General features: G+C 35.4%; 2 protein-coding genes across 4 annotated transcripts; both read right to left on the bottom strand.

The window, feature by feature from the left end:
• Nucleotides 1-6,207: 6,207 nt before the first annotated feature.
• LOC132543493 (neo-calmodulin-like) lies at nt 6,208-32,108 on the bottom strand. 3 transcript variants are annotated; one of them, XM_060206999.1, is made up of 5 exons: nt 31,567-32,107; nt 27,545-27,575; nt 15,583-15,726; nt 11,096-11,341; nt 6,208-9,875 (listed from the first exon to the last, which is right to left on the bottom strand). In XM_060206999.1, the coding sequence occupies exons 1-5, from the start codon at nt 31,666-31,668 to the stop codon at nt 9,835-9,837; spliced, it is 564 nt and encodes a 187-aa protein (XP_060062982.1). In that variant the 5' UTR covers nt 31,669-32,107; the 3' UTR covers nt 6,208-9,834. The 3 variants fall into 3 exon arrangements, with proteins under 3 accessions (XP_060062982.1, XP_060062983.1, XP_060062984.1); XM_060207000.1 differs by lacking the exon at nt 27,545-27,575 and having other exon boundaries at nt 31,567-32,108; XM_060207001.1 differs by lacking the exons at nt 27,545-27,575; nt 31,567-32,107 and adding an exon at nt 26,325-26,408.
• A 39,153-nt stretch (nt 32,109-71,261) lies between these two features.
• Nucleotides 71,262-72,056, bottom strand: LOC132543589 (putative nuclease HARBI1). The gene is made up of 2 exons (XM_060207104.1): nt 71,920-72,056; nt 71,262-71,817 (listed from the first exon to the last, which is right to left on the bottom strand). The coding sequence occupies exons 1-2, from the start codon at nt 72,054-72,056 to the stop codon at nt 71,262-71,264; spliced, it is 693 nt and encodes a 230-aa protein (XP_060063087.1).
• Nucleotides 72,057-72,089: the final 33 nt, after the last annotated feature.

Consider the following 72,089-nt stretch of genomic DNA (forward strand, 5'->3'; position numbering starts at 1 on the left):
GGTTTTTCACACCCACCGCCATGACACTTTTTCAAGTTTTTGAAGATAAAAAGTTTGCGCTTCTTAGGCAAGGTACATTTGGTGCTCATGATTTATGAATAATATATTTTTGATATTGTACTGATCATGATGTTGACTCTGTTATAACTTATATTTTTTGTCTTTTAGTTTTATTTGATGAAGGTGTGCTGATTTCTCAAGGTTTGTTAATGTGTATCAAAGTTCCTTGAAATGAAAATATTCCTTCAAACAAAGCCCGTATAAAAATATCCAAAATATTCATGTTTATTATTATCAATTAACTAGAACGAAATTTCCATAACATATTTATTCATTTAGCGTGTCATGGTGACATTATCTAATGCATTGGAGATCAGAATTAGTAGTAGCTATAGTGAAAATATTGTAAATTTTGTATATATATGGAAGTCTGGTTTAATCTCAAAGAACTATGTCTTTATAGACATAATTACTGGAAGAAAAGTCTAACCATGATACTTCAAGGAAGATAGGCATGTAAATACATTTAATGTAATTACTTACACTTTCATCTATCTGAAATGCTGAGTATACCTTATCTACTTTCCTCTACTACAAATATGATTATAATAAGTAAGGACTATTACTTTGCAATACATTCAAAATAAAGAAGTAGGTATAAAGTCCTTTCGATTTGTCTAAATCCTCATATTGATAGGATAGTAATTGCAACATCTTTGGTATTTCAAAGGTTTTATTTAGTCAACTTCATCATAGAGCTATTTATCATTTGGCTTGTTGGCGATAAATATATGGTTGTGTGTATTTTTTTTGTTTTTTTTTGTTTTTTGTTTTTTGTTGTTTTTTACCTATTTTGATCTGTTCACATTATTGTCGTCAAATTTGAAATAAGAATTAAAGAAGATATAAAATCGCTTAAAATTAAGAAAAATAGCCTCTGGTTCTCTTATTTTAGTAATTTTTGCATTCCAAAGTGTAGGAGTATGGGGAAAGTAATATAGCTTAGCGGTTATTTGTGAACATTTTTCAATACGTTTAGCCTCTCAGTACTTTCAGTACTTTGATTTGACATTTGAGTTTGATATTTTCCAGATTGACATAATATATTCTATGTTAAAGAGATTTGTTTTAACTTTGCGTCAAGTTGATGTAATGATGGGATTGAAACATAATATTGATCGTTATAGACAGATTATGTTCATCAGCAAGTGAATAAATACCTTTATTTCTAGGATACCAAAATGGTAAGTAAGCTGTTGTGATACTGGAGTTATCTCCCCTAGTCTGAATGACTGTAGTATTATTGTATTTTCGTATCAGTGGAATTGTTTTTATAACATGAAAAGATATATCGGCTATATATAACAACAGCTATATTATTTGAAAATAACATCTTATTTAAAAATGAAATAGTTTATAATTTATAGAATTAAGCCTGGTATCTATCGGTGCGGACGTTTTCATTGGTTTGATCACGTGATACTGAAAGAAGACTTAATACCGACGACGTCATAAATAATCACGCAACAGGCATCCGGCGTGGAAAGATTTCCCAAAACAGTAAAAAAAGTCTGACATCACTCTCTTCCGTCATTGCCCCTCCTTTGAAGTTTGACCTTGTCACATACCATTCATTAAATTCGGTGTGGATATTGACCTTGTCTCGGTCAGTTCATCTGAAGATATTTCGAAACTAATAGATGTTACAATATGATTCGATAATCATTAAGAACTATTTCATCTTTCTCTTTTCATAGATAAATGATGTCTTATAGAGTATGCCAGCCGTTTGATGTCCTTCTTCCAGACTCATTTATCGTCCTGTTCCTTTCAATATTTACTCTAAAGTCTTTGCGTAATTGATACTTTGACTTCATTATGAAAACAAAAACAAATTTTCTATATGTCTACCGTTTAACAAAAAGTTCACATAAGGAAACACGATCTGCTTTGTTATGAAATCAAGCACGCTCTTTTAGCCGGCTGTAATGTGATGCTAGGGTCCAAAGACAGATCTTTGTAGGTGGTACTTGTTTATCAGCAGTAGACGTAATCTAGGTATACCATTTAATGATTTCATCAAGATCTGACGTATCATACCGACTCTCTGGGGACAATTACACAGTACAGAAAATGACCATCCTGTAAATTGTATAACATTTACCAAGAGCTTCATTATCGACCATAGAACACAGCACGGTTTAAACCAACAGCATATATATACTTGAATACAAAATATACCAAAATATACCAACACATACCAACACGTACCAACACGTACCAAAATATACCAAAATATACCAACACATACCAACACATACCAAAATATACCAACACATACCAAAGTATACCAACACATACCAACACATACCAACACATACCAAAATATACCAACACGTACCAACACATACCAAAATATACCAAAATATACCAACACATACCAACACATACCAAAATATACCAACACATACCAAAGTATACCAACACATACCAAAATATACCAACACATACCAAAGCATACCAACAAATACCAAAATATACCAACACATAGCAAAATATACCAACACATACCAAAATATACCAATACATACCAACACATGCCAAAGTATACCAACACATACCAAAATATACCAACACATACCAAAGTATACCAACACATACCAACACATGCCAAAGTATACCAACACATACCAAAATATACCAACACATACCAAAGTATACCAACACATACCAAAATATACCAACACATACCAAAGTATACCAACACATACCAAAATATACCAACACATAGCAAAATATACCAAAATATACCAACACGTACCAACACATACCAAAATATACCAACACATACCAAAATATACTAACACATACCAAAATATACCAACACATACCAACACATACCAAAATATACCAACACATACCAAAATATACCAACACATACCAAAATATACCAATACATACCAACACATACCAAAGTATACCAACACATACCAAAATATACCAACACATACCAAAATATACCAACATATACAAAAATATACCAACACATACCAAAGTATACCAAAATATACCAACACGTACCAACACATACCAAAATATACCAACACATACCAACACATACCAAAATATACCAATACATACCAACACATACCAAAATATACCAACACATACCAAAATATACCAACATATACAAAAATATACAAACACATACCAAAATATACAAAAATATACCAACACATACCAAAATATACCAACACATAGCAAAATATACCAACACATACCAACACATAGCAAAATATACCTACACGTACCAACACATACCAAAATATACCAACATATACCAAATTATACCAACACGTACCAACACATACCAAAATATACCAACACATACCAAAATATACCAACACATACCAACACATACCAAAATATACCAACACATGCCAAAATATACCAACACGTACCAAAATATATCACAAAATATATCAACACGTACCAAAATATGTCCCAAAATATACCAACACATACAACACATACCAATGCATGCTGACACTAGAACACGGAAATACTGAATATACCAAAGTGTCAGCACAAAACGACATCAACACAAAGTCAACTGAAAATAAAACATTGGCAAAGCATTGTAAAGTCATGCAGATTTGTATATTAGTTGGGTTTTTTTTGACGAAACGGCTAAGGGTTTTTTTTCAATGTATCTATTCTTTGTGATTTTGTTCATCATTTAAATTAGAGGAATAAGAGACCCACTAAAATCGCCATTTTTACAGTAACTTTAAATAAGGTTATGTCTGTAAATCTATAACAGCATATTTGACTTGAAGCCACGCTGACTTCTGTAAGGTAGTTAATAAAATTATAGGATAATTAAAACAGGTGTCTACGTGACTGATCGGTACATGTACCAGTAGACAACGTATGTAGGTATTAGATCATTATCCGAACTATTAGTGGGAGACATTCCACCATTTATTAGTGTGGATATCCAATTAACAATGTAGAACACTGATGAAGGACGTAAAGAGGAGAAAAAAATCTCAAATAACCTTTTGGTTCAGGATTGCACGTGGTTTCAATTAACAGACAGAGTTGTAAGTACTGTCGATACTCTTTTCCATGTTCCCATTTGTAGTAGTGTGAGAAGATATATTTATAGAACTGATAGGTTTAACACCTCACTGATTCATTACACAAGTAAACGCACAACGGTGTCTCGGAGCTTTATGCCACATTGGCCAATCATCGTGTGGAGTCTCTAGAAATCTCGCGAGAGTTCATTGCTGACTAATGATAGATATAGACAAACGGTAATCATAACAACAACTTGCCACATACACGTGCAGACAAAAACAACAACATATACGGAAAGTAACATACGGTAAAGTGTTACAGAAATTGATAAATCTGTCGGCATGACTTTTTCTGTCATACCGGTTAATTTTCATCACTGTATCATGTCGATTTTTTTGCGATTTACAGCGAAAAAACAGACCTGGTAATTAGAATAAGTAAATGACTTGGGAGATCGCCAGTGATCTAGACTGCAAGGTGTTACTTAACAGGTAAAGATCCATGCCTCCCGAAGTTATCTTAATGGGTTTTTTTTATTCTTGATATCTCATTTTGAAATCTTTACATTTTAAAATGTACTTGAACCTTATTAAATGATATTTTTAATCATGTAATGAATCTTCATATTAGAATTTTTGTTCAAAATTCATAAAAAGTTATATTTCAACAAAGAAAGGCTTTGAACTTCTAAGACGCAATGTGAATAATATCATAGAAATGAATGCATCGATCTAATCCTCTTTGGATAATTGTATTTGTAATATCCACAGAGATACGACCAGTAAAATCGGATGCCGCAATCTGCTAATTCAGACGATAAATATCAATATGAAAGATCGAGTGTAAAAAAACCCACTAGGAATCATAATTCTTAAAATTGTAGATTTTTTTAATTAATACATATATTTTTGTATGTAGCTAGAAATTTACAATTTTTAAAGTTATTTTGAATAGCTTTGCATTTTATTATTTTTATACACCAGATATGAAAACAGATTTCACAACGAATTTTTGTTCACATATGTTGAATAGTGTTTATATCGGTTACTACGAGTAATGTATTTTGGTATGTGCCATGTATACCTAAATGTGCCTGGCCGTCTCTTAATTGGCGGTATAGACCGTGGTATCACTGGGGCTGTGGAAGCGCTTATTGGCATCGGTACGCCTGCATGTGATGACGTACTGACAGAAGCACGATGACAACTCCAAAATATGCTCGAAAATTAAGCTAGGACATTTCTCCATTAGTCAGAACGCTGACAGATTTCTGTTTTGTCCGTGTATCGTGTTTTACAACACGACAGCCTAGAGCGACAGACCTCTCGCCGCTAATAGATTTATGTGCTAGTTTTAACGTTTTCTGTTTAAGAGATCACCCAAACTATTCCTGAACGATTGAAGAGCAGTAATCTGTGTATTTACCGAGCAAACGAAGCAGGTCAAAGTTATTCAGGGTAAATTGCATAAGACTGAAGTTGCAATTATTCGCTCTATGAAATGTTTACATACATACGGAGCATACACTGTATGTACATCAACAGATAGGAGAATGTTTAAGAAAAAAAATCTTCATTTATTATAAACGTTTTCTTTGATTATGGATCATATTTCATTTCCGTTATATTTGGCAGGACATAAAGTGGTAAATCTTATAAATATTATACAAGAATCCTGATAGGCACGAAAAGTACTGTCAACGACATCAAGAAAATTATGTAGTTTTAATGGTACGACCATGTAAGGATAGAAGACCTATTGGAAAGAATGAAGAAGAGACCAGTAAGCAGGGAGATAACAAAGAATGCAGACGGAAAATGAATAGGTTTATTATGTGGAAGAACAAGAACTGCAATGTTTCATTAACATGGGCCTCGGAAAGAAAACAGAAAAGCGGACGACCAAAGACGACATGGAGGAGAGAAGTAGAGAGATGAAGCAGACTGGAGATTCTGGAACGAGGTACGAACAATGGCAGACGGGAGAGACGGGAAAGCTCTGTCAAAGACTTATGTGCCACGAAGCACGATGTGGATAGATAACAGGTAATATTGTTATCAGTATGTTTACATGTTGTTATTTTCTTTTTGTTTCTTGTAAACAAAATACAGAAGTCACATAGCTATATATACCTGATTTTAATGTTGATGTAATACATTTCATCGAGAGAAAAAAAGATACTCATACGGAACTCTTATTTGACAACGTAAGAATACACTCACCTGGTATTTGACAAAACCGGAAGCACAATATATTATTTATAAACAATTAATCATGTAATAAAACATTACCATATTATAAAATAATTATTTCAGGTAATTGGCTCAGGACCATGACACAGAGCTCGACATACACAACTACATTAAAGCCTTAGAAATTAACGAGTTTATTACAATTGTAAAATTAGAAGCGGCCTTCTTCTTCAAACTACCGGGTCATTTCTGTCTTTATTGTTGCCTTCACGTGTCTCCTTTTTTATATCTAATCCTTGCTTCATTGAGTTAGAAGTAAGATTGAGACCAAGATGTTTTATATTATCTCGTTCCTTTTATAGGAGTGTCGAATGACCAAAGTCAAGATGCAGTGATGAAATTTTAAAACAAATTGTATAATGAATTAATAGTGTTAACATAAAATATTGACAGATCCACCAATAAATAAACCAGATAATTACAACGTGTCACCAAGATATAGCTAATCCACCAATATCATACAAAAAGTGAAATTCCAAGATTTTGATACAATTATTTCAAACATTCTTTCGTATAAACAATTCTAAATTTAGAAGATCCGGAAAATAATTACATAATGTAACGTTTCCTTCATTATACACCACTGAAAGGGATATTTATGAGACTTGTGTCGGTATCCCAGAAGATTTCTTTCCCGTAACATTAAACATACCAATTTTATTCAACAAAACAGATTATTAACAAAATATTGAATTAATTGCGAGTGAAATTATCATTCACCGAAATAAATAATTTTTCTCTTTGTAATTATCACGAACATTGCATAAGATAATCGTTGTTATTATCACCATGAAGACTATTTTGAAGTCGGATTACAAAAACAGCTACTATAAAAATGTAATTCCATTCGAAAAGCCACACACAGTAACAACATACTGTACCATATTTCTACTCCAGTTTACAACGTAGGTAGCTGAAGGATATCCGTGAAAATGTTCACGCTATAAGATATGAGAAGATTGAACAAATGACATGGGTAGCTATTTTACATAGAAAAAAACCCAGTAACGATCAAATATGGATAATATAAATGGACAAGTTACATGGATAATAATACACTCATACTGACCGGCAACCTTTCGGTATACAGGCATATTAACGGATGGACACTGATTTGAACAGAATACCTACAATAATTTATGAAAAATGTCATTAAAAATCATACAGTTCATTCGATTTACACACATACAAAAGAATCCTTATCTAAATAAATTTTAAGATTCCGAAATGATGTTTTCCGTACTCTATTTTGGTTGCTTTGTATCGTCCAGAATTCTATTACATTGACAGTAGTATCCGGACACAACCCGTAACCTTAGATATCTCCCTGGTTGAGCTGCGGATCAATGAGGCATTATTTGGTCTCTAGGAAAATCTCGCTATGGTATGTTCTTTCAGTGCATCCAGAAGTCCTTAAATGATAAAAATGGCAATAATTTTGTTTTCAATCAAGAATTTACACATTAGAATGTGTGAATGCAGTGGTAAGACTCTATCTTACATCATATTAAAGAAGTTTGATATGATAACGTTAAAGACTTGGCCAAAGTCAATAATTATAGACATATCTGTCTATCAATGTTATTGAATATCATTTTAGCACTTCATAATTGTTGCACGGTTCTGTTTTGTACAGAATATTTGTAATGTAGATTAAAACGAAACATCAAGACTCATTTCAGGAATACTGATTGGAGCAAAGCTTTAATAGTTTGTGTTTAAGATTTTTTTTCAGTATTTCGGTGCATGCTGTTATAGAGATTGAAATATAAACAAGTATACAAATGTGATTATCTGGTGCAATTCATATACAAAAAAAATCAGTCGTTATAAACTCAGGCTTTCTTCTCTCATACATTCAATAAAACAGGGTAATTCATCATGTACTCGGCGTTAATAAATTCCATGTATAAATACATATATATACAAAAAATACCGATAACAGTTGAAAGAATTCCTGAAGTAAACAAGGGATATCAACAGACAACAGGAAACCACAAATATGATAATAAATTAACAGCCAGTGGTTGAAATGTATCAATTATCAATGATATTCTTCAGAATAAAAATAAATACATGACAAAATAGTCATGGGAGGCCAGTTCACTGATTCACGCCTACCACCATCATTCTTACCGGTTGTCATAAAGAACAGAATATTTCCCGTGTTAACCTAGATACTGACATTTAACCTACAGGAACCGACGCGTGAGCATGGGTCCTGTCTACACCTATCTAAATACATATATCAAACTGACGTTCCTGATCCAAAGTTGTGTGTACGGCGTATAAAGTTTGAGAAACAATGAACAAAATCTGCTCTTTTGCCAGAGTTCACACTTTCATTTCACTAGAGATTCACACTAATTGACTTAGGATGAAGAATAACTAGCCATATTCCTACCAGTGGCGTGCTGTGTTGGCCAGGAAGTTGAGAACACAAGTCATGATGTATTGTCATTTTTGTGTTCTTGGGCAAGATACTCTATGCAAATTTATCTTAGTAGCTTGCGAACGGCCTCCCGCATGATGTTCAGAAGACCCCCATCTCAAAGTGGTCCTGGCTATTCATCGGACCATAAACAAACAAGTAACGCAACCCGAAGGATAAAAGAGAAATGGACACATAAATGTTGTCGTAAAAGGGTAGCTAATGTTGTCAACACCTAACATAAAACATCCAAAACAATAAAATGTCACTTTCTCAGCATTTTACGCATTCGTCTCTAAACGTGCCGCCAACATTGCAACCCAAGTTATCAGCACAGTTATGTCAATCTTTACACTAGATGTGAAGAAATTTACAAATTTGCACACCATAGCCCAACAAACACAATTATCATCATTATTATTTGAATTTCCAAAATCTTCAAATCAGATAACGTCCTGCACATATAAAATTTTACACTGTGGATGAAATTAAATATCTGAACTAGTATCCAAAAACAACCATTACCCATTTCTTCTCTTAGCTCAAACACGTTTCTCTATTTAGGGTGCATGCAAATAAATCACTATTTACATAATATCACACCATTCATTTCTATGCATAGACTCATCGTGATGACATGTTCTGGTATCCAAGACTGTGCGTTGATCACATTGAGAAGATCGCACTTTCCAATGAAAAACCCAAGGTTGTAGTTTGAGTAAAGACGTTAATCGTCAGTCAGTACTAAATTTGATAATGGAAAAGTATGCCATCGTCATTTCCGCAGCTTGTGTCGATCACACAGCTTCAGGACACACATTTCCAATATCCGATTGTTTTGTCAAAACCACGTGACCCGTAAGGAACCGTGTAAGTTAACGAGTAGATGTAGATTAATCAGTCACAAAATATTTGTAATGTACCGCGCCATCATATTAGTTGGACTAGACTATCATTTCCATCTCATGACGTATCAAATGACGCATCACAAGCGACACGTCCAATCCTGAGGCAAAGTTTTTGTTGATGGAGATCGTCATATTGATATCGACGTCACCATGGAAACTACGTCAACGGATACTTGGTACACATCAGCTTGACGAATTCTGCAAGAAATTACAATATGGCATTGAAGATTATATTCTCATATCAAAGAAACAAAGAAACAAAGGAATGGATTTGTGGGAATACATGTTTTGTTAATATATGCTTTAGGGCGTTGCAATTGACATTCTAAATTCGTCCGGAAAAAAAATGCTTTCTATATTCTCATAATTGTTAATATCAGTTTGCAGATAATTGTATATCAATTAATTTGCATATTCAAATTAATTTTAAAAAGACAGAAAATCATCTTTCTTGGGAGATGCGTGCTGTGCAAGAACTTTATGGAACAAGTACTTCAAATCAAAATGTCTCTTCTAGCAAAAAATATTAATTTTTACTCATTTCCTGTTAATACGAGATGTTAACCTTGGTGTCAATTTAAATAAGAAAACTTTTATCGTGTACATTAAAGAAATACAAAACAAATTGTCATTAAACAAAACAGTTAATCCAATGTCGAAGGAAACATGATGTAATTTGAGACATTTTCTCATTTCTTGTAGGTATTAACATAACGAATACATCTTTTGTGACATGTACGGCTTTCTCTATACCTAAGTACACAGCTGTGTGATACACGTGCAGCTCATTACTCCGCGTGCTGCTAGTGGGCCTTAACATCAGTTGCTGAACTGATGGATAACGACCTGTACAAATATCTACGAAGCCAGTAATATACCTTTATGTAATATAGATACAATTTTCAATCTCTTCTTTATAAACATGTACCAGGATCGGCATACTGTTTACATATATATTTAACACCAGAATCACATAAACATATACAAGTATGTTGACTATTTATATAGTTCTTACACGCACTGACTTTTCGATTAATGACACCAGTTCGGCGAAGGTCTTTGACCCCCTACTCATGCTGCTCTGTTTTATGGTGTATCGAACATTTCCGTTGGTATACCTATGTCAAATTCTATATAAAGATCATCATGACACAAAGACAATGGGGAGACGTTGATATGTGTACATTTATGTAATACCCTACCTACGTTTTTAATTGATATTAAAGGCGTTGACTTTTCCGGAACAACCTGTCGTTTCTCCTTATACTTTTCCAGGAGTCTCCCTGTAAATTTGTATTTAGCTTATTTTCATTATTTTTTATTGAATTGAGTTTGAATTATGGTTACGATGACAAGTTGGTATGTTCTTGCTTTCGTGGTCAACATGACATCCGAAAAACTAATAATAACACATGTACCTTCATAATTCATTCTCCCATCAAAGTCTACGTCAACCTCTCGTATCATTTCCTCTACTTCTTCTTGTGTAAGCTTCTCTCCAAGGTTCATCATACAAAGCCGCAGTTCCTCTGCGTCTATGTAGCCATTCCCGTCTCTGTCAAACATTTTAAAGGCCTCACGCAGCGCCCTTTCGTGGTCTTCGTCATCAATGTCACGACTCATGACAACGTCCAGAAAACTTTCAAAGTCAACAGAACCGGTATCTGAAATTCAAACAATGAAATATCCTCTTGTGTTAAAGGTGTAGCTACATTTCGTAAATTAAATGGGCTTCCTTATTCTTGTCTATCAATAGACACACGAATGTCTTCAATATTCTCTCTTTATTACATGGAACAAACTTGTTGTAAATACTGCTTTCTCTGCAAAAGATTCAGATTCAATTCTAGATATTGGTCTTTTGTTATCGGTAACTTTACTACAGCAAATAATTTAGTGGTACGTGGAGTTGTGTATGAGGTGTTAAATATAGAGATATGGGATGGGAGTGGTTCATAAACACTGCATAATTCAAGCAGTGCCATTAAAATTGACAAATAACAGACATGCATATTATATTTATGTTTTTCACCTGGTTAGAAAGAAAATCGGGATTAAGGCAAACAGTGAAACACTGTTTTGTGGCACATTGACAAAACGAAGCTGTCAGAATACACTTATAAAAACCAAAGCAGAGCCAAGTCATGGAAATGATTCCAAGTTAAATGAGAGTCTGGCAAAACTTCCCCTTAACATTTACATGTGTACCATATAGCGTGTACTGCTTCAATGCTTCGTCCTAGAAAATTATTACTACTAAGATTACTAGCATGTAACGGTAATACACAAATTAATTCTTCTTTCCGACTTTTACTTCTTTTATAGATTAATGAGCAGTTAAGTAACCCTGGTTTATGCGTTTTAAAGCTACCCCGCATAAAATGCATCAGGTGAATTGTCGTTGAAGTTAATTTGAAAGGAAATAGGTGTACCAAGAACACTAATGCCTTAGCTGAACCATTATACCAAGATAACCAACTTCGTGCACATTGAAAACTGGCGTGTTAGATTGATATCAGCTATTTCTACATTTATACTTCATAAACTAAATAGCGTCGGTTCTAAATTTAGAGACTACATACAAGAAACACATCTGATAGACCGGTTTACATTGCTGGGGCATTAGACTGGCTCCAGAGACGGTGTTGTAAAGAGTTTGTCAATAGGAGAAGAACCTATGCACAAGTTACTAAATGCAGATTTTTGAATCCACTTAATTACGATTTTACATTTAACATGCGAAAGGATATTTTCACGTTAATTTTTTTATCAAAACAGTGCCAAAAAGCTGTGAATTTCCTCCCGAACTATTGGTGCACTCTGAGGTACTTGGACATATACTTTAATATAAAAGTCAAATCCAGCTGGAGTTATCGGAAAATCTAAAGATCTGGATGTTGTCATAACCATGATGAATAATACAGACGCATCTCCTATCTAGAGACGCCATCACAACACTTTATGTTATTATTAGACTTTAACAGTACGAGAGGTACTTAAATGAATATGAGATCTTGACAGCTTTTCTACGAGAAAATAACGCCCATCTGAATATTTTGACGTCTCGAATAAGACGGTATATTCCGATTTGAGTGAACACTGCAATCGAAGTGACGACTTACCAGATGTCTGGCTTAAATAAAGAAAAATTATATAAATGCCATACCTTTACTACATCTTTACAAAGCCCAGTCAGTTTTTAGCATAGTAGCATAAAGGCAGTTAGTTTCCATCGGTTTTTAAAGCATGGTTATCTTATAAATTATAAATACTGATCTATGTCAGGTTAACTGGGTAACATAAACGCATAGTCAGGTTTCAAATATCCAAATAAATGATCCTTAAGTTTTGTCCAATAGTGTAAAATTGAAGTAAGATGATATTAAATCTGGAGGTTTTTGCCTCCTTATCAACGTGTTAAACAAACAAGGGTTTTTATCAATTTATAATCAATCTGAAATTATGTATTTTTGGTGGCACCTACACTAGTTTCACATTGTAGATATCAATATTGAATACTTGGTGTCTAGCCGTATTTACAATATAATCCCTTCTCTCTTAATTGGCAGTCATACTGATTATGGAGTAGTATGAAGCCATGTGGAGAAATGAACGTATTCTTCCAGTCAATCCCTCTATTTCCTCTTTTCTATCTCCTACATTATCTGATTACTCATTGCATTATTCTTTCATTGACGGTGTACCGACTTTTGACATTCTGATGGGTTGTCTAACAGGTTCTGTTCCGTGACAGGTGTTAGATGACAAGATCTGATTATTGCTGTTTAGTCGTATTTAAAATGAAATTTCCTTTTGTCTTAAACACCCTTAACATGTCCATTAAACTTGTACTTTCAAACATTATCGATGCCTCCATATTTAAATAAATGACAATGTAGATTGGTAAATATGCGATCTCTCATATGTTGTCAGGTTCAAATTATATAAAAGAACAATGTTATTGAACTTTGATTTCTCTGAGAAATTGATACAAGTATCCTCTTTACGGAACATAATCCGTATTTTTTTTCGACTAAGAATCCGGAAAAAAATTTATATAACCAAGTGAGTAATTTGATTCGGAGAATCAGATATAAAAGTGAGGTAGAAATCCAATCGAACCGGAACAATAGATATTTAGACGTGCCAATTGATCCAGTTCGATCAGCTCTACTGTTATTGAAATTACATTATCACAACATTCCAACCATTCAAAACCTCTAAGAGAAAAAAACCCAGCACTTACAATAACAAATAATTATAGATATAAACCACGGTCACGTCTACAACCATAAAAACCCGTTATGAAGTTATCTAAACGAAAATCATAACAAATGTCTTTTTCATCATCAAAACATCTCGCCAACTGTCAAAAAAGATGATTCTTCCTTCCAGCACATCTATCCCGTAAGTTTACCAGAACAATTAGAGTAAACTTTCATCGTACTCGTGAGTTTCAAACCTGGAGAGTCCAGTCAAAATAGGCATTTAAAAAGCTGACAATAATAGGCCAGAGAGTCCAATCAAAACAGGCATTTAAAAAGCTGACAATAATGGGCCAGAGAGTCCAGTCAAAATAGGCATTTAAAAAGCTGACAATAATGGGCCAGAGAGCCCAATCAAAACAGGCATTTAAAAAGCTGACAATAATGGGCCAGAGAGCCCAATCAAAACAGGCATTTAAAAAGCTGACAATAATGGGCCAGAGAGCCCAGTCAAAATAGGCATTTAAAAAGCTGACAATAATAGGCCAGAGAGCCCAATCAAAACAGGCATTTAAAAAGCTGACAATAATGGGCCAGAGAGCCCAATCAAAACAAGCATTTAAAAAGCTGACAATAATGGGCCAGAGAGCCCAATCAAAACAGGCATTTAAAAAGCTGACAATAATGGGCCAGAGAGCCCAATCAAAACAAGCATTTAAAAAGCTGACAATAATGGGCCAGAGAGCCCAATCAAAACAGGCATTTAAAAAGCTCACAATAATGGGCCAGAGAGCCCAATCAAAACAGGCATTTAAAAAGCTGACAATAATAGGCCAGAGAGCCCAATCAAAATAAGCATTTAAAAAGCTGACAATAATGGGCCAGAGAGCCCAATCAAAACAGGCATTTAAAAAGCTGACAATAATGGGCCAGAGAGCCCAATCAAAACAAGCATTTAAAAAGCTGACAATAATGGGCCAGAGAGCCCAATCAAAACAGGCATTTAAAAAGCTGACAATAATGGGCCAGAGAGCCCAATCAAAACAGGCATTTAAAAAGCTGACAATAATAGGCCAGAGAGCCCAATCAAAATAAGCATTTAAAAAGCTGACAATAATGGGCCAGAGAGCCCAGTCAAAACAGGCATTTAAAAAGCTGACAATGATGGGCCAGAGAGCCCAGTCAAAACAGGCATTTAAAAAGCTGACAATAATGGGCCAGAGAGTCCAATCAAAACAGGCATTTAAAAAGCTAACAATAATGGGCCAGAGAGTCCAATCAAAACAGGCATTTAAAAAGCTGACAATAATGGGCCAGAGAGCCCAGTCAAAACAGGCATTTAAAAAGCTGACAATAATGGGGTATCTTAGTTATATTTATGTTTCGTTAGTAAAATTACGTAACAGCTATCTTGGGCATGCATATTGCATTCATTCGCTTTCTTAATAAATGACACCCGTCAATGTTAATGTTCGGTGTTTAAACATTTTTTTTAGTTTTCTAATTACACGAGGGAAAGCATTCTTTGATCATACGCCTTGACCTTCATAATTACTTTTAAACACAGTTTACCACCTGGAGATGTTTCAATCCTCCAGTGTTTCTGCTAAGTAAATGTTCACGACCACATCGTATTTCTTACATTCCTAGTCCCTCCAGAGTTAACATTAAAGCGTCACTGAACCAAATACATGTCTTACCTTCAGAATCAATCTCGTCAATCATCTCTTGCATCTCGATCTCTGTAGGGTTATGTCCCAGCGCTCGCAGTACCGCACCCAACTTCTGTGTGGAGATGATTCCGTCATGGTCCTTGTCGTACATGTTAAATGCCTCTTTGTATTCTGTCAGAAAAATAATATCGTTGAAGTATTAAAAACATATACAGATCAAGTGCAAAAAATGTCCTCAAGGTAATCACATGCAGACCTTACCAGGAGTTCCATATTCAGATGTCTACACAAACCATTATTCATATCTCAAAATAAAATACGGATTTTGATGAGAATGGCTGAAAATAATTGTGAGTTAACGTAAATAAAATTGTATAACGAACATATAATTTGAATGTGTTTTGGGCTTTTTTTATCTTGTATGTTATCTTATTCCTTCTCTAGAGACAGTGCATACAGTAATTCTGACAAGAACTTTTAGGCATGTCATCAATCGTGCTTCATTTTAGTTATTATCGGCTTATGAATGGCTTTGAGAAATTATCCTCGAGCTAATAATAGGCGCTATGTCAAATATTAATTTCTTGTTGATTTATTTATTTATGTATTATTGTCTGGGTTTTTTTTGCTGGAATCGGGGTTCATTGGTTTGCGAATAAAACACTATTCCAATGCTGTAAAATAATGACACCGGAAATTTAAGGATTATAGTAGTATTCAAACGCTGTTGGACTAAATCCAAACTTTTACTGAAGTCGAAACTAATTGCTTATTGCATAACATACTCCAATGCCGTTCATCTGATTCCTCAATTTCCCACATTAGAGGTGTATATTAATACTTCAAACACATAGTCATAAAACTGCTTTATGGTTTGGATTTTACATCAGAAAATCAATACCAATGGAAGAAATATTTATGATTGCACAGCAGAAAACAAGGAGGGATTCCAAAAACGCATTACAGAGTATCTGAAATAAATGAAAATAGCAAACAGCATATTTTTACATATAAATTTCTCCACCCCATGTAGATGATTAAATTATCGTGATTCGCGGCAATGTAGCTACTTAGACATGCTGGGTAGTTAGACGAATGCTATACAAAACATTCATCTCTGGCAAGTGTTCCAGAAAACGCGTTCCCTAGTCGCCTCTTTTTATGTCATTATTGCTAACGTCGTTCGCTTAGTGTCGTGTTTTGACAATTGTTAAAAAACGAAGTGCTGTATTGCATAACCCTATCTAACCAATGTTCAACTACTCAGTGAAGGATGATAGGTGTTCCGAGAGTATTTGATGTATGGTTTTATTTAGCAGAAAGTTTTTTCTAAACACTTAGTCGGTGATCTAGTCAAAAAACATTTTAACACCACATCGTTAACATCAAACATTACGGGGAAAACATTTCTGTCAGATTCCTGTGCAAACAATTGCTCATTTGTGAATTACCTTCCCCGGAAAAACTTCAAAAATGGTTTGGGACCCCATTGTGGGCTTTCATTTCTGGAACTCCGCATTCCTCCCACGATGTTAAACAATATTCAAACGTTATTGAGTATCTTGCTCCAAAGTGATATTCAAAATAAAAACGAAAAACCGACAAAACAGCCAATAGAACGATAAGTCAAAGTCACATTTAATAAACCTAGGTGAAATAAAAACACACAAACACACAAAAACGTACTAGGAAAATGAAATAGTAAGCGCCTTCTGCATCGTCAACGTTACCCAACACGATTGGTCAAGTTCCCAAATGAGAACGCGGTTAATAACAAAGGAACAGGTATACTAATGAACAATGAAATCGCATAAGGAAATGAATATTTCCAAACGAAATCATTATGAAGAATGCAAAACGTTCCCATCATTTTCATCGAAATTCAGCTGTAGTAATAAAATCCACAGTGAAATTGTAAAGTTGTAGCTAAATCGTAATTGTGTATTGATTTTTAATGCAGAGTGCTTCCTGTTTTGCATTCCAAAGTGTAGAGCGTCGTTCGCAAACTAAATTAATGATAGTTACAGTAACAGTCGGTATCAGTGATGAAACTATTTTCTTAATCAGGCATTCCAGCATGTGACTTCCAAAAACTAACTTAAGATATTGATTGTATGAGGTAAACGTTCATTTTCTTGGATGTTGTCTCCCTAAAGGCACAACAGGTTTTGGTTTTATATCTAAAACCCTATCAACAGTTATGGTCATTTAAGGACGGCTGGAAATGTATATATTAAAACATAAAACACAATCATTATACTTGTATTTCTTTATCATTGCTGAATGTCACAAAGCAACAGCAAAAATTATCTAGTATTAGGTTAAGACAACCACTTTAAATGCAATGAAAGAAGAATATCTGAACTGCGAGATTGCGCAATAAAGCGTATATTGAAAGATAAACCAATATTGTTTTACTTCAGTCGTTTCATCCCATGTCGACTAGTTTTGTCATGTACGGAATTAGAGCCACGAACATGAAAGTCTTCATCGCCTGAAAATATTCCAGAAAACGCGTTCCCTGGTCGGCAACGTTTATTCAATTAATTCTGGCATTATTCGCTTGTTGTTACAAAAAATACAAAAAGAAAACGAAGTGTTGCGTTACATAACACTATCTTGTCGCTGTTCAACCACTTTGTAGGAGATCATAAGGTGTCCCATGAGAATGCGATGCATGGAAATACTTGGCAGGATGAGCAATTTCTTCAACACTTTGTTGGTGATCGTGTCAAACCAGAAATGTAATGTACTTCTTGTATCAAGATTATAACTTTCTTTTTATGACGTGAAAAAGTTGAGATCTCACTAAAGACAATATGAAATTCACTTTACTTGTTTCTAAATTATGAACAATATTGATTATGTCTACATGTTAGGACCAGAATCGAAAAGCAAAGACATGTCTGACTCTTTCACTACAACACCAGCAAAAGGGACAGCTGTCAACTAAACCGTATTGTTAGTGTGATCACTTATTTTCCCTAGCCGTGCATTTCCCTTTTCTAGATAATAAGATCTTTACAACCCAATATAGTTATAACAGTTTACAGTTGTTTTAATGTTTTAGAAGTTGGTTACAATATCACGATTCATGTGATAGATATCAATAATTTAAAACATGGGATTTCGAGTTATAAAGAACGATGAAGATTATGGATAGGTCTTATCACGACAATGTTCAGCTTAATGAGAAATTTGCTATTTTCCTCTGAAATCTGAAATTAGATACATCTTACATTAGGTCACCTATTGGTTTCGTTGTCATAGATCTTTTTCTTATTAGAAAGACAAAGATTTAAAGGCCGGTGTCGTCGTTGACGCAGGCTAACCTTTTGAAACCTCTGGTCTTAGCCTCTGTGCCCTCGATTTAAGACATTTTAGCTTCAAATAATTCTTTGTTGGTATATTGATTTGATTTGTTCTTTAGAAAAATAAATTCAAAACTTTTCCATACGAAATGCGTCTTACTTTTTACACATGTAATTTATCTTTCGATCTCATGGATAAATATCATTTTTTCATTGTGCGATATGAAGCTGGGCATGTTTAATGCTCGTTAGTTTGCCTGTTGGTGTAGCTGTATATCTTGTTCTCATTTGAGAACGTGACATTGCCTGTTTGGATTGACCAATATTAACATGGCGGATGGCGTCGATGAAGCAGAAGACGTTTACTCTTCTAGAACATCTGGTCTTATTCTTCTTGGTTTTTTTCATGAATCTCCGATTCGAGTTTTGATTACGATTATGTTTACATGTAGGTGATATTTTCTTGTTATCGAAAATACGAAGAAAAAACATAATAATAGATAGAATAGAAATGATGATAAAAAAAAAAAAACGTGAAGGAAGGAAAAGATGCTTTCTTACGAACGAAAAGTGGGAAAGGTGAAACTTGACCTTACATTTTGTAATAAGAATTGACTTTTCTTTGGAAAGTTCTACCTATCATAACGTACGAAAAAAAATTGTTTTTTTGCAATCATCTTAAAGTAAGAACAAATGAAAAACATGCAATTATACAGAAATGTATAGATGACTTCGATGGTGGTCTTAACAGGAGCCAACTTCTAAACAACAAAAGAAAATAGTAGGAGTCAATTTGTGCTTGCGTCATCAAATATATACAAACGAAGGATATACTTAGGAATCAATTATTTGTTTGGTAATTCTTTACAAATGTTTGTTTGGCGCTTAACATGAATCCAAACACTTTTCGTTAAATCATTAAGACAAGCGAAACCTACGTGTAAAGCACAACTTTAGTTTAAATTTTAATGTCGATCGACCCTTCTGTAACGTCATACTTTACAGGGCATGGTAATCCGTTTTGTTTTATATAACGTTCTACCTATATAATGTTTTGAAGTTTACATTTCATCTTGGCGTTTTAATGTTTCCTTCCTAATTACAAGACGAAGCGTAATTTGTATATCAATTAATGTTTATAAAACCAGTATATTAGATAAGGATAGAGAAACACGATTTTCGCTCAAAAGAGGTATAAACACAGATGTTGGTATTGTACATGTCGTACGACTTAGAAGCCAAAGATCATGATTATAAGCGATCATACAGAAGATTAAGGGTCATGATTCGAAATAAAAGTACTTTACAGCGTTCTTTTTGTTTTATCTTAATAAATATATATTTTAGATTCTAAATAGAATTGAATTGCTAAATACTGAAAAAGCCGGCCTGAGGTTAGGCTAAGTTTGTCTTTTTTGAAGCGAAACTTAGGTGTATTGTTGTATAATAGAGTGGTGCAAATAAAGGACAAGGTAGCATTATATTACAATACTGTCAGACATACGCATTGACTGGTAGAAACATCTGTGTTGCTCTGGAGAAACACGGTACTGAGAGATGAATATATGTAATAGCGGGGTACGGGACCTACTGGGTGTCGCTACACGGAATTCTTGGAACTGTACTTCAACTACAATGTCATTTCACGCCAGTGCCAGCAGTATAATCTATCATACATGTAATTTTGTAATTTCATTATGCACGTCAAATATATTTGTATCATATGTATTATGTTTTATAAGGGCTCAGCAGTTCATAAGTATATATCTATATGTGACCCTGGTAGTAAAAGTAATGTGATAACATTTGTGCTTATTGTCATTGTCAAAGAAGTCATTTAGTTTGATCCCGTAAAATCTTATGGGTCAGACTACCTTAAAACCTGATATCTCAGGGGGATTAGCGAAATTTATATCTACACTGTATGTGATATTACGTATGCAAGGTAAACTGGTGATATTACAATCAGGAACATTGGGAAATCATAGATAGTGAAAACGTACAATATGTATAAGTTCCACTTATATATATATATACACACACACTCATACATGTACCGACAACTCTAGCTAATAATGATACAGAGAATTGAAAATATAGGATTTGGTTTGAGTTGGTATCGTTTTAAATTGCTCGATATAACATAATTGTTTAAATCAATTAGAAATAATGTGACAGATATTATTTAAGCCTTAGACTTTCATCGACGTATATTCCAACTTTTGATGAAGAAAATGGTCTCATAACTTAAAAGATCAATCTTGAATCGAAACGAAGGGGCCGTTTATACTCTTGCAAACTTTTACTCCAACTACTAAATATCTAAAAATGAATCATAACGATTTGCTTATCCATTGCCAAACGGTCGTAAAACATGGTGTTTATATATACTTACATTAAGTTGAATAAATCATTTTTGCTGTCATTTTGCGATTATTTCATGCTGATATGACGCGTGATATCTTGTTATACTTGTCTGAGGAAGGTCATATTGGTTCATCTCACACGTCGCACGTAAAATTAAGTTATGTTGTACTAAACTGTTTACAAATATCTATTTTGGCTTGTTGGCTAGCATGTGTGATGATCAAATCATTAATACTGACTTCGATAACCAAGTATGACGACATTTATGTATCTATGAAAGTGGTTTCATAATTCATGTTGTAATTTGGTAAATCTGACGCTTGGTTTTATTGCCACGAGAAGAGACGTAGTATATATTATTGTTTTGATCGTGAAATCAGTACTTGTATCAATTATAACATTGCTTCCTTGTCCTGGCATTTGGCTCTGGCTACCACTGAGTCAGTAGTTACTTTACCGTTGTATATATCTGTATGTTAGACAACACGAATCGACTACTTGACACATGAACATATGTACTGTGTTCCAGGTAATAACAAGAACGGTACACATTTTTCGATGCGGACTAGCAGCTCCTGGCCCACACCAGATGGCGGATATGAACATCGTCATCATATATTAGACTGACAGGCAAGAAGGCTGGTGACGTTATAAAAACATACCGGGCAAGGATATACTAGTGCAGGAACACACATATAGAAAGTACTAACCATGACGTATAGGCAAATCTCTCAGAGAGTATATGAGAAGAGAAGAGAGGACAGGAGCAACGTTTTAACGTCTTCAATACTATAACAACAACAAGAAAAAACAACCTGTCAGCTTAATTGTAATCTAATATCAAATTCAGTAAAACCAGGGCAAAATAGGACCGCATTAGCAAGATACATACACTGTACTGATTTGCATATTCGAGTAGTACATACATTGTACTAATTGCATATTGGAGTAGTACATACATTGTACTAATTTGTTTATTGGAGTAGTACATACACTGTACTAATTTGTTTATTGGAATAGTTCATACATTGTACTAATTTGCATATTGGAGTAATTCATACACTGTACTAATTTGCATATTGAAGTAGTACATACACTGTTCTAATTTGTTCATTTGAGTAGTACATACACTGTACTAATTTGCATATTGAAGTAGTACATACACTGTACTAATTTGTTCATTTGAGTAGTACATACACTGTACTAATTTGTGTATTCAAGTAGTTCATACACTGTACTAATTTGAGTATTCGAGTAGAAATATTCAGCATGATGTAGATAGGAAAATGTTAAATGTAAGTAGGTAGTCTTATCATTACAACAAAATGAATGTTGATGAGTTGCAGGTTGCAGATTTAAAGGACTGTTTAAAACTGTTCGGCCGATGTGAGCGTCCTTACATCACCAGCATTCAATCTCGCATAGCTACAGAGTACACAGAATTTTATGACAGAAGAAGAGGTGTAACTAGTAGCGTGTATAAGAATATTTTCACATTCATCTGCTTCCACTTATGTTTGATGTATTGTTGTCAAGGATAATTAAAACTGCTCTAGAGCAGGTCTTTAGGCGTTTTCGTTATCTAATAAGTTCAATATCAATATTCTTGAACAGATATTAAATATCATATATTTTTGCTTATTCCACTGGTGTTTCCTTTTCAATAAACATTGAGCACTTTTTAAAGAAACGTGGCTATACTTGAATTCAACTTAGAACAGGTGTTATTTATAACGCTTAACATACGTTTGAGGTCCTAATTTTTGTGTACTCCTTTCAACGACGATTTGTAATTTTGTTCTGTCATGTGAGCCATTTGATTCTGATAAGTAATGATTCAGTATACACTGAACTATACAGTATACTTTGTTTATTCTTCGTTGTAAACTGTTTGTGTTTATGCTCTGGTATGCTGTGTTTGGGTTTGCTGTTTATTGCACTGAAGTATTTTCAAATATCTTGACATTTTATAAACGAAAATAATAAGAGAATACCAACATGTCAACATAATCAATATTCAAAAAAATATTTAATAAAACTAAAGGAAGTTATGACCAAAAGATTTACAAGGCGACTCCTTAAAAATAGGATCGGATGTTCCTGAAGAGTACGCGTCTTCTACTTCATCTACGATACCCGTCATGTAAATCCTGGTCAATCAAAATTAGAAATGTTACTCCCATTTCTAATATGATATACAACAACGAAGCCAACAGGTATACTAACGAGCAACAAGTACTTGCAATCTAATATCTCATAGGGAAAAATAATAAAAATCAAGCAAAATGACTAAAAGCATCGACAACATTCTTTTTCGTATAGAAAGTTATATTTTATCGAACATGTAGCTAAAATACGATCCTTCGATTTCTGTGCGCTGCTACATCATGCCAAAGAATTAGAACCTATAGTGTTGTTCGAAGGCATGTTTCATCACTGTGTTTTACCGCTGATTAGTAACTCATTTATCATCACTGCAGTGAATCATTAGTGACGGTGTGACTTTCCCAGTGATAAGGATTTCAAGTTCTTAAGCGAGGTTCTTTCAAGTCACCGCATTTTGAAATTCGCAGATTTTTATGTTCCGACGTAAATGAAGTGAAGGTTGAATAAGTGGGTTTTCTATCATATAGTTTTCGTTTACATTTCGTATTTCTTTGTTTATTTGTTTTTTTCTCCTAATTCAGGAATGAAAATAGTCTTATCAAATTATTCTTATCAGAAGATATCATAAAATGGTAGAAATCATACATATTCTGTCATTTACGGAAAACATTAATGATAATTAAAAGGAAGTCATTAAATATTATCAACATATTTAACATCATAATTAATGTAATATATGTCATCACAAATGACTGCGGTACATATCGCCTTTAATGTTGCTGACAATAGCAACTTATAAGACCTAGTTTGAAAACCGACCATCTTTAAATACTGATCACTTGTAGATATCAGATATATCTGTTAGGTTTGGTATGAGATAGATAGGTCAGAAGAAGAATGTGATAGGACTATTTTAGATTGACTAGTCCAACACATACCAGATATAATAGACAAGATCTGCACTACTTTGATGAACATATTTGTTGTGTCATACTTGATAAATCAATTCAAAGAATTTTTCTATCTATATGCCGGCATCTGTGTCGACAAATTTGAGTTTTCTCAGTGGCCGCCTAGATTTCAACACTTGAGGCCCCAAGCACCACTGACGAGCCCTAGAAGTGTGAAATCAGCTGTTAAGTGCAATTTCATGGCTGGAATGGGTTTTTTTTCTAAATTTAAAAGTAGCTATTCGTTTGTTAGTTTCTTGTTGAACCCTTTACATTATAAACACTGACGTCATATGGTTCATTAGTACAATAAATCGATTAGGTATGTGCATTTCAACTGTATTTACAAAGCAATAAACAAGCATTAGCAGGTGCATAACGAAAAAAGCATTGCTTACAAAGTAGAAACGTAATGCGAAGGAAAATGTGGAGGAGTTGACGGTAGTTCCCTATTGTTTCAGTTGATCTATTTGATCCTCGGTCACAACACAAAGTAGAGGGAAAAAGAAATTTAATATTCCATGATTAATGTGGAAAACAAATATTTTAATTGTAGAGTATATAATAATTTATGGTGTAACGTTTTGATAAGATTTATCATTAGTTTAAAAATCTGATTTTATCATTTCATTGTGGGGCGGTGGATTTGCCATCAATTAATACATCAAACAGAATAATTGAAACGTTATTTGTATAATTATACTTACATCAGTACATTACACGGGAAGCGTAATAAATTTGGTTGCATGGTTTGTCAATTGTTTTGCATAATACATCTGTTTTATCCTTCTAGGACTATAGGTGTATACCTCAAAATCAATTCAAAATAAAAATAAATTACTTGATTACTTTTAATTGCTTTTAATTGTCAAAACTATTTCCATTCTTAAGCGTTATATGAATGAGTATAGTTGAATAGTACAGAGATTGCGTACAATACTATGAGCGACCTAATTGGATGATGTGTTATAATATAAGCAATATCACAGCGTTACTCGTTTTATACTATATCCACAATCTATTGTTGGCCAGTTATTTCTTATATTCTTTTAAAGAATTCAAATAATAGCAGACGGCTTCTCTCGGCGATAGATCTTTTTTTAATACATTTATGTTTATCACTTTTTTCATATGCTGATTTTTACTGCATTGTACCGTCGTTTTTTCATATATTGCCTCTTCATGTTTGGAAGATTTCATACTACATAGCCCTTTCTGAAACGCAACACTTAAAAAATAAAGAGCTTCAACCTGTAAAATTTAACACAATATTACGTCAATAAACCGACCGAACCAATATTCTATTGATCAAAGAAACCGGCAGTTAATTGTGTACAGTATGTATAAATGTTATAATTACGTATGTTATACAAATGTGTTTATGATGCATGTACCATCCACAAAACTGACCGTTTACATTTATAATGATGCAACATTTTAATGCATGAATGGATATTAATGTTCATTTGTCAGTGTGAAACAACCACTGACTGTTGTTGTGCAAAGCAATTATCCCTTTGCGTGTAAGAATCCGCTTCCGGTTTACAATTGCAACAGTATGTCAAACGGTATGGGTTCACCATTGAATGGTTAGAGGAACAATATCAGGCTTGTTAGTACTAAGAGTGTACCTAAAAATAGCAAAAACATAGGGAGAAATCTATGGAAGGCATTCTAGTCAGTAATAGAAAACTTGGTTAAAGTAGGTATTGTCGACATAGAGTCTAGACTCAGATTTATATTGCGGAATATAATTGTGAAATTTCCAGTTTCAGATACATTTTCATATCAAGTCAGTAAATTAAGAATTTACTTTTTAAATTAAGGATATAAATATCGACTCTAAGAACATCAAAGTTTGAACTCTGTGAAGAATTTAAAAAAAAAACAGAATTAAAAAAAAAAAAAAATGCCAGACTGCAAAATTCAAAATGTGTTTTTGCAAATCACTTGTATATATATATTGATTTGAAAGCAAGATAAAGATCTGGTTACTGGTACAGAAAAAAATGAATGTGTGCAATTATATTCTTACCTTGTGGATCCACTCGAAACATGGTTGTTTGTTTATTCCAAGTAACACATGGACAAAATGAATAAAGACATATGAATCCCTGTTGCCTCAAAATAGAGAGAAAGATTTGAAACCTAACATAGCAACTTTGGTTCTAGAGCGCACATTGGTTTTCAATCCGCTGTGTAGAAGTGAACTATAGCCTCAGAAGCAGAGAACAGGAGCGTATATACAACTCTGCATAATTAGTTAGCCATTGTGTCTTTGATGTAACGACTTTCATGCCTGTATGTGTAATGGCGCTGTAGAGCCAAGAAATCTACCACCAATCCATCAAACAGAGAAGAGAGTGGCAGATAGAAAATGATCACATCACCACTGAAATCTTGGTGTGTTATTCTTAAAACTATCACTGAGAGACAGCGTATCACAAATAGAATTTCGCAAGTCTGTTTATGCGGTTTTTGCATTGTTTATTAAGAGCTGTCAAAACATTTATTTTTCATTCTTTTTACTTATTTGTGTTATATAGCAAATACCAAAAATGTGAAAAGCAATGTGATTGTAGCGTGGGTGTTAAATGCGTCATAGTTTACAGTTTTGTTCAATGACTTCAAATGTCCAAATTTGTTTTTGATTTGTAATTAATTCATACAAACGAATTCAAAAATCCAACACACTAAACAAATATCAAGCAATGTATATATATAAAAACTGAAACCCTCTAAAGTGCCACTTGCTTACATATTGCAAAAGTATGTTGTAATGTCCCTCATCGATATGAAATATAGGATCTTTAAAAAGTTTCTCTGCATTCCATGAAGAAACTTAATTTCTCGAGGATAAAACTTGCCGGTTGCCAAGCTTAGACCAGCTCAAAGGGATTATACTTGCAAATAAAGTAAATTCTCCTCGAATATTGTACTGTAGAGTAATGTTGTAAAACTATATAAGTAAAAGCCCTTAATAGTACAAACGTACTTCTCGGCGTTACACAGAGGAACCCGTTATAATGTCACCCGTTTTAGACATATCACTATTATAATACAATTCTAATATACAAAATGTAGTATCTCTTGTTTACAAACAGTAAAACCTCGCTGCAATGCCAGTCATTTATATATAGCAAATGCTCTGCTGTTGCTATTGTTCTTTTTTGACTTTCCTGAATCCCCTTAATTAAATTTGTTGGCAGTATAGAGAGGGTTTATTGTACAAAACGTTTTCTTTGATATACATACCATGAACTTTATCCTCTGTCAGCTGGCTCAGCTAAAAAGTAAAGAAAGGATGTAAGAAGCATATTAAACATAACTGAAGCAAAGTATTTTTTTTCAAAATAAATGAATTAAAATACAATGTAACGTTAAAGATTCTATCATCGCCTTAAAGGTGTTACAGGGTCATCTCCATCAGAGGCAAGTGATTTCTTAAACTGACAACACGAGGCTTGCCAATGGATTGTCAACTTAATAATCTTTATCTGGGTTCTGAGATCACCCCTATCTTTTCCTGAAGGGAAAAAACTCGTATACCTGCTATAACGTTATTTCAGCGCTTACAGGGCGCACCACTGCAATGAGACAATGATATCTCACTCCAGTAAAAGCTTTTATCTCCAGATAAAAAGGAAAAAAATATATCTCACTTCAACATAAATGTTGTTTATTTCATTTAAGCCAAACATACAGCGAATTCAGTAATAAATATATAGCATCGCATATCTTGTGAATATATGTTTTGGCAAAGAATGAATTCGCATCAAATGCAACGATAGAATTTAATGAATTATGACAACAACAAAAATGCTGAAAATTATATAAGTATTGTTGATCATGATAGAGGTCTAAAGTGAATTGAGTTGCTAACATTTCTTGAAAAATCCGGGAAATAATTGTACTAGTTACACAAGATGAATTGTTTTATTAAATGTTTGTCTACTAAAAAAGTAAGCGTGTGAAAAAGATAGGCAAGTCTTCTAAACCGAACCAAGGAACGTCAAGGTACTACGGTCTATACTGGACCGATAACCCAGGGTCTCTGCACTACATTGACCTTTCGAGTACATGTAACGCTTACATCCGATAGCGACCCACCGGATCCGAGCAAATATGATACTGGACAAATATACACTGACATTTGGACCAATTAATTAGATCCAGGAACCTACGTATTGTATAACCAGATGTAGTGTAGACAACAACGTCCTACGTCATCAGTGTTAATGGATTTCACACAGTATGTCATCTGCTCGCATGATAACGCTTTCAACAACACTGTCTGCCAATCAAAGACTTGACACATCATCAATAAGAAATTACTTATATTTTGTACTGACTTTTCGACAAAATTGCATTCATTTGACACAAAGCGTCAAGCAATCCGACTTTGTCATGCAATGTCGAGAACGAAATTGACTTCTTACAAAAATATCTACACTATAAAAAGTTCGTTAGCGTCGACTTTGCAAGTTTCTCCTAAAGACAAATTATGGAAAATACATAACTATTCTATGTATTACTTGACGAACATCACGCAAAGATGTGGCAGTGCACCAAAGGTGTAATTTTGGCGAATTTTCTGATCGCTTTAATGCTACGTCTGCTCGCTTTATTTGTTTATAGTGTCTACTTTGATTGGCATATTAGTGTTTCACGACATTTCAGCACGAGGATGTTAATACATAAATAGTAACATAACCACTTTTCACAAAATAAAAAAATATCTTAAGTATTGGTTTTCACATCGTAACTACGTAAGCGTTGAACTGTTACTAATTGTCATTCATAGGGAAATGAATGCCAACAGAATAAAGAGCAAATCCAAATGGGCTTCATGATGAAGCTGCCCTTACCAGTCGACATGATGCCATAGAAAGACAATTGCAATATTCCAATGCTTATATTTAATTTTTTACAATTTTCGGCTGATTATAAGAAAATTAATCTTAATTTGTTTTTGATTTTCCACAATCGCTTCCTATGCTTCAAAATTAAGTTACTTGGCATCACTGAGGAAACAGCTGTATGGTCAACTGTATCTAACTCAAAATTATCATAACGTTCTGTTCGGTTGTGTGTCTTTTGTCCAATCTGAAAGAAACTCGACAGAGCTTTTGTTATGTGATTTCAAAATCTGATAGTTGACAATCGACCAATATAGACAATGACATCTAGTTTCTCTCTTTTTGATGACATTTATCACAATATTTTTTCCTACTTTTCAATAATTAATTTTCGTGAGGATTTATTTTCGATGATTCTGTTGATATTCTTTATCCATAAATTCATGTGCTCACGAAACCATAAACATTTACATATACAATCAACATGAATTAATATCACAACTGTATTTCCTCTATACAATTTATCAATGGAATCGAATCGAATTAGTATTCTTCGAAAACTCCGCGAAATGTGATCTTCTCTTTACAGTATTTGGAATTCAATAACCAGCTGTTGCTATCATGACGAACCAAAATTCCTTCCTTTAGATATTCTCAAGAAAGACATTAATTGATTAAAGCTATTATGCTTCTTTGAATGTGTATCACCATGCGATTGGGTAAATAAATCCCTAGCATTCATACCGTACAGTAAGTGCTATGATCAACGTCATATAAATAGCGTAATTCAGATCTATATCCATTTTGTTTCTTTGACGTCGCACTTTCAATAAAGCAGACAATGGGAGTGACAATTTATCAAATACATAATAATTCACCATATATGGACATAAAATCCATTCATTCACAAAAAATTAGATACAGATCTCTTGAATATTCAAACACAAAATTTACTACTGCATACCAACAAGCAGGGGCCCACTGATTTTGCAGCCAGCAGTACCGTCAATGATAAATTTTCTTCAGGCAGATAATTTCAAATGCCAAATAAAATCAATTTTCATTTAATACCAGCAGTGAGGAAGAAAGAATTGATCAGGAGTAGTCAGTACTTTAAAATAATTTGCAAGTTAAATTGTACATTTTGGAAACAAAAATAAATTTCTAGAAACAATGTAAAAAAAGGCACACACATTTTTGTCGTTTTAAACTCAAAGTGCTCTACAGCATCATCCAAACACATACGATAAGAATACCAATGTAATTTAAATCGCAATGGTGTTTCCGGGGGAGACAGCATTCCTACGAAATACGAAACATTATCAAGAACTGCATAATATATGTCTTTTCGTGAAACGATTTCAACGAGATTGCGACTCCACATGGGACTGTAAATTCAATTGCAATTTACTGTAGATATTCGGTAGTGTTATGTATATGTCTTTTGTACTGAGATAATGTACACATCAAACCATACACATTGAAGTGCCGGAGTACTTATATCGATAAGCTGGTATATATAAATGTTTCTACACGCCGTACATTGCTTTTCCGCAGGGTTGTGATGTTAGTCCCGGACTCCTGATGGCCATTGACACACGCGTGAGGTGTAATTTACAAATACTTTAGAAACATATAGGGCACATCTGAATACAATATATGGTAGCTATATAAATATATCTTATCTGTTTGGATCATATGTAATGATCCAAGTTCAACTGCTAGCAGGTTATTCAATTGATACGTGCTTTAACAAATCAACCTTTCACTAGAAAAAAAATAAAGAAAAAAAGGGAAAAAAACACCAAACAAGCAGACAAACAAAAGCAAAAAACAAAAATCCAAACGAAAAAGAAAAACAAAACATGCATACAAAAAAACAAAATATTTTCCACATGAGATTTCATTTGAAGCTATGTTAATGTAAAATTGTTCGTGAATGGAACAGTCTGTTAGTTTTTATTCGCTTATACCAAAAGGATAAGTTTTATCATACTTTTCGTTATTTTCGAAAGATTTGAAACATCTTTTGCATTTGATCTAAATCTGTAACTAAAATATCATCGCATCACAACTACCATATGTCGGCTAGTGATATTATATATTTTATGTTCCGTATACTTAAAATCCATAGGAAAAATAGCACATACATTTACAAAACATGAATCTTAGTATCCAGGATACAGTGTACAGTATGAAGAAGGTTACCCATTCACGCCAAACTCAAAGTCACAACATGAAGTGTGAATCTCAGACAGCATGTTCATTACCTAGGGCAACGTACTACAAACCATACAATACTAAAGATACAAAGGATTCAGTCAAACTGGCTGTCCCTCCCACGTCCAACACACATCAGATGTTTGGACGTCGAGAGAAGCCGCGCGTGTATTTCGTGTCACTTGGACGTTCGCTCACCGGTATCAGGTCTCCATTGGAGTCCCGTCTGCATTGCTTCGACAACTTTGTGATAATAATCCTAAGATCCAACTCGGAAGATTCTGAGTCGTTTTTGGACATTTTAATTCCCGGCTGTCCCACTTTGACGGATCAATGATGTTCCTGACTCTTTGTCAGACTGATAAGTTTGATAAATCCAAGATGAGATAAGTTCTACTTGTAGTTACATCTGCTACATTCACACCGCCGAGTCCTCGCATATTGTCTCGCTGCAGTAACAGTACTTTCTGTGACGAATAGATATCATGTCTATCGAATACACAGGGACGATGACAGATATATATATACATATATATATATTACATATCCAATACGCATCACCTCTGTATACAAATTGTAAATCAGCTTTCCCGAAACACCATCGAAAACCACCTAGACGAATCGTTCCCGAAAAATATAAAAGTGTCGGTCATTGGGTAAAATCTCTATAGACGAGTTTTATCCGCAAAAGGAACATTAATAGTGGTTCAACATCTGGTCGTAAAAAAAGTGAGGCGGGTTTATTGCCATGTGCAATCTGAGTGTGTATTATTAGCAATGTATACGATATCAAATGCACGAGAGAGGAAACTTTGAAGCCGTGTGTGCCTGGAATGCCAATGAGGGGTTACGGTTTACAACTGCGGTGTCCTAATAGGCCTATATAGTAAAATTTTACTCGCTCTATTAAAATGTTACGTTATCTGAACATGCAACAAACATAATAAAAATCTTCCAGTATTTCCGAAACAGTATGTTGGCATAGCCAAATTAAAGGTTTGAGTTTTTTGAAGTCGATGTTTCATTGCTGCGATTTGGAAGACATATAATGAGCATTATTCGACCGTGATTTTTTTTACAGTTACGACAACTATGCAGTCGCGAGTGCTTTCACTAGACCATAAGATAGAGGATGTAAATCATGTTGACATGCACTTGGTGCGTCATATATCCTACTGTGACAACATACACAGGAACGTCACAATTGGCGACGGATCAACTGGTTACTGGAGGGAGAGAAAGTGTATAACGATTTTTACATCAATTAACAGGCAAATAATGCAGTAAAACATGGTCCTCTAGCTCTCGGGTAATTGGTTGACACGTGTATACACGTGTGCTACTAACACACGCGCAGTCTCTCTGCCTAATCATATATCAAAGAGATGTTATGTCACTTAGTCATAACTCCTGCTATGAATAGAATTAGGAATTACACGTGAATATAATTCGTACAGGTAATTATTGGCAGACGCTGGTTTCGCGATGTGGTCGCGCATTTACGGAGATATCTTCGCGTTCTAGTGTACCTCGCCTTTTATATATAGAACGTGGGAGCTGATGACTCTTTTGCGTTGGAGGTACATAACTGAAAAATTGTCACCGAAGGCAGGTATCGATCAATTTACAAATTATTGATGACAATATCCTACAAGCACAAGCGACCTGGTATAGCGCCCTTCCCTTGGGAAATCTGCTGACCTTTACTTGGACCGACTTTTTCCCGCTAAATCGTCTCTCTGGCCGTTTAACACGTATCTATATTTGTCAGCTATGTGATCATCCGAATTTTAAAGTGTCTTGGTAACGATTCAAATGGATCACACCATAAAGACGTAAACTACATAAAACAGATTAAACCTAGTTTCTCTGCCACCTGTATCCAATTTAACGCTTTTTACATGCAATATTGAAACTAAGTCGTTTTTAATTTTAAATCATTTTTAATTGTGTGACCCTACAATATGATAGTATAGCTTTATGAAATAATATTACACACGGAATACAAAAGTATTCTTTGCATATCTGATCCCCTGGTGTTATTCCTCTTATAAAAAATGAATTTCAATTTTTGTTCATAGGGCTTGTAATATTTTACTCGTTCGAGATCGTGATATTGAGCAAATATTAAAATATAAGTGATAGGGAAACTGAGTAAAAAATACTGATATGAAATAGTGTTTAATTCACTGTAAGTAGGTGCCATATGTAAACAGTCTGATAATTGCTTATAACGTGTATAGTTAAGTTGATGGAGTTTAAAGCTTTGACATTTAAATATGTCATTTAATTGACATTTTCATTGTAAAAATTTTATTTTTTATGGTAGATGGCTGTTAATAGTCCAATTTATTTCACATTTACTTACGTAATTAGAGAAAGTTAATTGAGAAATAAATGGAACTTATCAGTCCCAATTACTGTCACGCGGATATTAAAGTGATTTCACAAACTAGTGTAGCTCATGACACTATATGATTCCAGATATGATAATTTTACATGTGTGTCTTAAATGCAATCAAGAACGAAATATTCTACAAACATCGATTGCACAATGCACATGATGTATTCTTCCTAAAGCTAAAGGCGACGGAGATGTGTTGGATCGCTTCCATTTGCTTTGTCGCATTGAGCACATCATTAAGAGCCGACTTATGCAAGGTAGCAAAGGAAATTGTATACTTGTTTGTGTCTAGGAACACCGAACTCATGTTTTATGCCATACTGAAAATAATCAGGGTTATGTCCAAACTTTGATATTGAGATATGGCACTAGAAAATTTGGTTCTCAGAAATATTGAAACTCATTTCAAGCTAATTGGTATGGTGCGGTTTGTAGGTGATTATCCCCACTAATATTGACACCGTGATTTCAAGCTAATTGGTCTGGTGCGGTTTCTGGGAGAGATTATATCATTTTATTTAAATCATTATGGCTAATTCAAATGATTAGATAAATGAAATTTAATGTAAATATTTTTAAAAATGTTTATCTTAAGTTAATGCGTGACATAAGCAGTGTCCTTATCCCTCTTTAAAAGTTGAGAATTTAGCATTCTAGCGTGCTAAAAGAACAACAGTAGTCCATGAAACAGGCAAAAAGTCGGAAATTGATTTCGCATATTAGTTAAACAGATCCGAGTACCAATAAAGGGATCATATGGTATGTCTATATTGCATAAAAGCACGCGACCGCGTATATAATGAAGGCAGCCTTTGGTTGCTCAGCACGTAGATCAAAACAATTAGCGTACAAGGGTGTATTATTACAAGATAATATTGTATTAAAATTAGGTGTCTGGTATGTCACTTCTTACGAAGGAATGTTATCTGATTGAGATAATGATAACACATTACATACAGGAACAGGCTACTGTGTAACAACCAAAAAGCTTTAATGTTTCTGCTGAAGAAGTTCAGCGACTGTCCGTTTTTTTTCCAAATATGTCAGAAGATTATATATGATCAGTTCCGAAACACATATCGGTATGCACGTTATGTTCAAAAGAATAATTTTTAAATGTCGTATTTTGTGTCTTCAATGAATCACGTGTCTATATCTTAAGTGATGGATAGGATTTTCTGTTTAGTGTTTGAGATATATATATATATATATATATACCTATCAATAAGTAGATTTTGCGTCTCTCTACAGATCAATAAGGAACACCGCTTTACGACAGCACGTGACGTGAGTTACTTCAGGCCTGTACGACTTAGTACTGCATATCGTTCGAGGTGAAGGAGTGAGCACTGTGTTCATAGTCTTTATGTGCATTTGTTGCCAAAATTCAATGGTAGTTTTCCAAATAGGATAGAAAATATTTAAAGGGAAACGTTTTTGCATTCCAGTGAATGAACACATGTCGATATTCTGGAATCATTTTCGACACAAGATATGTATGTTTTTTCAAACAATGTGAAATATTTTACATAGAAATCAGAAGAAAAAATGAAATTGTTTCAAATGTAAGAGACGTGTTCGCGTGGTTTCCTCAAAGCCTTCAATCATATATTTAAATATCAACATCCTTTGTGTAATAAAGTGAGTAGGTTTCCAATCCCAAACTAACCTGTATCGGTTGAGATTGTCAAATGAAGGTACATTTTCATAAAAGTTCAAATTAATTGAACAAAGTTTTAGAATATTGATTTCACTTGTCAATTTTAAACTTTTTATTTTTATATAATTTCAGGATTTTAGCAAGTATAACCTACGCTGTATTGGTTTAGAATGCAAAATAATTAACACTTTACCATTTTAATTTCATCCGTTGATAAGATGAGCAAAGTTTAAACTACTGTGTCATAGGTGATAGAAATAATAATCAAAATGTCCATTGTGCTTTAAAATTGTCGGAGAACAGACAGATCCTTACTTTGCGATCTACAAAATAGCTGGGGAACAGACAAAGCCTAAACTTGTGGTTCTATAAAATTGCTGAGGAACAGACAGATCCTTAACTAGAATGAAATCAATGTTGGACAAATAAAACGCTTCTCTGAATCGCTCATTTTTTTATTTACGAGCGTTCTGAAATCACATATCTTCCTTGTAGACGAAAACGCGAGCCATATGTGTGCTTTCTAAAATCAACGTGTGTGGTATTTTATATCACAGATGCAGCGAAATCGAAGACCTTCACCAAATAATATGTCCGCTCAGGTACCTAACATATACAATTTCCTTAACACTGTCCGGAACAACTTGGTTTTGCTATTACCGGCCGTTTTATTTCATGGTGATCTTTAAAACGTTATGAGTGTCGCAGTATGACTTTTTAATGTGCCTAGTTTTTATGAAGTTTCAAGTATGCACGTGTGATAATTTTCATAACAAACACTATATTCAATTTGTCATTTTTTCATTGATCCGTGTTATTACTGTGTGAAGTGTTTATCTAAACTTGCGGTTATATTGATATTTTTGGACACCATCCAAACCATGACAAAATACGGAACCGTACTTTTACAACGTCGGTATGGTTGTACCACACTTTGTCAAGATCAGGTATCAAATACTTCCAGACCCACAATATTTCTTGATCTCGAACAAACAAACTTTGGTATCACATTATACTGATGTTTGGTCCGTCTGTTTACAGACGAAACCTTCGTTATCTTCTGTGCAGACTACGTTTTCATCAGTGCAGAGGTTTAAAGTAATGGCTAAGAATTGTTCATCTCAGGGCGACAATTTGAGAAAATAAAACTCGCTAGTAACAGATCCAAAGTGAAAGGAAATCGAAGTAGAAGAGAGAGAGAAATCTCTGGACAGTCGTAAATATTCTTCAAAAAAAATAAGCCCTTGCATATTTTGTGGAGAAAACCTTACATTGGCTATCGTGATGTTTGTGTGTGTGTTCCGACATTGGATGTATCGTGTTTTATTGGTCTGAAAGACAAACTTGTTTCCAAGCCATTGGACAAAAATATTTACTTGAAACACTAAACAGTTTTTGATGCTCCCCTGTATCGACATGTATAAAGGCAGTTGTACACCAGCTTAACAAAACATAATAGATAAAAATAAGACAAATTTATGAAAAATGCTATACTAAAAACAGCATCTGTTAGACCCGTGAGGTACAGTTTCTCAGAGTTAAATGAAAAATGTATAGATATCTCCAAGATTAATGGTCATGTTTTCGATGTCAAATATTGTAATGTTATAAAGCTACATTTCTCCTTGTATATGGATGTTAAGTATCTGTAATGTACTACACTTGATTGACTTCACATTAAGAGGTATCTCAGTTTAGTTTTAAGCCCCAATATCGATTGCCAGTTCTTATTTCGATATTGATCTGGTTTACGGAGTCAACTCGGCATTCTAAAACTTACAGTAAGTATTGTAAATGTCTAGCCCGGGTTTCCTAACGAAATAAGTTTTAATAACGCTGTACAAATTGTTTGTTCCTCGCCCATTTCCCAGTGTCTGCCAAGTGTAGTAAACAAGAGAAATATATATAACGTTACCAAGAATTGCTGTCAATATGGGCGTGTATGTTTAAGAAAATATACGTTGAACTTTGACCTTAACAAAATGCTTGAAAAGAGAAAATGATGTTCGCTAGTAATTAAAAAAATAAAACATGTAAAGGACATCTTTTTATGAAGACTTTTTTCAAAGGTGTATTTTATCATTTACATTTTGAAATGTGATGAAGGGAACAGTTGTCGAATCCAAAGATAAAGATATACATAGATTATACCTCCGATAAATTCAATAACTTCTTTAAGTAGTGTACAACCTTAATGTGTAGGTATATGAACGGACGTTAAAGTTTAGGTCAAATGTTGCGTTCTCGTGGTTTCTAACACCGAAATGGTTTTAGGTATCGCAAAACACGCGTGTCTTTCTGTTCAAAGCTAAATCAAGGAAGACATTATACTTATTGTTGTAACGTAAATATATCGTAGTTTCTTCCCTCGAATCCGACGCTATGATCCTTTACTGTCACACACAATCACGTGTAAAGTCTTAACAAGACACTTTTATCGTATCCGATCTTATCACGTGCAGGATGAATGTCGAATGTAAAAGAGTCAATTTCTGTGTATGGGTAGATAACAAGAAATCACAAAAAGCCCAAAGAACAACACAACTGTTTACAATAGTTGTTTATGTGTAATTGAGAGGGACATAAACGCTATTTGCTTGATGGAACAATAGTCAACAGACACTGCCATTGTGCCATGGGATCCATCAAACAGAGTGTACTAGTGAATGAATGTGAATGACTTCCCATTAAAGCGCCTAGACTTAGTTGTTTTATATACCTCAGTTTTAAAATTGTTTTTAAAAAATTAAAGTTAAAACAGGACGTACATTTTTCTGTATTATATTACACGTCCTTGCTTTAAATACTTCTCCGATACGCTGGTTTTTTTATGTCAAGGAATCGTACACGATTTATATACCTATAAAGGCTTTTAAAATTGTTAAAACAAGGTTGGACCCATTTAACCAGGAAAGGCTGGATATGGATGTCATAAGTATACCCTATATCACAGCTTGCGCGTGGATACCTCTCAAGGCCACGCGTTAGAAATGAGCTCACTGCCACCAGTATATCTTCTTTAAGTGATTTTGAGAAAGGATGACTATATATAGTCTTTATTTGGACACTGATATCGTCATGGTAACAAAGTATGTTTTGACGATAACACAATAATCATACCCCCCCCAATAAAAAAGGATACAACTTGTATTTGTTTTGTGTTTGCTACATGTCTACACTACATGCACAGTGATACGTTTGAAATAAATTAATTAAATAGCACACTAAAAATGAAATAATTTATACACACAATAAATAAAACTTGTCCAGGTGACCGTGCAACATATGGGCATGCGCACAGGTGGTCATTCAGAATGATTGTAACCGCCATATTGTTTATCCAAGGTCAAATTAAACGAAACAGACATACACACGGAGCACTGACTATTGTTGAGGAGCCGAAACCTACATACAACAACAATGGAACCTGTTATAACAAATGTATATGGGAGGTAAACACTAGGCACAGAAATGAGTTGATCGAAAATGATATCCCTAAAGTATTTCTAATTCTTTAATAATTGAGACCATGAACACAGATATAATATGTTAACAGAAAAGTCCTCAAATAAGCGAAATCATTGTTTGGTAGACGGTATATGTAATGTAAGCCAATAAAATGTGTTTAGGAAAAAAACAACTGTCTACATTTGATAAAGTAGAGCAAGATTTCTCTCATATACAAGTGTACAAATATATCTTGCACTCAATATTTCCCGTTTTTCTTTTGATGCGCGTGCTATAAACACTCTGTTGTTAAATCGAGAACAAGATGTAACCAGTGTTGTCGACCCGTAAGACGAGGGCTACAGTAACAGGGGCGTAACAATGACGTTTATACAGCACGTGTTGTGCCAAAACGTATGCTTGTTTTGGGTTCTATCTGTAACTACTAACACAACAGGTAATTACATATGAACACACGCGCACGCGAGCATTAACGGCACTTTGCATGATGTTTATAATTTGCTCCGTATCATAAACCATTCGATAAAACACAGCCATTTTACTGGGCACGTACGTGCAGGTTGGTGCTAGGTTTTCTGACACGCCACTCGAACGTTATACAATAGTTTTGGTCTTTTTCTAAATGTCCTTTTTCTTAGGAGGATTCTGGTTAGACCGATGTTTTTAGGATATACAACCTAAGACTCTAGTACTATCTGTACAACGCTGCAGGCTAGTGATAATATTTCCTAATTTTTTAAGGAAACGTTTGTTCCAGTGTCTTCGGATTTATTAGGAATATTTCAATAAATACTACACGAGTCACTTTATATTTTGTCCAATTCCTCTCCAATCAATCAATCCATCCATCCATCAATCAATAAATCAATAAATAATCCAATCTATCATTTAAAAGAAGCATTGATATATAATTTTGACAGGTGGTATTTACAGGTATGGCGTCTAAGAAAGCTACATCTCCTATTTGAATAAGGAAACAAAATCTGTGTCTTCTGTCTGAAAAAAATCCTTTCAAGGTCGGCAAGTAGGGATATTGTTTATCATTTTTTATCAGTTTTGTTTCCTTTCTTTTGACACTGACTTCTGCCGTACGACATATTGATTAAAGGATGTCCTATACTGATGTGTTAGGTATGTACAAACGTTTAAACGATACATGTGTGTATTATAAAATACTTATCACGCTGAATATCACAATCTGTGGTGCTGTTTTCCCGTACTATAGTACATGTATCAAGTAACAAGTTACTATGAAAATCCACCGGACAGAAAAAGAGGTGTTGTGATTATCAGGTCCTGAACACATAGACAGTCCGCCAATGTATTCTTATGTACACCCCTAACTTGTTTGCTGGGGATGTAAAAAGAAAATGAGAGACAAATACACAAATAGTAACGTGTTTGTAAATATCTGTTGAAGCAATGCAGAATTATCCATAAGAGATGTTTGAGAGATTCGTACCTGTCTGGTACACCTGGTTTCACATTAGCTTTTTGTGGAAGTAAATGATGTTTTGAGGTTGTGTGTGCATTTCATATATCATGGCCGAAACCGATGATGGCATGACGACCGCCATCTTCCCAGATAGGTGTCAAGAAATATGTTCCAGGTGTGCAGGGAGCGAAAGTGATCGTAACCCTGGAGTATCGAGGATGGAAAATAGTAACGATCATGAAACAGGAAGCACATTTTATTATAACTGTTTTTCTGTATCATCATTTCTATCCTTATTTTTTTTATTGGTGCAATTTATTGCAAGTCTCAGTCACATGATATAATGATCGATGACATAGGAAGTTATTTAACAAAAACACCCTTCCAAGAGAAATATTAATCTGACAGCAGTGGTCCAACATTTTTGTATTGGAGGAGAAAAGCGCTTTATACACGACGGTAGCATTATCCCTTCAGACAAAGGTCATAGCGTCTCTGATGTTCAGTGAATAAAAATGATAATGCATGAAAATTGAATTCTCAGTAGAAATTGACAACTGTTTTGAATATCAATCAACAAATACACAGAGGGATACCATACACGTGGTATAAGCCATTGGGCAATATGTATATTTTTATGATACCTGTTGGGTTGTCTTAGATTACAGTGAATCCTAACCTACATCAGTATCTGCTTTCCTTCGTTATCAGCTATCTATAGGCGACGTAAATCGATTCCTATATCTGTGAATCGTATTTCTGCCAACATCAGTCGGCTAAACGCCAATAGAGGTACAAATAGTGTACAAAACCCACCGGACGTCTAGGTAATGTATTGACTTAAATCATTGCGACAAAAACGATGTAAATATTTTTTTTTTATATTTTTGTGGGTTTTTTTATGATATTCGCTGTTGTGAACATTTTCCAGACTCTAGCTGACACTTATAAATGAATTGTTTTTCGATGAGCAGAAACAGCTACGTGACGTCAACAGTTGTAGATAATCTATTACCGCCATTCTTTCGGTGCATCACAAAGCACTCGACTTTTCTAATTTTAGACAATGTTTTGCATTTTGAAGTATAAAAAAACAACACAACATGTGCTAACGATAACCATGCCGCTCGTGAAATAAACAGCTGACCATTTAGCAATAGCTCCATTATAAACCAGCGTTAACAATTGTAAGTGCCAATCACCATACATCTCGTGGCATATTTAATTTTGCGCTTGGCATATATTTTACTTTTCAACTAGGTTCGGAAATAAGCCTTAATTTTAAGACACGTTAGAGAAGAGTGTGTACCCATTCAGTTAGTCGCTACTGAAAAATCAGTACTACAGCCAACTCTAAGTTTAATAATGCTTCATTAAATAAACAAATAAATACGATTATTTATAATTTACCTTGGCAAAGTCCTTAACTAAGTTGTTTTCAAGTAGAAAGAAATTTAAAGATCCTAACGAATATTCTCGACACTTCAAACTTTCTCCATAAACCGTTTACATCTCCCTTTGTTTTTTGTGCAACATATTTAGACGATGCATTACGAAATTGTCAGTCAAACGTGACAATTCCTATTTTCCGATGTTCCATGTCTTGAGAGTAACCTTCGTGCTTCCAGTACCCTCAGCTTCATGGAGGAATGTGTCCACGATTCTAAAATGATGATATAAGGATAAATTTCCGTTATCTTATCAACAATATAGTCATGAAAATTGTCATTGCGTTGTCATGGCAATTGTTCTGACATTTGCTACAATATGGCGGTTATCTGTCACTTTGACAAAGCGAAATTCCATGACAACGATATGACATAATCCTACATCGAATAGCCGGGAGGAGAGAACGAAGCTGGCCATGTTTCGATCCATTTTTCTCCCGTTTCAAGTGTAGGTTAAATTAGTTTGTAAAACTGTGAAGGAATATGACATGTCATCTCAATTTACAGACTTCTTTACAAGTCAACAGACATGTGCTGTTTCCTACTTCATGGGGAAAATTTTGTAAAGATTTTAAATAAACGTACTGACAACTTCCCCGATTCTCTCGTTGTTTGTAAACTCAGAAGTCTTTCTGTGATATCCACTGTTTATCGTTGTCATTCGTTGAAAACGTCATGGATATTAGGTATTAACACCAAGAATCCCTATAAACAATTTGCATGAATCTAATTTCTGTATTCTGAATTAAAAAAAATAAAATAAAAAAAATAAGAAGAAATGATCAACATATCAACATGATCAAATTCAAAACTCAAATTCAATATAACTATGGCAAAATATGAACAAAAGAAAGATTTACAAAGATACTCCCAAAATAGCACAAGGAAAATAAGATCAGGAGTTCCGGAAGAGTAAGCGTCACTACTTCACCGGCGTCATCCATTAAGTAAATCTTGGGTCGATCAAAGTAAGTAATGTCAGGTTTTTTAAGTGAGAACAAGGTATACAACAATGGAATCACAGGTATACTACTGTGATGAGTCTCAAACACGTCCGTTTTCCAGTGATATGTATACATTCAAAGTCTTTTTATATGTCTCGTCCTTTATCCCGACTCAAATCTATGGACATATTAAGCTGAAATCTGGCGGAGTCTCTACGTCATCAATGTTCGACTAAGAGTAAATGAGGGACAGTCTCGAAAGAACAAATTCAGATGTCTTTTTAGTTTGTTTTGTTTTTATCCCTATTCCACATCATTTTCAGCCCCGGGTAATGTTTAAATGGGGAAAATTGCTTTTTTTAGACATCTACGGAAGATCACGTAATGATTCCTCTTGTTCAAACAATCGACTTCGCCTGGTGTTAAAACCGAAATGCTAAAAATGCATGGCTTCTACTTTGCTTCGTGTCCAAACCCAAAATTCACGATCTTGTGTCCAGGATACCATTTTCTAAGCCAGGTATAGATGGCGATTGACCGAACAATTGACAATCTCAAGAGTTGAAAGGTGATGAAGAATGTGGCACAGTTTATCAGCCACCAAATGTTTACGGCCAATTTTCAAGGAAAAAAATCTTTGTTCAGACATATAATCGCTTCGGAAAAACACGTCTTTATTTCAAAGCTGTAATCTAACAAGGATCTCTTTAATCTGAGAACAGAAACCTATCCATGTACAACACGAGATTCTAACACAAGACACGTCTAGGCCCAGACACATCCACGATACTCTAGGGGTTACGATCACTTTCGCTCTCTGCACCCCTGGAACATGTCATGGCAAAATTGATGGAACGAATTACGAAAGTAATTTAATTAGTTCCAGGAGAGAAAAAGAACAAGTACAGGCTGATACATTACTTTCGAAGATTACAAAGGAGCAAAGCCAAACTTACATGACAATATCACGATATACGACCTCGCAATTCGTTTGATGTACATCAAAGGATCAAACTAGTCTTTTCGTCTTGTCCACAAGGTGTCGCACATGGGACGTCAAGTTTGCCATGACATGTTCCAGGGATGTAGCTTTACATGATACTGATAATACGATGATTTACAACTATGTATATATACATGTATATTTGTATGTTAGTCCAGACACATATGTTAGTCCAGACACATGTATACATAGGTCAGTCAAGACACACATGTTAGTCGAGACACATGTGTATACAAATGTCAGACAAGACACATGTGTACATATATGTCAGTCAGTCCAGACACATATATAAACATATGTCAGGTCAGACACATGTGTATAAATATGTCAGCCCAGACACATGTGTACATATATGTCAGTCAGTCCAGACACATATATAAACATATGTCAGTCAAGACACATATGTATAAATATGTCAGCCCAGACACATGTGTACATATATGTCAGTCAGTCCAGACACATATATAAACATATGTCAGTCAAGACACATGTATAAAAATGTCAGTCCAGACACATGTGTATACATATGTCAGTACAGACACATGGTATACATACGTCAGCCCAGACACATGTGAATATATATGTCAGTCAGTCCAGACACACACATATATATATATATGTCAGTCCAGACACATATATACATATGTCAGTCCATACACATATATACACATGTCAGTCCATACACATATATACATGTTAGTCCAGACACATATACAGACACATATATACATATGTCAGTCCAGACACATATATACATATGTTAGTCCAGACACATATATACATGTTAGTCCAGACACATATATACATATGTTAGTCCAGACACGGCGTTACTGTATAACTATATATTAGGGAACATCGAAAACATCGATGCACCGACCCGGATTTCAATTCGATTCGAATCTAAATTTATACTGCACCAAATGGCGGCTATAAAACCAGGCAACACTCACTTGTCTGGGATGATTTCGAGTTTCTGTCGGTAGATGGCAATCTTGACAAATGAACCACAGTATTAAAGTTATTTGCAACGCGATTTGATTTTTTATGGGAATTGACAACATCAATGGCAGATCATTTGAACAGAAAACATTGCATCACTCTTGACGAGTCGACTCGAAAACGGAAGTTAACAGCGACGGCTCCATCTCCGGATTCTTTTGGAAATAGGCCTTGTACAATAAGCAAACATAAATCAGAGGTCAGTACAACACCAGCTAGTGCACAGATACTACTTTCGCAGGAACTTGCGAAGAAAAATAAAGTGTCTACATCTACGAGGCACAAATCTATAACACGATCGAAAACTCGGAGTGTTTTTGGCAACAGTCATGCGATCTTATTCTGTCGTAAATGAGGTTTTTAAAACATTGGTCAATGAATTAGAAACAAGGTATGACATACCAGTAGAGGGCATTTTCCTGACAAAGCGATTTCTAAACTTCACGATGAAACTCGAGAATCGAATCGAATTGAAATCGGGATCGGTGCATCGAATGAAAAGAATCGAGGTGCGTCGATATTTTCGGTGCATGGCACAGCCCTAATACAGTATCGACGTGTCTGGACTTACATATACACATATAATTGTAAAGTAACGCTATACAGTATCGATGTGTCCCGTTTATTGCTCTTACAACCGACTCCTGGACTTCCAGGGCCACCGAGTCATACAATACAGTTGCTGCCCATTGCATTGGGAGGTTGGATCCTATGTGTTACAGACCAGAGTGACTAATGCCTCTCATACCTCGGAAACCTGTCTGAAATGTTGCTCAATACTGTTGCTGAAGGGAAATTAAGTTGTGAAAATCAAATGACATCATTGACGACAGACCTTCAGTAAAGGTGTGAACATGTGTTTTATTCAGTAATTAAGAAACAATGTATTGTTGATTCGACTCAATTCGAAAAAATCGAATAATGATGTTTTGATTGGAGATCGAACTGAATCGATAAAATTATGCGCGCGTGCGTGTGCGCGTGCGTGTGCGTATATATATATATAGGTAACACGGTCCAGATACATCGTTACTTTTCAACTCGGTCTGGGCACATAGTTAGTTACTTTTCAACTCGGTCCGGACACAGCGTCACTTATCAACTCTGTAGGTTAAAGAACCGTTATTTCACATCCTGTTCTGTACACAGCGCCACTCAACAAATTTATCCATACCAGTGTTTCTTTCCAATTCCATCTGGATACAACCTTATTTTACTATTTCGTCCGAACACAGTTTTTTTAAGAACACTGTCCTTACACAGCTTACTTCACAACTGTGTCTACTATGGGTTACTTTACCTAACTGTCCTTACACAGCTTACTTCATACCCTTTTCACGAGAGAGCATAACGTTAGATATACCGGTCCTGACACTTTCCTGATGAATCCAAACACAACGCTACTTTACACATTTATCCAGACAGTGTTAACAAACTGACCCAGACACAGTGTTACTTTATAGATTGGACCAGATACAGTGTTACTTTACTAATAGGTCCAGACACAATGTAACTTCACATATTGGTCCAGACACAATGTAACTTTACACATTGGTCCAGACACAGTGTAACTTTATAGGTTGGTCCAGACACAATGTAACTTTACACATTAGTCCAGACACAATGTAACTTTACACATTGATCCAGAAACAATGTAACTTTACACATTGATCCAGTCATAATGTTACTTTATAGATTAGTCCAGACACAATGTAACTTTACACATTAGTCCAGACACAATGTAACTTTACACATTGATCCAGACACAATGTAACTTTATAGATTTGTCCAGACACAATGTAACTTTACAAATTGGTCCAGACACAATGTAACTTTACACATTGGTCCAGTCACAATGTTACTTTATAGATTGGTCCAGACACAATGTAACTTTACACATTGATCCAGACACAATGTAACTTTGCACATTGGTCCAGTCGCAATGTTACTTTATAGATTTGTCCAGACACAATGTAACTATACACATTAGTCCAGACACAATGTAACTTTACACATTGGTCCAGACACAATGTAACTTTATAGGTTGGTCCAGACACAATGTAACTATACACATTAGTCCAGACACAATGTAACTTTACACATTGATCCAGACACAATGTAACTTTACACATTGATCCAGACACAATGTAACTTTACACATTGATCCAGACACAATGTATTTTTACACGTCGATCCAGACACAATGTAGTTTTACACATCGGTCCAGACACAATGTTGCTTTATAGATTTGTCCAGACCAATGTAACTTTACACATTGGTCCAGTCACAATGTTACTTTATAAATACAATAGTGTTTCCTTTAACTTGGCACAGATACATTTTTCAGACTTTTACAATCTTGTTGATCAAGAGGTACAGATGTTCTACTGAAAGTTTGATTTTGACATAATTTTTCATTCGTTGCTATTCAACATTCGACAAAAAACATGGCCGAGTACATACACATTTTATTTTACATATCTACATGTGATCATAATTTCTTTGACATCTGCAAACAAGTATTATATCCGCTCTGTTTATAGACCACGAGGGCGTTAAACCGATCTCGTTTATAATTATATCGATATACTTGGAGGTTCCTTTCAAGATAAGCCAAGTACTATTTTTATATCGCTATTAAATAATTACTTTTACAGTTGTCTCCCTTGATAGGCATCTTTAGTGAACGGAAAACATCAAAAAATATTTTACATCCTTTTCAACCATTTTACACATTGCTTAAATCAAAATTACTTGAAAGGCTGCCATACTTTCTGCAGAATAACACTTGATGATCCAGGAGTTGTCTGAGGAGGGTATAAAGTATTCGTAAAAGGGGCTGTATTAATTTTTTGATAAAAATCTTTGGTTGATGAAAATAAAGTTTATTACAAACGATATCGTAAAAACGCCACACTTCCAACAGTTTTTTGGCGAAGTTTAATGTATAAGATAGTACACCAATCCAACTTCATTTCATTTTGACGGTCTGACTACAGTTAAATTACATTGCTATTTTAATACCTTTCTAAAACAGAACATTGCGCGGTTACATTTAATTAAGTTACACTTATTACAACAATGATTGTTTGAGTTTTGTTGTTTTGCTTTTTAATCTATGTAGTAAGTATTTAACTGCTCCGAATTAAATTGGTATCAACGGGGATATTCTCGCTGTCTCATTCTTATTTTCGATTTTAAAATTGTATAAACTGTATTCCGTTTGTCGTACACGTGATATCGTCAGTTACTAAACAAGAAGTGGAATATTGTTATAAAGAATTAACGGCTACTCGCAGCAGATCTTACGTTTTGTGACACAACATGATAATTTTTTCTAATTGCGTGCACTCTCAAGGAAGCGAACGGTGAGTCCCTGGCTGGTAATAACGGAAACAACAATGTTTCATTTTACAATGCTAACAATGATGAATGACGTCACAAGGATGTGAGAGTGGGTAAAGAAGTAAAGACAATTTGAACAATGACCTTTTATTTTTATGATATGTGAAACTTGTCTGTCACGTATTTATTTAAGGAATTCCATAAATGTCGACTTCCTGTCTACTGCTTGTTACGTCAATATTTCCCGGCATGCATTGCGGTACCTCAATTACATCTCTGTAAACGGGACAGTATTTCTGAAAAAAAGTTCTCATGTCAAAAAATAAAGTATTTAATTATCTTTATGTTTTTTAATTCGTATTATTATTTTGAAAATAGATGCTTGTTCACCTGGAAATTGACTTCTTTAGATTATATTGTTGTAAACGTTATGGATTATTTCGCGGATGATGATCTTTGAGTAAAAAGTCACTTTTCAACTGACAATGTGTTCTTGAGATACATATGCATATACTGTGATATCAGTGAGAACTAGTTGTAATTTGTCTACAATATATGCATGGAACATCTCAAAAAGCGCGAACGTTGTTTTTATGCTGGTTGATGACATACAAAACAGCCTACAGCTGTGTCCTTCTTTAATGTTGGCAGGAATACCTCCATTGTTGTGCACGACGTCAACCTTTATCCCTGACCGCAAGGTCAATTAATGTCACTTCGTGAATCGCTTGCAGAGGTGTATAGTGATTGTTAAGGAACGACAACTCTAGTAGAGATTAATATTACCTCTGTTCGCTTATTATTTCCTTTCTCCTTTTTTCATTTGAAGTACCTTCCGTTAACAAAATTCCATTAGGAAGCCTATTGAAATAACCAAATGCTAGGAACACGGGGCCACGATTCCTTCATACCAAACTGGAAATGGGATGTCTGCGGATACAAAAGTGACACAAAACACCAGTCGTGTTTAGTCGGATTTTAGTTCTGTCCTAAAAGTTCTGTTACCTTTCGCAGAATACCGCGTGATTTGATCAAATACATCAAGCCTGCTAGTATCATCACGTCACCTCCATCAAGGGATTAAGGGAAAATGACCCGTATTCATCACATATAGGGAATATCACTTAGACAAGCTTTGGGGGTATCGTTCGGACATAAGTTTACCTAAGAGATAGACACCCACATAATGTACATCACGGAACCAGCGGAAGTTATCACCCTTGGTGATTCCAACTATATTTAAATATAATTCAAAAGGTAATTGATATACGGGTCCTTACAAAGCACATAGTAGCAGCCCGGATGAAATTGGTCATAACCATGTAAAAGTCGTAGAGTATCAAAGTGTTTTAATTTCAATCTTTTTGATTTAATTTCATTTAATGAATAATAAGATAAACATCCGGCTTTACACTATGGATACCGGAAGTTGTAAAGGAATCTGTAATCAACAACCAGTATGATTTCGTCGTCCATGGGTTGGGGACGGGATGGGGAGGGGTAGGCGGTGTATTCCTTATGTTCTAGAAGTACTGACAGCAATTATAGTAACTGCCGCAAATATCCAGATATAGCTATAGATATCATGTTTCCGAGCAGAGCTCTCAAATGGCAAGAAAAACATACAAAACGTGGAGATTTGACAAACGAGTTAATTTCTACCTTTCAATATCTATAATCTTGGATTTTCCAAAAATATCGAAAGCAGTATCTATATGGATAAACACAAATTATGCCCATGAATCTCGACAGAAATGAAAAACAATCCGAAAAAAATGTTTATTGTTTCAAAATCATTTCATACCCAGGTACAGGAAACAACAAGATATCTCTCTTGAAATAATAATATCTATTTGAATTATAACTATTCAGCGGATTTAAAAAATCATTCCTGGCGGTAAAAAAGATTGTACATACAATGATAAGCATCTTTAATACAACTTACGAGTTAGATAAAGTAGAGCCAAACAATTAAGTAAACTGCACTATACAGCTGTCTCGTCCTTCTAGGGAGACTTCATCGATGCTAGGGGCCTAAATGTTGAAGACTATGAGGCGAATAAGGAAAATCCAAGGTGATCCAAAGAAAGGAAGGACGCCGAATTTACCAGGGTGTTAAGAAACAACATTTTTTTCAAGTATGGTTTGCACTATCGAATTCTGTTTTTTATTTATCGTGTTTTATTTATTTTAAATAACATTTATTTATGCCAGAAATCTGATAAAGATTTTCAAATTCTTCAGTTTTAATGAAAATGTGATATATTTATTCGGCATAATTCGGTGAAATTAATATTTCACCGGAAAATTGCATTTGAAATATGGTGTTCAACAGTCAGCAACTATGCAAAACAATTCAAACTGATTACGTTTCGCTTTGAATAATCGGTAAGAACATTTATAAACAAATAAATAAATCAAATATTAGTACCAATACACAACCTTGAACTTGAGAAGCTTTCAGAAATATTTGTCAAGATATTCAATATAAATCCACTTTCATAATCTGTTTTAACGCTGAACCTCCATTCGTGAATGTTGTTGATAAGTATGGTGAATCTGTTCCATTTTATCTACGGGACACACACAATTACGTTTGTTAATAGTGCCGAAAATCTCTATACCGACATCCACGAGCGATAGGGGGTGGGGATGGGGGGAGGGGGGGGGGGGCTTTCTCTCACATCGTATAAACATCGCAACACTTTTTTCACATGCAGGCCGTCGAGGTATATATAATATAACAAAACAGACGAGAATAACATACTTTAGAGCTAATAAAACCGTTTTATTGCTCATTCTATTCACACGATATAAAATAAAACGCGAGATTTTCTGTTCTATTTTTAGTAACAAATTCTGTGATTAACGTACATCTAACATTATGTTATTGTCAGTACAGTACAAGTACTTGTATCAACCTCCGAAAGGATCGCACCTCAGGTCACATACCTCAGTACAAAAAGGACGCCAATAATTAGTTTACCAGATTCTGGTAATTGAAGAGAAATGTTTTTGTTCCAGTTTACAGTATAATACATAACAGTTTAGTGCGTGTGTACCTGTCACCGTGATAACATTGAAATCTTGTTTACAAGGAAAGCACGTGGTCATCTTACTCAATATGTAATTACACAATATAGAAATAAACATATGCTGTCTTTAATACGGAACTCATCGAATATTACGGCTGATACATTCGTTTTTAAACAAACACAGACGTATATTTTGTCCAGGTTCTCAAAGACTTCGGCATCAAATATGTATGCATTTAAAGAACAAAATGTAACTACAGGGTCTACAAAGGTCTTTCAATAGTTAATAGATATCAGTGTAACCAATAAATATGTATAAAAATATGTCAGCTTCTCAGTACAACACGAAAAACATAATCTTTCACCTTTTAACTTTTAAAGTCTTAAAAACATCATTTTCTATAACATGTATATAGATGGATATCAACTTCCACAAGAAAAACCAAACAATCAATCAAACAAACAAAAAACAAAAACAAACAAAAACACGATACCAATGAAATGCACGTGGCATGAAGATTTTCTATAAAAAATAAAACAATATCGAACACATCAACTTACCAGGGATATAGCGAACGTTTCTTCCGTAAGGGCCGGTTCAGGTTTGCGTAAGTGTGCCATGATGATAGGAAGTCCGGCTGCCGAGTGACCAGAGCTCGCGGACGGCACTTGTCCGCGCGCACCGAATACTTGTATGAAGAATTATTTCAACTACCCAAAATACCACATGGAAGAGTCCGTCAGGTAAATGACCGACAGAAAGCCGGTGTTTATTTACAATAATGGTCCCAGTCAATAGATATTAACCGTCTGTGCTCCGGGTCAAACGTTAGAACCATCACACCTCGGCACCAAAGAGATGCTTTCTTGTATTCTAAACCCGGAAACGCACTCAGACCTATCGTAAGCCTGACACTTATCGGGAATTAAGGTAGCGCGCGCTCTGGTAGGTATACAATATACCTAGACTAGCTAGAAATATCTATTGTATACCTGGTCAGATCTGCTACTTTCCTCGTTTGTCAGTCTGGCAGGTCGGTGGCAGGTGTCCAGGCGGTGCAAGTAGTTGAATATATTCCCAGGAATATAATTAGTTGGTCACATCTTGTTCAATCAATATCCAAACTCCTCCTCCTCTCCCCCGGGGCCGTTCGGTATGCATGTACCAGGTGGTATAATCTAATCTGCTCCCCTCACTGGAAACATTCACGTGCACCGTCGGACATAACAATCCCTCCTCCTTTTTCTCCACCTCCTCCTTTCGCCCTATCCCTCTCCCCACTTCCCGGTCTTTTGTTCTCATCACATTCGACCAATCAATCAAATTACAACGTAAGTAAAGTCCTAATTTGGTTCGTTATTTTTACTCAATGAAGTTTGGAGCTAAAACGGTTGGTTACAGAATAATTTACGGTTAACCTTACAGACAAGGAGAAACTGTGTGGGCTTTGCCGTCAATATTTCTCTTCGGGTGAAAAGGGCATCAGACTGTGGGTACTTTACGGACATGACTCCCCCTATCGTTACGTGCTAGTTTGGCTGATATTATAAGAACGTTCTAGACTCCCACTAATTGCACCACTATCCCACGTCTAATTAGTCCTCTGGTTTTATAAACTTGACGAGAAGAAGACTCATACCTTGTGAAGTAATTTAAGCACGAACGAGTGATTACTCAACTGGATAAGAATAGCCGTTTTTCAGGGTTTTTTTCCTTTTTTGTTCTTTTCAAAAGACTTTTATCACGTATTTGCCTACATATGATAAATACCTCCATGAAAGATCTTTGGCACATTATGCAATCATCAGTTACCCATACTGTTCACATAGCATCCATACATGATGCTGCATATTTTTTTTTATTTTTCGCGGGGTTAATATTTCGCTGTTGGGTCTAATTCACAGAAATTACATTTTGCTCGTGTTTATCAATTTACATACTGATGTATTACTTACTTTTTACTTTGATTCACTGTAGAAATGTTTCTTGTGTATTTCCATTTCGTACCACGCTTAATGATCGTGAGTATAAATCTTTCGCGAATATTGCCATTTATACAGTATTTAGAATTTGCATGTGGTAAATAATGTGATAAAAGCTTAAAAGATAAACAAAAAAGTGTGTGTTTTTATGTTATTTCATTTTGTAATAGACAGTTTCGAGAATGAACAATGCATGACCCCTTAAGGTGGTGGAAAGATTGGTCATGGTATTTAATTGAAGCGTGACCGCAGTAAACAACCCGGGATATTATATGACTACAAAAAGACAAAATACAATAATATGTCAACATAAATGAACTCACCACCATATATAACTGGTTAGACCCTCTATGTTTACAGGTATTACAGGTATATATCGCCGAGAAGTTCCGTTCCGATAAAATTCTCTGTGACTTATCAAAAAAACCCTAAGTATATCCACATTGTTCGGAAACATTTGTAAGGACTTTGATCCGTTTTATTTGACACGCTACAATTATTCATTCTGTAAACAGAAATGTACTTGGTACTTGTATTCAGATTTTGTGATAAAAAATACAAATATGACGCAAAAAACACTTACAATTACTTTTTTGTGTTTTCAGATTTGTTGGCTACGTACTGTACCGTAACGGAAGGATTTGCCCTCTTTTATATATGCAGCCTATCGTCAACATTCCAAACGTGTTTAGTTAATCCCCCCTCACCAACCGCCCCTCTTAAAACATAAAAATCGAGAGAATATCGATGTCACCAAAAACCATGATTAAATCTCAAGATACGTAAACGAAAGCCGAGATATGAAGAAATGAAGAGTTGCTAGGCGACAGAGTTAAGGAGAATAAGTCCATATGTTTCAGACTTGTTATTTACTTCTGTTTCTCACCTGTATCAGTCGCCATGACAATCTACATTAATACAACATGTATACTGTTCTTAAAACGATAATCGAATAAATAACGAATAAACGAAACCGTCAAACTTACCAATACCAGAATTGAATGTTTTCTTTATATCAGTGATATTTACATCACAACTTACAAGCATATAATAATAACAATAATATTAACAAAAGACTTTAAGGTCGATCACTTTGAGTTTACAATACTCTTCTTACAACTAGTCGACATCAGAAATATACAATATTTACAATCTTGTACATATAAACTTGTATGTTTATACAACTAACTTCTTATCGACAAGGAAGTAACATACTCATCAGCAATGGCGACCGTAACTTTGTTCCACAATCTTCATCAAACCCGCATCTCCCAAAGCTCCCACATCCGTCACAGAATTCGTGATATTGGGAACAAACATTTATTGTGTCAGCTGTAACACAATAATAACACTTGGCTGGGGAAGTACGGCTGATACTATGTAAAAATGGAGTAAACACAATGGGAAAATAAGAGAGTATCGCTTATAATACCGAATAATAGAAAGCTGTACAGCTAAGACTGATTTGTATAAGGTGGTCGGAATGGGCAGCTAATGCAGAGGAATTCCTGGTGTCCTTGACTTTCAATCCTTCGGGTTATTTCTGAACGTGTTGTCAATTAATTTTCCATCGTTTAAAGGCAACACATCAATTTTATAATCAAAATGGAATTTAAGCACTAGACAAGGTGTTTGTTACCTGCTTGGATTGTATTTTTTTATCTATATATTTATTTGATAATTCAGTCGCTTATGAAACAAAAACATGTCAGCCAAGAGAGTGACATATTGATAAATATAACCTTGTATTGGGATACAAATGTTTATCACTCATGCTAGGCTGGATGGGAAGATACCAGAATATTTGTGAAAAAAAAATTAAAATTATGGTGGCCCTTTTTCGTGATCATTCGGGAAATTATTGAATACCTGTCATGTCATTGAAATCAAAATATGTGATCCTTACCATTACATTGTGATTGTAGAGAAGGTTTTAACAGTGAACTTGTACCACTCTACGGCTTTCTTTTGAAAGAAAGCTCCGGTAACAAGGGACCGAATGCATTCCTTTAGTTTGAAATAGGATGAGGGCTACCGAGTTTTATTTAAATATGTTGAAAGAACATGTTCCCAGTCAAAATGTTACAATGAATCTGTTCCAGAACGTTGCTCAACTTCCCGTCATTCGTGAACGAGAAGTAACAAACTGAAAGTTATTTCATATATATGTGTGCTGTTACTGTCTAGATGCAAAGATGATCTGCAAACCCAATCTATCGAATAACATGTAGCACGAAAAATGTCGGCCTTTTGGAGTATATCCCGTATATTACTATCAGCAAAATTTTCGTTCAGTTTTTCAAAAGAAGACACAAGCTAAATACCAGTTCAAGTTTCCGATAGAATCATGGTTAATAGATATTCTTCAGTTATTATTCTTATACATTTTTATTTCTTAAATATTCAATTATTGTAAACATGAATCCGTTTTGAAAAGAAAAATTAGACTTTTTTTTATTTATAAGCTGTTTTTCATTGTTATGTACATCATAGTTTGAAATTCAGCAATTTCAAATTGAACTCATCGATTGATTAATTTAAACATACATGTATTTTATTTGATCAATTCGGAACCAAGCAAAAGTTATCACAATTTAAAAAACTCATATCTGGTTTCACCGGAAACAAGGAGGTGTATTTGTGCATGCATGGATGTTAAGTGCCTGTGTATGTGTGATTTGTGTAGGTGTGATCTTTGTATGTATATCTGTGTATGTGTGATCTGTGTGGTCTGTGTATGTGTGATCTGTGTATGTGTGATCTGTGTATGTGTGGTCTGTGTATGTGTGATCTGTGTATGTGTGATCTGTGTATGTGTGGTCTGTGTATGTGTATCTGTGTATGTGTATCTGTGTATGTGTGATCTGTGTATGTGTGACCTGTGTATGTGTGATCTGTGTGATTTGTGTATGTGTGATCAGTGTTTGTGTGATCTGTGTATGTGTGATCAATGTTTGTGTGATCTGTTTATGTGTGATCTGTGTATGTGTATCTGTGTATGTATATCTGTGTATGTGTGATCTGTGTATGTATATCTGTGTATGTGTGATTTGTGTATATGTGATCTTTGTATGTGTGGTCTGTGTATGTGTGATCTGTGTATGTATATCTGTGTATGTGTGATCTGTGTATGTGTATCTGTGAATGTGTGATCTGTGTATGTGTGATCAGTGTTTGTGTTATCTGTGTATGTATATCTGTGTGTGTAATCTGTGTATTTGTATCTGTGTATATGTGCTCTGTGTATGTATCTGTGTATGTTTGACCTGTGTATGTGTGATCTGTGTATGTATATCTGTGTATGTGTATGTGTGTATGTGTGACCTGTATGATCTGTGTATGTGTATCTGCGTATGTGTGGTCGGTGTATGTATATCTGTGTATGTATGTCTGTGTATGTATATCTGTGTATGTGTGACCTGTGTATGTGTGATCTGTGTATGTGTGATTTGTGTATATGTGATCTGTGTATGTGTGATCTGTGTATGTATATCTGTGTATGTGTGATCTGTGTATGTGTGATCTGTATGATATGTGTATGTGTGATCTTTGAATGCGTTATCTGTGGATGTGTGATCTGTGTATGTGTATTTGTGCTAAGTGTGATATGTGTATGTGTATCTGTGTATATGTATTTGTGTATGTGTGATCTGTGTATGTGTGATATGTGTATGTGTGATATGTATATGTGTGTTTGTGTGATCTGTGTATGTGTGATCTGTGTATGCGTATCTGTGTATGTATGATCTGTGTGTGTATGATCTGTGTATGTGTGATCTGTGTATGTCTGGTCTGTGTGATCTGTGTATGTGTATCTGTGTATGTGTGATCTGTGTATGTATATCTGTGTATGTGTGATCTGTGTATGTATATCTGTGTATGTGTGATTTGTGTATATGTGATCTTTGTATGTGTGGTCTGTGTATGTGTGATCTGTGTATCTGTGTATGTGTGATCTGTGTATGTATATCTGTGTATGTGTATCTGTGTATGTGTGGTAAGCGTATGTGTGTATGTGTGATCTGTGTATGTGTGATCTGTGTATGTGTATCTGTGTATGTGTGATCTGTGTATGTATATCTGTGTATGTGTGATGTGTGTATGTGTGATCTGTGTATATGTGATCTGTGTATGTGTATCTGTGAATGTGTGGTAAGCGTATGTGTGTATGTGTGATCTGTGTATGCGTATCTGTGTATGTATGATCTGTGCGTGTATGATCTGTGTATGTGTGATCTGTGTATGTGTATCTGTGTATATGTGATCTGTGTATGTGTGATCTGTGTATGTGTATCTGTGTGTGTATGATCTGTGTGTGTATGATCTGTGTATGTGTGATCTGTGTATGTGTTGTCTGTGTATATGTGATCTGTGTATATGTGATCTGTGTATGTGTGATCTGTGTATGTGTGATCTGTGTATGTGTGATCTGTGTATGTGTGATCTGTGTATATATATCTGTGTATGTGTGGTCTGTGTATGTGGGACATGTGCATGGGTGATCTATGTATGTGTAATCTTTGTATGTGTGGTCTGTGTATGTGTGGTCTGTGTATGTGAGGTCTGTGTATGTGGGACATGTGCATGTGTGATCTTTGTATGTGTGGTCTGTGTATGTGTGGTCTGTGTATATGAGACATGTGCATGTGTGATCTATGTATGTGTAATCTGTGTATGTGTGATATATATATATATGTGTGTGTGTGTGTGTGTGTGTGTGTGTGTGTGTGTGTGTGTGTGTGTGTGTGGTGTGTGGGTGTGTGTGTGTGTGTGTGTGTGTGTGTGTGTGTGTGTGTGTGTGTGTGTGTGTGTGTGTGTGTGTGTGTGTGTGTGTGTGTGTGTGTGTGTGTGTGTGTGTGTGTGTGTGTGTGTGTGTGTGTGTGTGTGTGTGTGTGTGTGTGTGTGTGTGTGTGTGTGTGTGTGTGTGTGTGTGTGTGTGTGTGTGATCTTTGTATGTGTGGTCTGTGTATGTGTGATCTTTGTATGTGTGATCTGTGTATATGTGATATGTGTATGTGTAGTGTAGGTATATACGTATGTACTATAAGTATATATGTGGTTTACAAGTATATACAGGTCGTAGTAATATCTACTTATATATTACTGGTAGGACTGATTCGTGTTGACTTCTTCACATAAAGTGCACGGCTCCACATGCCATCGGAATGTCTCTGTTTTCGTACGATATGATAGAGGCTATACCTGTTGTTGGGTTTTCGTCGAGTCAAGGACAAAATCTTGGCTCTAAGTTGACATGAGAAACACCAGACATACTGTAAACACAGTTATAGTACCATTGCTGTCGAGATAATAGTTGATGGTGTGAAACATAACAGTCCAGACAGGGTTACCACTGTGTTTATGAAACAATATGCCACCGGTTACAACAAAATTAAAATCACATGGTCAAACATTTTGGTACTACCAGTAAGGTCTTGTCACAAGGAACACACATTCCAACTATGAACGCCATACCTCTTATGATGCCATAGTTATGGCCATTGGTTTTTTTTGTTTTTGTTTTTTTTTCAAATATGGGTCAAAGGTCACAGTCATGGTCACGCGATAAAAAATGTTGGTACTCCTTGAAAGAACTTGTCATAAGGAACACACATGCCAGAGAAGAAATTCCTACTTCTTTCTGTGCAAATGTTATACGCTTTAAGAATGGCACGACTCACAGAAGTTCAGAGGGGTCAGGCCATTCAGATGCTGATGCAAGGACAGCTGCAAAATCAGGTTGCTAGGCACTTTGGTGTTAATGTTTCCACCATAGAATGTCTTGTAAGACGTCTTCGGGAAACTGGGCGATTAGCCGATCGACCTAGGTCAGGACGTCCGCACGTAACGTCACGACGTCAGGATCGCTATATCGTCGTCTCTCATGTGCCTAATCGGCGCCTTACTGCCGTTGAGAGTGCACTTAATGTTCGTGGAAATCAAGTTCAAAAACTGTAAGGAATCGATTACAAGAAGTTGTTGTAAGAGCACGTCGCCCCTACGTAAGTCCACACCTTACCCCTGCTCGACTCAGAGTCGTATGGCCTGGGTCGCTGCACATGCTCCACGACGGTTTCCACTGAGGCAGTGGAGACAAGTTTTCTTCACGGACGAGTCTCGATTCTGTCTTTATCGATCTGACGGCCGCTTGCGTTGTAGAGAGGGATAGGTTTGGGGGCGATTCAGTAATGGTGTGGGGAGGAATCTCACACGGGTTAAAATTACAACTGGTTGTTATTGATGGCAATTTAACAGCAGCTAAGTATAGAGATGAGATCCTCCGACCCCATGTTATCCCTTTCTTACAGCAGCATAATCTAACCCTCCAGCAGGATAATGCTAGGCCCCACGTAGCAAGGATTTGCCAAGTATTTCTGGCCAACAACAACATTCAACCACTAGATTGGCCGCCATATAGCCCTGATTTGTCCCCGATCGAGCATCTTTGGGACCAGTTGGATAGACAGGTTCGAAAGCGCCAGCCACCCCCTGCTACTCGAGAGCAGTTGACCAGAGCTCTAATTGAAGAGTGGGACAACATCCCCATAAGACGGATTAACGCTCTCATGAACTCTATGACCAGAAGAATAAGGGCCGTGACCACAGCAAACGTCGGACACACAAGATATTGATGACTCAGTTCAATTTCAATTTTAAAATCCTATTGGTCCATTTAGTTTAATCGTTAGTACCTCTTAACCAATTGTCAGATGCAAAATACAGACATTGGAAATTTTTAAGCTTTAATTTATCTGTAAGTATACAAAATTTCGTTTTAAATGGAGCCCGATATCATACTTAATTTCTGGTTTAAAGTTTACCCTGCGTTTCTTGATCCTTTTAGTATATATTGAAATTCGAAGTGGTTTAAAAAAAGAACACAACAAAAACTAACAAATTGTATAGATGTCTGTGATTGATTAAAATGATTTTATCTATATGCACATTATACAAAGTGGTTTTTTCAAGCATACACATGAAAAAAATTTTGTGTTACAATCATTCAAATAAAATAATCTTTAAAATAACTGAACAGTTTTAAATTTATATTACAAAGTCAATTATGGAAAAGAAACCCAAATATCATTCAATCCTGATAAAGGAAGTATGCACGTGTTTAGCTGTTCGCTTGATTTCAAGTTTAATGGCACCGAAACTTTCGGCATTCTGATTGGTTAATCATAAACCAAAATATGCAAAAACATATCTTAATATACATCCTTCTTAAGAAAGGTAAAATGAGTTTTTTTCCAACCGACGGATTGGCAAGGACTGTATACCCATTTGTCTCATCAACATTATTCTATTCGCAACGTGCACCAATTTCGGTCTCATGGGACTTCATAACGTCTTCAACATTAAAATCAATAAAAGAAATTACCTCATATCTTACTGTTCCGGATACTCGATACTCCAGTGGTTACGATCACTTTCGTTAACTACACCTGGAACTTGTCAAGGCAAAATCGAAGACACAAGCGAAATAATTTGATTTGTTCCAGGAGATAAAAAAGCCTAATCACATGCTGATACGCTACTTTCAAAGATTACAAAGAGAGACACCCAACTTCAAAGCCATTACAATATACCGTTATGCGACCTTGAGATTTGTTTGATGTACATCAAAGGATCAAACTAGTCTTTCCACATTACCCACCCGGAGTCACACATGGAACCTCCAATATTGCCATGTCTAATTCAAGGGTCGCGAAAGTGTATGAGCTCTATCTGTGTGCCTTATCAATTTCATTGTGATCACCTTTAGGAAGTGCCTTTCCATACTGTCCTTTTACTTAAAAACATGTGGAAATATTATTATTATGAAGCCATGCACGATTTATTGGAAGATTTGCCTTCCCGTCAATACGTGTAAGCTCTATACTTCAACCAGTACCAAGTATTTCATATTAAGCATGTGAAAATGTTGTGTTATGATTCGGAATCGTCCATAGAGTTTATACTTAGGTTTTAAAATGACACAACCTCGTCAATGGCAGACTGTGCCGTATGACATTGTAAGTAGGTAAATTCCTTGAACGTACCAGATTTTGGCATCGTGACATACTGTTTGAAGTACCAATATATAATAATTTGTGATAGGTTTTAGCTTAATCCAAGCCGAAAATGTTACTTCCTGACCTACACTAATTGTTTCCCGTTCTAGGAAGGTTGTCACCAGAACTGCACTCACATCGGTAATTAACTTGTTAACATAACTGGCGTGCAAATATACAGTACCTAACGAGTTCCAAATGACGTTATCCATCTATAATCAGGAAAAGATCATTCCGATTTTTCCTCTCTAGTCGTTATTGTTCTAATTATAGAAAAAGGAGGAAACCAAATGTGCTTTCTCTATGTACACCAGAAACCTTTTCAGCAACGCCTGTTGTAGGCAGAACTTGATCGCCATATCTTCACATGTCAAAATATGATTGATAGACGAAACTTAGGAAAAGTTTCTCCTTATATTCGGAAAACAGCCTCGCGGCAAATCACCAACAGTTGCTAACCCCGTGTTAATTATATGATGGATCGATAACGATGCATCCGTCAAGTGATCTGATTCTAACCTGTCATTTCTGTTGTAACAATGCGTGACCAATTTGACCTAAACTTCACAGCATTCTAACAAATCTTCAAGTGTGGGCGTATGTATGTGTTCATCTAGCTTGCTAATTTTTTTCCAGACGCTTAGGAATGTTTACCGAAAAAAGTTGGTTTATCTGTCTACGATTAATAGACAGGATTTTCATTTGCCCTTCAGTGCCGGGTTCAGTTTTCTGATCATTAAAGAGGCTATGTATTCCTACATGTTCCCTTTCATCTCTGAAAATGTTTCATTCAACCTACTTTTTAGAACGGGAAATCGATGACAAGACCGACGTTTCGACATACAACGCAATCAACAAGGACGATCTAAGAAAAAAACTGTATGGTGAACTCGACCATTTCCTTTTCCTTTCAACATCGTTTCGATATTCAAACACGTGCTCGAGATATCAGGATGGTCTTGATAGATATCAACAGCTAACGATATGCCGAATGACAAAGACCAGAAAAATTACTATCATGGTAAATGCTATTCCGTGTTCAATGTTCATTATTAACTCAGCTCACATTTTGACAACTTGCCATTACTTGCATTGACGAAGACCTGCTTGAACGTGCCTCGAAATCATTTACATTAAACAACGTCTGCAAAGTTTAATTTTAACACTATGTTCTGGTCCTTGGGTGATTATGGTTTACTTCATTGGAATTTTGTTTAAATGCATGGTTTATAATCACTTTCGCTACAACCTTGACTGCATTCTGTTTACTGTACAAAACTGCAGCCACCAGCCATGTCCTGCACCGACAGATGTTGAGGAACTTTATATTGATTTTTTCAATTTTCCTTGCCAATTTTGTGTTGTAACTTCGTTTCATTTATATATCCTCTAGTCTGATAAAGCATGCGTCCTTGATCACAGTAAATAAGTGTAATTGGACTATGAATTTAGAACGAGTGTTGGAGTCATGACGTGTAGACACTAACATCAGAAATCAGCCTTTTAGATTTTATTTGTTGTCTATTTTATGTTTAATTTTTTTGTCTGGTTAATGTTGTCTCAACTCCACCCTTACCGTCGCTTATTTTTACATCTCCTTAGAATGGACTTGAAAAAAACCCCACAAAACAATAAATTGTGTGAACTTCGAAGGAAGGTCTGTTATAGATGTTCAAATTTGTTCCTTTTGTTACCGGTATTCTGACACCTATTTCCTGTTGGAAACATTGATGGAATTCGAAAGTGCTACTTATAAGTACACATAATGATATGGCTCTTAAAATCATCTTTCTTTGAGAGTGAATATCGATTTATTTTCTTCTTCATCGGACAGATTGAGATTTCTCTGTGATCTTAATCACAGCTTAAAAAATGACATATGCAATCTTGTTAAAAAAGAGGGGGAGGGGGCTATAGTAGAAATAAATGTAAAACGTTTGTTTTTTGTTCTATGCATGGACCCGGATGGTGTATGTCGAAGTGCGAAGTAGACGGTTGTAATCATAAACCGTGAATGTCCAACCAGACACATAATATTTCAATTTATTTCCCGATTTCAATATCAAGGTAACTGTTACTTTTGTCCAGTAGACACTTATTGTTAATATGGAAAATCGAGTTTATTTTTCAATGAATGTTCCGTAATATGATAAAAAAAAAGCATTCTCGGAATTGGTTTTAATTGTTGTTGCTGCAGCATGGTAAAATCAATACTATACATGTGTGTATTTTATTTAAATATTGGTTGTCAGATTTGTTTTACATTAATACTTGCCATGTTGACTATGTACATAAGTCTATCGTTATTATGGTTGTCAGATTTGTTTTACATTAATACTTGCCATGTTGACTATGTACATAAGTCTATCGTTATTATGGTTGTCAGATTTGTTTATATTCACTTGTGGGTAAAATATTTAGTACCAACCAATGAATGTGAAAATCTGACAACCTACCATACAATTGAATTCTACAATCAAATAGTATTTTTAAAAATCTATAATTCAAAAAAAAAGGAAGCACCTAACATTTATGAATCCATGTTGGGTATTTTCATCGCTGGAAAATTGTGCAAACGTCATAGATAAGCGACGCAATACAGACAACAAACAATGTAGTTCAACAGTTAACCTAAATTACGTGCATGTAGAATATTTCTCACTTTAATTATTTGATAAGCAAATGTGGAAATGCATTGTAATGACTTTGTACACAAATGTTTTAGAACAATCGACTACAATCGCAAACACTTATTTATACACGTTATGGTACTTGAAAATTTTGTGTGTAATTTCTCGAACCACAAAACCAATGTATGTTATGAATATGAAAATCCTATAATGCATATATATATACTAAACAAAAAAAGAAAGGTAACACTACTTCATTCTGTGATCAATTGATTAACCCCTTCATAAATCCTTACCAATCAGGTACGAATAAAGTAATTGATCAATTCTGATAAAAATGCAGTCATGGTTCATTATAAAACTTTGCGTTCAGTTGATTTTATTCGACTGTAAAGGACGTTGGGGTTAATTTCAAAGGTAACACCATTAGTAACGGGTATGGCCACCGTTTGCATAAACAACATTGCAGCGTCGTCGCATGGAACTCGTAATAATTCGAGGAGAGATGTTGTTCCATTCAGCGATCAAGGCTTGGGCCATCTCCTGCAAGTTTGACGGCTGATTTTGACGTTCTCTCACGCGTCGCCCAAGAACGTCCCAGACATGCTCAATCGGTGACAAATCATTTGATTAAGATGGCCAATCTAACACCTGTACGTTATTCTGCTGCAGGAAAGTTCTGCTGACGCGACTGGTGTGCGCTGGTGCGTTATCCTGTTGAAAAATGGCGTCAACGCCATGGCGTCTTAAGAATGGCAGAACCACTGGTCTTAAAATTTCGTCCCGATATCGAATGCCGGTTAAATTGCCATTTAACACAACAAGCCTGGTACGAGTCCCCCCACAAATACCACCCCAAACCATTACACTTCCGCCGCCAAAGCGGTCCCGTTCTGCGACGCAGCAGTTCGCAAAACGCTCCCCTCGTCGCCTCCACACTCTGCGCCTTCCGTCACCGTGTTGCAGACAAAACATGGACTCATCTGAAAACAGAACATTGTTCCATTGTCGTAAGGCCCAGCGACGGTGAACACGGGTCCAGTTACGCCGATTATTACGGTGACGTCGCAACAAATTTGGTTGAGTGTAGGGACGCCGCGCTTTCAATTGGTAGGCTCTCAACCTGTTGCGGACTGTTTGGGGAGACACACGACGCCCAAACAATGTCCTTGTAGTCTCTACTCGGTTACGACGTTCATCCCTGGCGGTCGTTTTACGGGGTCGGCCGCTTGGGGACGATCGGATGTTGACTCAGTTTGGTTTAAACGACTTACCAACTGGCAAATTGTCTTAACATTGCAACCAAAATGCCGTGCAACTCGACGGCGAGACTCCCCAGCCTGGATCATGCCTACAGCCCTTTCTCTCTGTACTTGTGTCAGCCGGGGCATAATGATAAAGTTGATAGATAGCAAGATTTGGTGATTTCTAAGTCCTACGGATCTAAGGAACAGTTGTCAGTTTGAATGTTTATGAAATTCAAGCGAAGATACAAGTTAGTCGCAGAACCTCGTGCAGCTCTTTCGCTAATACAGACTTTCACGCTTGAATGATTTTGGTAACCCCCCTTGGATTTTGTAATGTAAAACATTACCTTTTTCTAATATTGCACAAACGTCATTTTGTTTTCGCTCATTTACAGGTATTCGCCAAGGAAACATGTTTACCTTTCTTTTTTTGTTGAGTATATATTCAAATCTGAAAATTTGATCTGGGTTGTAGAAAAAAAGTCTATGCTAAGAAGCATTTTCTTTTAAACTTAAGGCACAGAACAATGATTGGAGAAAACTTCATAAGCCTAACAAGTCAGGACCAATTTTCAATACAAACTTTGAATCTGATGTGTGCAACAAAATAAATCGCATCATATACCATTCTATCATTTGTGTATTTATTAGGTTTGTAATCTACCACAACTAGGTCGGTTGTAACGAGAAACAAGGAAAGAGGTTTACTTATGCTGTTTGAACTCCTTTGAACCTAAATGATATTATAAAAGTGTATTCCTTGCCAAATTAAGTTTAAATGAAACCACATGTAAAATGTGTTTATTTATTTAGAAGAAAGATTGTGAGAGTGTTTACTGATACGTCATTTTGGTTGAAATAAACACCAATAACGCATTTCCTTCATCTGGAATCTGTACTCATTAGTACATGTACGTCATATCTCGGAGAAGAAAGCGATATACAGGGAATTATTATCTGTACTGAGTAGATTCAGACGGAGCGCCGAGTGCAGTATGATCTGAGGGTAAACAGACAGCCGTCTATCTAAGCGGAATACTATGACCATAACATGTTCCATTCCTTCTGCTCAGGGTGATTGAGGGTTAGGAGAGGGTGCAGGGGGTAAATTTTAGCCATGCTGATAACCATAAAATTATCTTACAATTAAGTAGTGTTGCTCCATCATCAATTTACTCACAGCGAGCCCTACTCTCTCCGAACTTCCTTCCTCACACATTTTCTGTTAAGTGGTTCTGTTAAAAACCCCGCAAAAGCTGATAAGAAATAAGAATGCTTACGACTTATTAACAAAATGAATTACCAAAGTATTACTTTTTGTTGAATAAAAAACAAAAAACAAAAATGATAATAATAATACGTGTTTATTAGTTCTCATAAAAACAAAATCAACATGGTAAAGATGAGTTTTACGTTCGAATAGAACGGACAATCTGACAAAAGCAAGAACTGATAAACAGGGCAGAAAACAAATTTATAAAGATTTTTTAACATAAAAATTGGTATAAATTTCGCTGAACTGAACAGTTATTTTGTGTGCTGTATCAGATCATCGTGACAAATGTTTGCTGGGTGCGATATTTACACGGGTTTTCCGATGTAATATGCTACAGGCGAAGGAACTGACTTAGAATGACATCTTATCAAAATGGAAAAATTAGATTTACATTTCGGTGATATTTTTCGTATGATATGCATTTTGTTTGACGGGCCTCCTGTATGTTTTCAGGGAGGTAGCCACCAGCTACTACAAGGGGACCCCACCTCAAAATCGCAAAGGCTGTCATCCTCAATACGATCACTTTCGCTCTCTGCGCACCCGGAACATGAATGGTAAAATTGGAGGTTCCATGTACGACACCTTGTGGACAAGACGAAAAGACTGGTTTTATCCTTTGATATACATCAAACGAATCTCGAGGTCACATAACGGTATATTGTAATGGCTTCGAAGTTTGGTGTCGCGCCTTTGTAATCTTCAAAAAGGTTGTATCAGTTTGTGATTGGTCAGTTTTTGTCTCCTGGAACTAATAAAATCATTTCTCTTGTATCTTCAATTTTTCTATGACATGTTACAGGAGTGTAGAGACCTAAAGTGATCGTAACCCCTGGAGACACTGAACATACATTTCTTGACACCTATCTGGGAAGATGGCGGTCGTCATGCCATCATCGGTTTCGGCCATGAAGTTTATAAAATGCACACACACCCTCTAAAACACCATTAACTTTCACAATAAGCTAATGTGAAACCAGGTGTACCAGACAGGTACGAATCTCTCTAACATCTCTTATGGATGTGATAATTCTGCATTGCTTCAACAGGTATTTACCAACAATTTACTTTTGTGTATCGAGGATACTGGGTATTCACGGGATGATGAACCAAGCTAACAAACACACAAATATAGGTAATGTAAGCAAATATACTACAAAAGAAATGATGATATTTTCTTTTCCGTTGTTTTGCTGAAACAGAAAACAACAGGTTTGTATTACTAGGTTAATTTCTTCAAAATTATGCAATATTGTGTCGTTATGAAAAATATTGATGAATATTTTATGGAAAAGTTTTGACGAATTATCATTTTCAAATATGTTTATCGATATACTTACAATAATATTATAACTATACTATATAGGGTTTGAGATGGCTGTACTTGAACGCTAAGCTGTCAGGCACATCCCGGTAAGAGTATGCATGTACATGCATTGCATGCTATTGTGTGCCGTTTAGAGGTTGTAACGTACGAACAGATAGTGCTAGATGGAAAAAATAATGACAGATTTCCCATATGGAAAATCCAACTGTCATAAAAGACAGGTAATTACATACTTGTCGGATAGGATAAACACAAGAAAAGGTTATTTATACACAATGATAGGTGAGGTACAGGAATGCATGCTGGAAAAATAGATCAATTAGTCACATGTACAAACAGGTACATTGTGCAACAGCGGAAAATGCAAACAAGCTAGGAGTCCAACTTGTAAGGTCGCGCAAGACAAGCATGATGGATCCGACAGACATAAAACAAAGCTACTGCAGACTGTGAGCAGTAAATACTAGCCAGGTTTTTCAAATGTATATGTCAGCATCTTGCCAATTTCCGCAACAAATATCAATATTAAACGATGCTTATAATTGTTTTATTTTCGGAAACAGTTAAAAGAGAGGTACCAGACCTACCGCCCAGAATGAAACCTTGTAACCAGTAAATGCACTGAGTGGACCACGACGATGGATCTATGTCGAATGGTCTTTACGTCATAGAGCAAGTGCATTTTTCATGGCCTTGGTTTTTTCGGTAATTCGCATTTAATTAGAATTGTATTAATACTATATACATATTTAGATTTGTCATTACTTTATTCTAAGTATGACATAATTTGTCTTTCTGGCTATTCAAGATAATAATGAGTAAAATTTATTAAATTAACATAAATATACGAGTTGCTGGTACATATACACAAAAATATATGTGGTATGTTATTTGTATGCTTTACACGTTTCGTTCGGTTTTTTGTGTGGGGTTATTTTTCAAATCTTATTTCAATTTTATTAATTGTATGAACTTTCTTGCTTATGTTCGGTGAAGAATTCAATTATGAGTCTTCAATTTCTGTTTACAAGGTGTCTAAAATTTGGTTTGTAGGACGTAAACAATTAAAACATTTTCATTCCTATTTATATTCAACGAGATTTGTTATTCAGAATCCTTTACTTTAATCATCGATCGTCGTGAAGAAATCACACTTTGCTAATCGTAGTCAGATCAAGTTGCAAATTCTACGTTAGAATTTCTCTCAGAGAAGCCACCGAGGCAGATTTAACTAAATGCAGAAGTGAACACACAAACGCGCCACTAGCTTCTCGTGTTGGTATCGATTCTTTGCATAGCTACTTTTTCAAGAAATTTCTTTCCAACTGATATGAAAGGAAACTTTTTCCTACGGCCAAAGAAAACTCCCCGAAGAAAGAAATCAACTCCAACCAAATGAATTGTAATGTTTATCAAATGTACCGACATTAACCGAGAAAATAATCAAAGAATTCTTATTTCAGGTGTTATGGCGTTTTTAGTGTGGATCTTTTAACAGTATGACACAAATGATAAATGTAATTCTTAAATCACCGTTCCCCTTCCGCAAAAAAAGCTTTATAAACATACCGGAGGGAAAGACGTTAACACAGATAGGGCATTACAATAAAAAAAAATGCCAAATTTGGGTGGTCGGGTGGTGCAGTGGTAACGCCGTCTGAGTTACGATTCCCGGAACGGACGTGAAAAGGTGTCGGGTGGCTGTCCGACGACGTGAGTTTTCTCCGGATACTCCGGTTTCCTCCCACAGTAAGACCTCTGCGCTCTTCTATCCGTGCCGACAAGAGTGATTAATATAATCTTATACCCTGTTTCGCAATTGCTGTAAAATGGATCAAGTATAAATTTAAATAAACGTTCGATTGACAACGAAAAAATAGATGCTTTCTCGAGCATATCCTAATTTATTATTTGTCAAAAACGAAAAAAAAAACCCAAAATAAAAAAAAAAACTGCGTGTCAACTCCAACTTAATAAAACTGGAACAAGATATACACAAAATAAAGATTTACACGGAGCTTCCAGAAATAGAACAAGGAGAATAAGACCAGGTGTTCCCAAATAAGAACACGGTAAACAACAACAACATCAAACACATCCAACTGCATACCCCATAATAATCCCGATGATATCACTATGACAATCGTAAGGGTTCTCTATCAGTGTCATCGGCCTGCGTCTCTCGAAATCCTGTGTTGTCAACTTGTCCGTCAGGTGCTGATATCGTGTGCGAAAATCGTGTTATTGAGATGAAGTTCTTAAATATCGAATCAACTGCACATGTAAACACCATAGGTGTGGGATACAGGAATGTTGCTTTCTAAAAATGAGAAAGTTATTAATTAAATATTAAAATCATCACACTTACTATACAGGGGCCTGTAACTAGAAAACCACCTTAACACTAAGGGTAAGGGAACAATTTCAGGGGACGTTACGTAAAAAAATATGGGTGTAACTCGAAAGTCCCTTAACGAGCCACTAACTTTCCCTTTGGAGAATTTTTATATCTCGTAACAATCCCTTAAGACAAGATTTTGCGAGAACGATTAGGGAGAAATTTCCGGAGTCCGGGTGTTGGTTTCTTTCCTACAATGAATTTTACCAGCTCTGAATCTTCTGTGCGTTTTAGGACGCAGAGAATTTATCAAAGCTTTCAACTGATTATATTTCTATCTGGATACATCAACAACATGGCTTCCAATAAGCGAACACGAAAACCCAATTTCTCTGTAACTAAACTTATAGCATTAGTAGAAGTAGTGATGAACAACAGGGAAGTTATACTAAATTTTCTGACACAGTATCAAATGAGAATGGGTGAATATTACTAAAGCAGTCAACGCGGTAAGCAACAGTCTCAGAACGGTAGAAGATGTCAGGAAGAAGTGGCAAAATTGGGCCAGTGTTGTCAAGAGGCCAAACTGAAAAGAGAAAGAGCTAAAACAGGTGGCGGAACAATTGACGGCAATGTACTGAGTGAACTAGAGGATAAAGTGAGTAAGGTTCTTGGAGTTACAGTAGTACACGGCATCAGTGGCGACATCAATGACACATTCGATGTACAGAGGTTGGTGAAATGTTAAAAGCAATGATCTAGTACGCGTAAAACTGTATACAACTGTGTAGTAATTCTATCACCGAGCAATTATGTCATACTCATAATAAACAATGACGTCAACATTTGATCATTAAAACAGTAAGGTAGATTTATTTGTATTTTAAAAAAGTCCATTTTGTGATATTGATATCCCTATCAAGTAGCTTGGTATAAATAACTAAATAATTATATATTTTTTTATCTTTATTTTGAATACTTTTTGAAATGTTTGTAAGAACTTGTGTCCTTGATTACGTTTTCATAAATTATAAAAGACAATGTTTGTTTTTGAAATAAAGTTTAAATCAAGAAACACTCTGTTAATTAGTTGTTCCCTTACGTTAATCCCACTGTCGTTATCATCGAGGTTGTAGATTGTCTCGTCGTTGTCATCATCATCCATGTCTTCGATCTCGGGCAAAGGGGGATTTTTCTCTATGCAGATATTGTGCAAAATTGCGGTTGCAATCACAACAGCAACTGCTATCTCCGTTGCCAAATGAAGTGGTCGGTAGATACAGCGGAATCTCATCTTTCATAACCCAAATGCACGTTCAATTACACAGCGTGTAGATTTGTGACAGACATTATACTTTCTGTCGGCGGGGGTTCTTGGATTCAATTTTGAAGTTAGTAACCATGGTCGTAAGCCGTAACCACTGTCACCAAGCAACCATCCTCCAGTTATTTCTTTGTCTTCAAACGCAGCAGAGAGACCACAATTTGTCCATATAAATAAGTCGTGTGTTGTACCAGGCCATTTTGCCACAATATTGAGAAATTTCAGTTTAGCGTCACACACTCCTTGGATGTTCAAGGCGTGAAATCCTTTTCGACAAACATAGTGGTATTCATCAATGGAAGGTGTTTCAATGGGTATCAAAGTACCGTCTACAGCTCCTAAGACACTCGGAAATCCACGGATATTGTAGAAATCTCGTTTAACCTTCAGCTGTTCCGGTATATCCATGGGGAACGTTATATATTTGTCCAAATGCAAGGTAATCAAACCAGTGAAGGTTTTAATTGTTCGAGATACTGTCATTTTACTGACTCCATGTGCTTCACCGATTACCGACATATAACCACCACTAGCAAAACATCTTAATGCAATCATGATTTGAAGTGAAACTGGAAGAGACATACTTCTCCTGGTAGGTCTCTCGAGTTCCTCTTCAAAAGTATTACACAGCTAATAAATTGTTCGTCTGTCTAAGCGATAGTCTGAAATAACTGCATCATCGCTCAGGTAATCCAGCGGATTACTTCTGTCGCGAAATAAACGTCTCGGAACGTCCTGATCGCGGTTCAGAAGGACTAAAATCGCCATTTTGTTTGCTCTAAGGTAGCCTAGTAGTTTCCT

Source organism: Ylistrum balloti, unplaced genomic scaffold (genome assembly GCF_031769215.1).
Source record: "Ylistrum balloti isolate Yb309-2 unplaced genomic scaffold, AGI_CSIRO_Ybal_v1 Utg369758, whole genome shotgun sequence".
Classification (NCBI taxonomy): domain Eukaryota; kingdom Metazoa; phylum Mollusca; class Bivalvia; order Pectinida; family Pectinidae; genus Ylistrum; species Ylistrum balloti.

What these genes read in the sequence shown, in the direction of transcription:
- LOC132543493 (XM_060206999.1), bottom strand. Translation starts at nt 31,668, where the DNA reads ATGTCCAAAAACGACTCAGAATCTTCCGAGTTGGATCTTAGGATTATT. An exon ending in TGACGAGATTGATTCTGAAG is followed by an intron (nt 11,342 to 15,582) that starts GTAAGACATGTA and finishes TTTGAATTTCAG; the next exon opens with ATACCGGTTCTGTTGACTTT. An exon ending in TGGGAGAATGAATTATGAAG is followed by an intron (nt 9,876 to 11,095) that starts GTACATGTGTTA and finishes AATTTCTTGCAG; the next exon opens with AATTCGTCAAGCTGATGTGT.
- LOC132543589 (XM_060207104.1), bottom strand. Translation starts at nt 72,056, where the DNA reads ATGGCGATTTTAGTCCTTCTGAACCGCGATCAGGACGTTCCGAGACGT. An exon ending in GACAGACGAACAATTTATTA is followed by an intron (nt 71,818 to 71,919) that starts GCTGTGTAATAC and finishes ATGTTTTGCTAG; the next exon opens with TGGTGGTTATATGTCGGTAA.